This window comes from Mustela lutreola, chromosome 9 (assembly GCF_030435805.1).
Source record: "Mustela lutreola isolate mMusLut2 chromosome 9, mMusLut2.pri, whole genome shotgun sequence".
NCBI classification, from domain to species: domain Eukaryota; kingdom Metazoa; phylum Chordata; class Mammalia; order Carnivora; family Mustelidae; genus Mustela; species Mustela lutreola.
The window spans coordinates 89,779,842-89,851,930 of record NC_081298.1 but is presented as its reverse complement, the minus strand read 5'-3'; positions in this window follow the sequence as shown (position 1 = coordinate 89,851,930).

The window sequence follows — 72,089 nt, the reverse complement described above, 5'->3', positions numbered from 1 at the left end:
AACCTTAAAGAATCATCCTAAATATGAATATAATTATGAAGTAATGAGGAGAGCAGTTTGGTACGGAGATGTAAGAAATTAGGTTTTAGAAGCAGGCTAGTGTCAGATGGTGCTGTACTTTGAATGCTTGGGCAAGGACTTTGTGCTTAATTTCATAGACAATGAGGAGCTAGTCTGTAGAGGGGCAAGACAGATGGGTTGCAGAGAGCAACAGCTGGAGGGAGAGAGACCTGTTAGGAGACTGTTATAGAAATTCACTTATAAGGGGGTGGCAGTATCCTAAGCTCCTAGAGAATTATCCCCTAGAGTCTCTGTCCCTGCCCTAATTTAAGTTGCAGATGCTACTGTAAAGATATCAGGCCTATGTTGCTTCTTAAGTCAGGACCTGGGCAAAAGAAAGAAGAACCCATATTAGAGCAAAGCAGCATCTAATTCAAATCTTCATGCTATTTCACCCTAGGCGGAGCATCACTCAAATGGTTAGGGAGACTGGTAAATTTTGATGAGGCTGTGGGCTCTCCCCTCTTCCAGACTTTCCCTGTACCAACCAAGTATGAACATCTTACTTTGAAAAGACTTGTATTAGGGGCGCCTGGGTGGCTCAGTGGGTTAAAGTCTCTGCCTTCGGCTCAGGTCATGATCTTAGTGTTCTGGGATCAAGCCCCGCATCAGGCTCTCTGCTCAGTGGGGAACCTGCTTCCTTCTCTCTCTCTGCCTGTCTCTCTGCCTACTTGTGATATCTGTCAAATAAATAAATAAAATCTTTAAAAAAAAAGAAAGAAAGAAAGAAAGAAAGAAAGAAAGAAAGAAAGAAAGAAAGAAAGAAAGAAAGAAAAGGCTTGTATTAGAAAATGCAACTACAGCTTTAGTACTGATTGAGATTGGAAATATTCCCAAATATAATTCACATATTTGCTTATTTGTTAATTCTCTGCTGGGATGAATAAAACATAGACCTACTACATTCTTGTTTTTTCCTTGAGGTTTAAAAAAATAGAATTGATCCTCCCAGTACCCAGTTCACAATTTTTCTAAGATATTGGGAGTCATTCAAGAAGCCTTTCAATGTATTTTTAAAAAATTTATTTTCCCTTCCATTAGCAATTGGGTCAAGTGACAGAGATGCCCCAAACCAAATGACAACTTTATCTTTCCAAACATTTTCCAAAAGGCTCTCCCATTTTGGGTCTAACAGTTAGCTGTCTGTGACTAATTCTCCTATATCATTCTTCCATTCCTATTTTTACTTTAAATGCAAACTGTTTTTGCTGTTTCCCACAATAGTTTTAGCCTTTCTTGGTAATCTAATGCCCTAGCCAACTTCCTGAGGTAAAGATGTGTTTATATAAAAATCGCTATCAGAAAAGCAGTTCAGGCAATGAGAGAAGTCAGTGTACATTTTAACGGACAACTACATAAATAGATGGAGATGGACTCACATTTCAGGGTCTTGAATTATATACATTGCCTGTTCCCTCGCCTGGACCCAAGCATTGTCTACATGCACACACAAATTTATTCAACAAATGGTTACTAAGCGCCTACTATGGGATGGGCTCCATGCTAAGCACTGAGGCTACATGAAAGAGCAAAATTGCGCCTGACCTTGACACTTGCTGCTTGCTAACTTATATGTTACCTATGGATATATGGATACTTTCTGAGCTCGATGATAAGCTCTGAGAGGGCAGAGGCGATGTTTCCTTCGTGCTTTATGCTTCTCTACTTTCCCTAAACTGGGTATGGTTTAGGCACAATGAAAAGCAGAAATTTTCCTTTTCTTGTTATATCTGTTGCTCTGAATTCCTCCAATGTGTCCACGCATACATGAGACGTCTAATCTAGGTTTCCGCATGCATTCCAGTTGGTCATTTTTACATGCAGAGCTTCCACTTTCTCATCTAGAAAATGGGTAAAACTGCATCTGCTTTCATATGTAATGGTTGTTTTGGAGCTTAAAGGAGTTAATGACATATGAAAGCCCTCTGCAAACTCTTGATATCAATATAAATGTAAGGAATTATTATATTTATTTCTTGGATAGGTCCAGATTGTTCCTTGGCTGTTTCAGAAATGGTTTTAGTTCTTTAAATAAAGCACAAATCTCTTGGAAGACAGGGTTCTTTGTTGCCTTAGGCAATGGTGGGCCTGTCACACAACGAAGGCAAGAATGATTGAATAAATGCAGAGCCTTGGTTTCATAGCACACAGTTCTATCTAGTGGAGAAATGCACACACAGGGCGCTACCAATGAGAACATGAGTATATTAGGAGAATAAACCAAAGAGGCAGTGAAATCAATCATTTTCATGGTCCAATGGGGTCACTGCTAAATACGTGGAATGACTGGCCACATGGAATGTTCTGGAACAATTGAGGAACTGCATTTTTAGCTACTTACTTTTAATTAATTAAAATTTAAATAGTGATATGTAGCTGGTGACTACTTCCTTGGACAACATAATTCCAGTTTCAGTTTTATCATTGGTTTTATCTTTTCTGAGCCTCACATTCCATCAGAGGAAAAGATCTCCTAGGTACCTCTTTCAGGTAAAATGTGTGAATCAAATACAAGAATAGCAGTGAAGACAGAGGAACTAAGCCTGTCTCCATGCAGCTTTAGTACTCACAAATACTATAGGTAGGTATGTAAATGCGAGTTCTTAGCCTATGTATGCCTCAGTTCCTTTTTCTGTAAAAGGGAGATGATAAGAGAAACTGTATTTTGGGGTTTATTGGGATTAAATAATTGAATAAATATAAAGTAATAGCACAGTTCCTGATACTCTGCAATGTTACAAGGATAGGCATTTTTATGACCATCACTAACCTAGCTATAAGAAATGTCTGTCTCTAACTGTCAGGGCTCCAGTTTCTTTATTTGATTTGTGCCATCCCAACTGCACAGGATTTTCTGAAAATAAAATGAGATGACACATACAACCAATTAGAAATGCTAAAAAAAAAACAAAGCAAATATTAGTTTTATCTAATTTTTTAAGTTCATGAATTTAGTTGAGCCTTAGGTTAAATACACTCTCATCATTCATTCAGCCTTTATAGAGTGTCTACTGTGGACCAGTTTTCAGGCTGCAGTTTATAGCAGAGAACAAACAATGTCCTTGCCCTTTGGGAGTTTACTTGGTGTGTGTGTGTGTGTGTGTATGTGTGTGTGTATGTGTACACACATACACACATTCTTCCTGTAGTCTCAGAGTCAGGATGACTCAGTTTGAAATCCAAGTCCGCTACTTACTAACTATAACTCTAAGGAAGTTAATCAACTTCTTTAAGCCTCTGTTAGCTTATCTGTAAAAGGTAATAATAATGGGACTCTTTGAAGATTAAGTGAAAGAATGAGCGGAAAGTGCTTAGCCCAGGCCCTGGCCCTCAGTAAGTGGTAAATAAATGGTACTTATTATTGTTTGTATTATTAGAGCATATAAAACCTCTTTTCCCCCAAGGAATCATTCTTTGCTGAGTTATGAGTAATGTATGTGAAACAACAGCTGGGAGGTCATAGGGAATCTGGTTTCCTGTTTTTCATGCTACTCTGGGACTTCCCAACTCTTGTCCATCTTGAAATCCCTCAGCTAGAATATTCAAAAGTATCAGGCCTTGAGTTTTTTGGTTTCTTTTTTTTTTTTAATATTTTATTTATTTATTTGAGAGAGCATGAGTGAGTGGGGGGAGGAGCAGAGGTAGAGGGACAAGCAGACTCCAGGCTGGGAGTAGAGCCTGATATGGGGCTTGATCCCACGACCCTGAGATTATGACCTGAGCCAAAATCAAGAGTTGGGATATTTGACCAATTGAGCCACCCAGGCGACCCTTGAATTGTTTCAAAGAATAGGAGTCCTGATCTATTCTGGCTCAGAAAAATGGGTCTACCATAAGGGAGGAAGGGGACCTGAGAGAAATAACTTGACACTGGACAGTTGTGTGGGTGGGAGGGAGCAGTGGTGCAAGGAAGAGTATGGAGTGAAAATAGATTATCATCTTCATGGGTTCCATGTTCCAAGCTGGTCAACACCTGCATTTCCCCAGTATTTTCCTGGGCTGCTTTTTGCTAACATCAGTCAATACCTAGAAGAGAAATCTACAGGGTAGGCGGAGGTTATTCGGCCAGCTAGTTACTAAAACAACAGCCCTTGCCATACCGGCTGCTGATAACACAGCGGCAGTGACAAGCATGAAGACCCCTTCTCTCTTCCACGTTTGGTGTAAAGAATCTCCTTCCGTGATGTTTTCCTCCTCTTTAAGACTCAGTTTGAGATTCATTTTAGCCTTATTTTTTTAATGCACAAAAAGAATTGGGGGCTGGAGGGCGGACACATCTGCCTGAAAGATAACTCTGGACCCCTCTTACTATTCTTGGGAGGGTGTGTGAGTATCCAACCGTCACAATCCATGACAAACAAATAAAGATGTTTTCTGGAAACAAGCCAGGCTAACCATGTGGCTGGGTGGCTGCCTGTAAGCCACGTTTCCAGAACTAAAAGGATCATAGGCTGGTCAGACTTCCGGTCTGGCCAGTGTCTAAAATGTCATCATTCTTCTTCCTGGCATGGAAGACTGCTGATAGGACAGGACCTCCACCTGGGAATTGAGCTATGACATCCCATCAGGTACTCATACTTCAGAGGCCCACAGACAGGGAGATGTAGATGTGTGGAGAGACCCAGGGTAAATAAAAGGTCTAAGGAAGCAATGGAAAGCTGCCCAAGGAAGGCACTACACAGTGGAGTGGAGTGGGCACAGGACAGGGAGGGCTGCTTGAGAGCTATAGGGCCTTTCTGGGGTGAAAAGTGCTGCCAGTCAAATAAGGATAGATATGAAAAAAAAAGGAAAAGAAGGGTCTGGAAAAGAGAGAGAAATTCATCTCGAATACCATCACCTTCGCTCTTTTGCTAAGGGAGCAACTAACTGACTTGTTACATAAAGAACCGGTCAGGATAACCCCATAATTCATGGAGTTTATTTTCCCTTTCTGGAAGTTGCAATGGTGAACTTTGGAGGTTTGGCAACAGTAGGTAAGGATGCTGCCAGCGGGAAGAAAGATCTAGTGCAACCCTGCGTGGGCCATCACTTGCTTAGCTCTCACAGCAACCTTGCCTTGTATGGCCTTGGAACAATGGAGTTCCCTCCAATGGATGGAGTCCTCCCTTAATCCCTTGTCAGCCTCGAACGCCACGCGCTCCGTGAACTGCTACCAAGACTGCTCCACGAAGTACTGAGACAGCTGTGCGGGAGTGACTCAAAGCTTGTGGCAGCACGGGACTCACTCACTCCCCTCCCTGAGAGACTTGGGCTTTCTGCTGGCTCAAGGCTTCCTGAAGTGCAGGGTCCCCTCTGAATGGCACCCGGCATACCCCTCCCCTCCTACTGGGATAATTTAGTAAATTAGCAACTGAGCAAAAATGGCTCCCTTTACACATCTACTCTTTGCCTTCCGTAAAACAGTTCGAGAGACCTGAAATCTCTCAGTGGACCCTTGTCATTCAACGAAGCATTTCGTATACCTCTGGGGGGAAGGGGCAAAATTTATTTATTTTTCCTAATCGAGATGAGGCTATAATCTAAAGGCTTATGTTCTGGGGGAGAATGCTCAGTTTCAACACGGCAGAGCTCACACTGCGTGGAAGCTGAAGATGTCACCCACGATAAACATGAACCACGGTGACAATGGGAAGCGGAAGGTGAAGAATCACCTCTCTGAGCAAGGGGGGTGCTGAATGCATGAGAAAGGGAAAGATGCATTTGATTGTGTTTACAAGATTCATTCACAGCCCAGCAGGCAGTATTCACACTATAATATTCACCCTAACACAGATAATTTGATTTTCAACCTGGTTATCATGCATTCAGACATAGCAATACATGAAAATATATGCTTTAGCAGTGCATTTTAAACAAGGTTGCACACTTTAAGTCGGAATATATTAAAGGTGAGTGTTGAAGTTCGCAATTGGAGAAGTCCTAGAAATCTCCATTCAGCACGTGGCATATGCTTTGAAATTACTCAGAAGAATTTTTGCATTATGTTCCAGCTGCTGACTACATATTTATGTATCTACAAACATACTGTATGCACTGAAAATGATAAACTTGCTTGCTTTTTAAATTTGTCACGGTTTGAAGAGGCTTTAACTTTCCTTAGAAGCCCAAAGTAAAATGGAAACCTAACTCCACCCACCCACCTTGAAATTCTGCACGTTATTACCATAACTGAGCAGTCAATGACAGATGATCTGGTCCACACCCTTCATGCAGTGAGTGAGGAAACTGAGCCCAGGGCCTTTAGGTGACTTCTTCAAGGTCACACAATTAGTAGGTGAAGAGTTGAGATTAGACTCCTTGTCTTCCGAATTTGTTTTTTCTGCTGTTTTATCATTAGAATTCAGTTAGGTAAAATGTGGGGAGTAGTCTATCTCTACCATCCGGTTAAAATCAGGTTTTTTGGGTTTTTGTTGTTGTTGTTTTGTTTTTGTTTTTGTTTTGTTTTGTTTCTGTCACACACTGAATACATGGGTGTGCCCACCAAGGCTTGAGCTGTCAGGGCCTCCACTCCACAGGCCGGAGAGATAGTCAATGAGGGGAAAAGACACTCCCTGCAAAGATTGCTTCCCTGTTGCCTTTCTCCCTGTACCACCTATGATATTAGTCAATAAGGGATATTTTTTGGCCAGGGGGAAGCCACACTGGATAGCGCTGCCCTTGGAAGACCGTGATCTTTTGATGCTATCCAGTGACCTTCTGAGACTTGGTATGACTCCCAGAAAAATGCAGATTAAGGGGCAGTGGACTGATTTGTCTTTTCGTCAGTGATAAATCTGTCAAATGTGGTGACTAAAGGCTGATTTGGGTCCTGGGTCAAATACTCACCCTTAGCAAGCTAAAGACCATCGCTCCCCGATGGCAAGGGAGCCAATGGATACTTGGGACACATCAGGAGAGCAGGTGATTCCGGCAGAAAGGGAGCAGACAGGTTGGGAGCCACCTCGCCTCTCCCTGCCCCCTCTCCGTTTGGTAGCTGTCAGCGTGTCTTTGCTTTTCTACACCCTGCTGTGCCCACATTCCCTTCACGTCACAAACCACCCAATTATTTTGCTCACAGAGTTCGGAGCAGTTAGAAGTAGATAGGGCTGGAAATCGCCCAAGAGGCTAGAATAGCCACAAAGTTTGTGAGGACTCGGTGAACAAGAGGTGGTGACCCAAGGCCCTTATCTCCACAAGACCCGAGTAACACCTGTGAGGGGGGAGAATGCACCTAGGTTACCTGGGAAAGAGTTACCCGAAAAATGTTTTTCTTTTTTAAAATGTTGGAAGCAGGCACTTTAGAACCGTCTTACAGTAAAAATGAATTGGGTTTCTAAGCTGTCCGGGAGGGAAAGGAGCATGACTCCGGGCGAGCTCTCCAGCCCGGCCTCCAGCACTTGCCGACAAGTAGGCAGTTAGCGAGCTACTTAGCCTCTCTGCGCCTCAGATTCCTCATCTGTAAAACTGTGCTAGCTCCCTTCTAGGGTTGTGAGGCTTGAACTAGTTAATTAGTAAGAGTATTACAATGATGTCTGGCATATCTCAAGTCCTCGATAGAATGTCTGGGCGCGTTTATTCTTCTACCTTTAATGCAGACATTAGGCCAGAGGAAAGGGGCGATGATTCCTTTCTTACCACTCACTTATTCATAAATTGCTTTAAGAACCAGACTGGGGTATTTCTTCTGGCACCGCCCTCTAAAATAACCTGAGATTCTCTCAGATCGTATGTAGCTTGTGAGAAAATAGAGTACTCATGGGTTTGGGCTGGAGGTTGCTGCTTGCTTTGCACCACACAATTAATCGTGTTTAATGACCATTTTTATTAGGAGAAGAGTGGTGACAATAAAATTAAAGGAGCACAGACTCAACATCACCTAGCCAAAAAAGGGAAATGCAAACACCACAAACACATTCAAATGCAGAAGCAAAAACAAAACAAAACAAAACACCAAACCACTTTCCTCCTTCCTCTTGTCTTGGGCTTTCTCCATAAGCTGAGCTCTACCCAGACAAAGGCGAGAACTGCTCTTTGTGAAATAATGGTCTCCATGGCTGCTTCCAACTGAATGCACTCATTTTCCTAGAATCAGAACCCCGGGTTAGCCAAGCCACCGTCTGTCTGCTCCTGGAGAAGGTCTGCCTCCGCCGCCGCTCTCCGGCCAGGGGCGGGTGCCGGCGCCCTTGAGCTTGAGCTTGAACGCAGCTCCTGCAGCCCGCCTCCCTGCCCCCAATCCGGGCAAACCTTGGCAGGCTCCAGGCTTGGAGCTTGCACATCCTCACCGATGTGGAAAGGAACGACTCTGCGGTGGTTTAAGCGCACCGTTGATGCTTTTATCAAAGCCTGGGCCCCCACCCCGTGCTCAGTAAAGCAGCTGGTGAACGTTGTGGCGGGCGCTACAGATGGATCGGTGGAGGCAGGCCCAGAGCTCAGCATATCCACTTAAACAGGTGTTTGACTCTGCGTTTTCCAGGTGGCCAGAAGGAACCTGATCATTTGGTGAAAGAGGAAGCCATGCGGGAGAGGAATCGCTCCCCAGCATTGGCAAGGGCGGATAGCCAGGGTCTTGGCTTTCGTCCATCTGTTCACCAGTGGCCCTAAAGCCAGAATATTTCCTCTTGGGGTTCATACTGACTTTGAATTTTAATGGAGAGTTTGCACTCTTTTGTTGAGAATGGTCTTTCCGCGTGGGGCGTTAACTAGATCACCAGAACTAGTGGCGGCTGAAGTTCACTGTCAGGGCCTCTCTGCTTCCTCAGCCCGTGCTGCGGGGTGTGGCGGAGACGCTGAAGGAGCTGCGTCGTGAAGTGTTTCTCACCCGTGCCCCAGTCCCCCTCATGCACAAAGAGCGGTGCAAGGGGTGCTCTCTGGCCACCGGAATGACAGACCCCTCAACAGCCAGCCAGGAAATCACAAAGACAAACAAAACAGCTGCTCCACAGAAGGCAGAACTCAAAGAAGCATGGAAGCAGCTTTTTGCCACAAGATTTACAAGAGACGTTGCAATACAGTTGGCAGCAAAGGGGGCTAAAAGCTCCTGTCTACTGGAAGTTTCAGTGAGGTGAGCTCCAGTGTCCACATGGCTATGGTGCTGTTTCCAAGGCGAACCTGAGAAACCCAAAAGACTTAAACTAAAAAACTTTAAGGGAAAACAGCACAGTGGTGAGGCAGAAAGTACATAAGTATAGGAACAAAGACCAGAAGTACTTCTGAGAGACCCTGAGGAGAAACGGCAAGCTGAACAACTCTCTCATAGGCTGCAGCCTGCAAATCCCCAAGGAACCCCCGTGTCCTCTAACAATGTCTTCAGGTGGGCTAGTGGAACGGTCTCTCACCAGGACTCTCCAAGAGCGCCTAGTAAATTGAGTACATTTATCATAACATACATGAGGGAAAGGATTTGGATGGATAAGGGGCCTTCTCATGGGGCCACCTGCCCCAGAACTGGCACTGTGACTTCTTGTTCTCTCTCCTTGGGTCCTGTGACCCAGCAGGCCCCGGGGAACAGGAAGGCAGCTGTCGGCTTTCACATGGCACTCGATTCTGGCAAGGGAGCAAGTCCAGTGGAAGCCAAACCCTTGTCATGATCCCATCAGCCCCACAATAGCAGAGCCCCTGGTGATGGGTCGCGGGTCACAGGAGTGTGGGAGCTCATCTGCCTCCCACATATGACTACACAAATCATACTGCTTCCCCTCTGGAAAGCCCAAGGAAGCCCATTTATGGAATTTCTTGTGCAGCCTCTTTTTATACAAATAAATGGTGTCTTCCCATTAATATATACCTATAGTTCATCTTCCAAATTCCTTTAAAAGTGATCAAAGAATGACCATGTTAATCTGGTCAAATCAGGGTCTGTCAGTCACGGCACTATTCAAATTTAGGATCAGATGACTCTGTGTTATGAAGGGGATTTGGGCTGTCCTGTGCATTGTAAGGTGTTTAGCAACATCCTTGACCTCTACCAACTGCATGCACTTACTTGAGAATCACTGAAAGATGGATAGATAGAGGATAGATAGAGAGATAGATAGAGAGATAGACCGATAGACTATATAGACAGATAATTATATAGTTATAAAGAGAAATAAAGAGCCTAATGTTCTTAACCACTGAGCACTAACTTTGGCCTGCACAGGTTCTGAAGGAAGGGAGCTAGCCTGGGAGCTGGGCTATCGCGGTCTTGGTGTTGTCAACATTTCCTGCATGCTTCCGGGAGCCCAGAACAGGGCCCAGATTTGGTACCATTTTATGCATAGAATCAGTTGTTATTATTACCTCTCTTTTATCAGTGAGAAAAATGAAGCTTAGAGAGGTAACTCAAAGGAGGACCAGCTAAAAAGCAAGAGAGCAAGAATATGACCAGTTTCATCTTAACTGCTTGAACAGCACTCTGCAAAGGGATAGCCGTGAGCCATATATGGCCATTGAACACTTGGCTTGTGATAAGGCTAAAATGAGGTGTGCTATAAGTTTTCATAGAAATATGGAAATGATGCACTAGATATGTTTGATTAAATAAAATACATTGTTAAAATAAATTCTATTTTCTTTCATTTATTGAAAAATGTGGCTACTAGAAATTTTTAATATGCCTATATGGCATGCATTGGATGTCTATTTGATGGTGCTATGATAGCAGCAGGTTTAAGAAAGACTGAAAAGGAAAATAATATGCTGTGGGCCAGAAGAAAGATACCAGTAGCAGAGGAAACCAAACCAAAATAATTAGAAAATTTGGTTATCAAACCAAAAATAAATACAAGAAAAATCAGAGACATCTTTTTAAGAAATGGTTATCTGTAAAGTTGGTAAAGGGCCAAATGAAAAATATATATATCGTTTCTAAGTATTTACATTCAAATTCATGTGTCAGCACAGCTAACTCTCTTCATCAACATCAAATGCTGATTACTTGGTCCCAGACTCAGCCCCAAGTGGACCTGGCTCTGGGTCAACTTACAAAGGCCCTCATTTCTTCCTTCCTGATCATTCCCCTAGCCTTACTGACCATCCATGCCTGATTTCTGGGCATTTTACCTGCTCTAAGGCAGGATCATTTTCAATCATCTTATGGTTCCAGTCACTGGCCTTTCCTGAAAACTGCACTTAGGTTTTCTTTTTTTCCTAATCTTACACAGACTTGTCATCCAGAATGAGTCTCTGGGTGCTTTCTTGACACCTGTTCAATCCATACGTCCCTTGTACCCTCTCCTCTTATCTGCAGATATAAACCTTTTTCTCTCAATAAACCCTTTTCTCTCAAAACCCCACCTCTTCTCTAAGCCACACGACATGTTCAGCAGGGAAGCTGGTCAACTGAGGGGCCTGAATGTGTTTCCATGTGAACACATACTGAATATGCAAAGTAGGCTTGATAACAGTACCTCAGCAAGTTGTTGATGAGGATAGGCACATTAACCCACGTAATCCCACAGCTAAGGCATGCTAAGTGGGTCATGAACTTCTGTCACAGGCATTTTCAGTTGTCTTTGGGTTACAGTGGGGCCGAAAGTACAGGAAGATACTCCTCCTCCCCATCAACCCATGTACCTCTGCCTCTCCTACCTTTCAACCATTGGGCAGCTCAACTGCAACACGCAAGCCAGATGGCAGAGAGCAGACAGTGCGACGGAGGACAGATCGGGCCAGAGGAAAGCTGCTCCCGCCACATTGTTATCAGAGCTTGATGAACAACTCTGATCATCACACAGTTTAAAATTAAGGGATTCAGGGCCAAAGCTGAGGGATTTGTTTCAAATCGGCAAATCCCCAAAAGAGGAAGTCTCTAGAGCAGATGCCAGGAGAGCACACCCAGAAGGCGCACGCAACAGGCTGCAAAGGGCTTTGTTCCAAAGACTGTGGGGGCTGCGCTCCATTCCGGTGAGGGGCTGAGCGCTCGCAGGATAGAACAAAAGCAAGCGCAGGCTGGAGAGGGAGGAATGGCGACCCACCTCCCACCCCGGTCAGTAACTAGAGATGGATGATGGTACCCGCTGCGTAACCTCACTCTGCAACTTTTATGGGAAGGCTTGACAAATGACACCAGCGAAAGGTACAAGAGAGTGATTAAAACCAGCCCTTGCAAAGGCAGAGATAACTGTCCTGGGGTTTGAGTCTCCTGGAGGCCCCGCATGCCCCGCCCTCCACCACTGCCTTGAGTTTTCCAGAACTTTTTTCATCTAGTCACATCCTTCTTCTCTTCCTCTACTGCTTGCCTTTCACCAACTTATTCTTTGGCATCGTTTTATCCGGTAGACTCTGTATGGCTGGACTTGGGATGTGAGAGTTCATTCATTCAGTGTATCAAAATACTCACCAGCTTTCTGTCTAGGCAGGAATTTTCATCCAATAGTTACCAAAAGAACATTCCCCAAAATCCTTACAAAGAACCCTTCCTGTTGAGGGAAATCACCTGGGTCTCCTATTAAAAACAGATTCTCGGGCCTCAAAGGAGATTTACTGAATCCGACCTTTCCAGGGAGAAGGTGGCCTCTGGAGAGACCAAGGGAATCCTTATCATCAGAGAAGCCCAGAGAAACTGCTGGGCTTTGTCATGCCATGTCCTCGCAGGGGGTTGCTGCCTGGGGTGGAAAAAGTCAGTTCTAGTCTCTGATCTTTAAGCTCTCCCCCTTATTTGTCTGAATGCTTCCGCCAAACTAAGATTATTCAAGCAGCCACCCATTAGCAGAACAAAACCCATCAAAGGCAAAGTCATAGCCTCAGTCGTGCTGATGTGTCCCGGTAACCAAACTGGACCCCATCAGAGGCACCACAGGCAGAGGGCTGTGTCCCTGAAGAAGCCAGGATGTGGTGACAAATGCTAGGAGCCATTGATAGTGGCCGGAAAATGAAGTAGGCCCAGAAATGGCAGTCTTAACTTGGTCATCATCTTCCCCACAGGACTCACCTACCTGCCGGTAAAGACAAGTCTCTCATTCCCTGCAATGCACTCACTGACAGGAAAATAATTTAGCGAAGCCCTGTGTTCGAGCGTGTCCTGACCAGCTTCTTGGACCAAGAAAAATGTGGAAACGTGCTACATGTAAGCACCTTGAGAAAATGTACTTGGGAATCCAGGCCTAAAACAACAAATGATTTGACTCCACGTGTATGTGTGGCTTGTCAGAAATCAAGTCCACCCTCGCCCTTTACCCTGGCTGAGAGGAGATAGAGGCTCTCCTTAAAAAACCTTTGCTTTGTCTAGTCAGTTAGCCTGGAAAAACCATTACTGAACTGGGAGGTCTCATTGAGCATCATGTTTATTTATTTCCTGCACGAACTTGGCAGATGATGCTAAGAGAAGCCATAGCCGGTGTTAACACACAGTTTGTTAGTGCTGGCCCTTAAAAATAAATAACAAAGTGACTCCTACAAATTCTGTCTTCCCTGTGCCCAGTATTTCCACATGCTTTACATACGCTGTACCAAACATAATAGAATTATTATCAAGGTATCAGTCTATGCTTGATAAACCCACGTGGGGAGAGGCAAGAGGAACAGGTGAGCACTCTCTCAGGGTGGCCTGTGGGAAATGATGGGACCATTAAGGCATTATTAAGGATCTATGTATAGGATTCTCTATAGGCCCCCATGAGGGCTACGATCAGCAACACCTGTGCCAGATAGCATGGCGAATAACAGAAAGGTAATATTTCTAAACCTTACAAGGTAGGCCAGACTCATTTAAAATGACAGCTGTCATTAATAGAACGTGTATTGCATTGCTCGGGGTGAGGGGGTGGGAGGTTCCTGTTAAGTGCTGGAGAGGCAGGATCACCTGGAATACTGAACAATTGCCGTATGTAGACCCTGACCCTACTCTTTGCACAAGGGGACAGCCACAATGTGCATCAGACTGAGGGTCACAAATGATCACCTAAAGAAATCCAAGGAAGAAATCTCCAAGGTAAAAGAATGAACTTGTTGTTACCTGTCTAGTTTATGACCTTTTCCCTTTCTTTTCTTCTTCTTTCTTCTTCTTCTTTTTTTTTTTTTTTTTTTTTTTTTTTTTTTTTGTAACTGTCCTTCAAGGGGCCTGAAAAGCAATTTTCATGCTATGGCTCTAAATATCAGTTTATCCCTCTGACAGGGTTCTGAGCATGCCCAGTAGGGATGATTTAACACTGCGCTGATGACTTGCAACAGAAGATCGTCATGTGAAAAGGTAGTCTGCCACAGCTAATGGGCTCTTGTTTCAAAGGGATGCTGTGTGTACATTACCAGCGTATGGAGAAGGTGCAGAAAGGCCCAGGCAGCCATTAGGAATGGAGTGTTGTTGATGATGAAAAGGCACTTTACCGGTGAGGGAATGGTGGGAGAGAGAAGGCTTATCTGTCTTTTTGATTAGAAATGCATGCTTCCTTTCATCATCTGAGCTGAAAAATTGGCTTCTGCTCTTGGTTTATGAAACCATTTTTCTTTTTCCTTTCTTTCCAGGTTTGCAAACTGCTTAATAAATTAGTTACTGTGAGGTACATGGGTGCCACAATAACCTTAGAGGCTTTTCCCAAATGCATCCTTAATATTTTATAAGTATTTAAATAGATTTATTCAATTTTAGCTGGCTGATTTATTAAAGCTAGCATTCTGGCACAAAAAGGGGGTTCTATGCAGATTAAAGCTAATCAAAAAAAATTTAAGAGGTGCTTATGAAGTTTTTTTTAGGAATTAGAGCAAAACTTCTGGATACAGCTAATTGAGCAAACAGGGTAAAGAAACTATCAGAAGCATAGAAGCTTGAAATGGAAGCTTCAGGCCTCCAGTCACATAGGATGTTCTGACCCCTTCATTCATTTGTTCATTCATTCATTCAACCAACATTATGGAAGGTATTGGGTACCATGCTAGGCACTGGTGCCTTTCTGGCATTCTGCTCAGTCCAGCTTTAAAAGATTATAGGACCAAAGCTTGGGTCTGTATAGCTTTCAGCCCAAGGTAAACAACAAAAGTCAGGTCACCTTACATCAGTTTTTCTGAGCAGCAAATGAAAAAGTGACACCCCTGCGCTCCCCCTCCATCCCCCCACACCTGCAGGTCCTGTCTAGGCCCCACCTGAGGGTAGTTCTTATCTCCAGCAAAAAGTGACTTGAGTCTCCAAGGAGTTCCTGTGAGGGTGACTCCCATGTCAGGAGGTGTGGGGAGGCCGACCCCCCACCTTGTCATACTTGGAGCCCCCACTGGACTCTATGCTGGAACTTCAATGCTTTCAAAGTCCACCTTGAGCCCCTGGTCATTCAAAGAAGCAGATTCCGGTTTCCAGCACCATCAGACACTAGAGCAGAATCCCATGCTGATAGTCTAAGCAATCTGTGAAAAGCTGAACTCTGTTCTACCAGATTAAAAAAAAGGAGACTTGGAGATTTATATCAGGTCACAAAAGCTTCGGAGAAAGTAGTCAGAATTAAAGAGAACATAAATCATCTTTTCAAAATATATTTTTTCTTATTTACCAGATCCCTACACGCAGAATATTCATCAAGTATTAAATCTAAAGTAGTCAGACATCCAATCCTAAAGAGGATGAAATATGTTAGAAAGTACACAATGATCAGTTTCAAGCAGCCTAGCAGATAATGCCCCAGTGATACTTTGGAGACTATATGAACAATTAAGGTAATTACCCATAGTAAAAACTATTTTATAGAAATGTGCTACAAAGAAAAGAATTACATTAGGGTCTCAATGATCAGAAAGCAGCAGCTACATGGGCAGTCTTTCAGAGGCCTTACCTTTTCTTTTCTCCACCACTATCTGTTTGACTAAGGGAGCTGAAAATTATACCATTTGTGTTAGAATCAAATGCAAATGGAATAATTGTCCCTTCTCTAATCAAAACACATTTGTGGATTGAAATACCACATGGGGCAATTTTCAGTTAATCATGGATGTTAATAAATATGATTCTAAGCTCATAAACAAACATTACTTTGGCTAATATAATATAGAAAATTATTGTTAAGCTTGATCAGACATGTAACAAAACTGAACTTTGCAGAAAGTCAGCAAATTAACCATCTGAAAATAGAGATGCGAACCAGCGGTAATGAAAGATTAGATTTGGCTAAAATGCTTAGACAAATCATGCATTAACACTAGGAAATATTTAAAGCTGGCTTTACTGAAAATGGAAACTATTAAGTATTGTCAGAGTATTAGCTTCTTTAAAGAGCAAAAACCAGATGCTTAGTGATTGGAGATTTAAAAACTAGAAAATCAGGTTTACCAAAATCAAAGTGACCCAGAGCCTGAATTATATCAAAGCCTCCAACAACAAATGGCATTGTCAAATGATATACAAATACTTAGTACTCATTCTCTTCCCATCACTGAGCTTCTGAGCCAATTTGAGATTTCCTTACTTTAGTCTCCCCTAAGTGCAAAATGTGTATTTATTTTGGTGACAAAATAGCTAAGTGGCTGTGAAAGTATTCGGGTCATCTAGAGGACCGGTGCTAGATTCAGACCTAGAGAGGCACTCATCAGCAAAAAGCTGATGTCACCCACTGCCACCTCCTGCCGTGCACTTCAAAGGAAAACACTAAGCTTAAACCACAGACTTGATACTATGCCAGAGCCCAAATAACTTCTTTCTAGATTTACTTGTTTCAAAATTATAATATGTTCCTCAAAGCTGAGCTTTTCTCATTTATAGGAGTGGGAAAGCCTCCACCCTAAACAGAGTCTTCTCTCGGGTCCTCTAGCACACGCAAGAGGCTGCCCTGGAGAAAACTCTGTGTGAGGAGCTTTTACCAGTTTTATTGAGAAATAATTGACATACGTCACTGTATAAATTGAAGGCGTACAGCATGGTGGCTTGATTTACATACACAGTGAAATGATTGCCACAGTAGGTTGAGCTAACATCCATCATCTCATATAGGCACAATGAAAAGAAAAGAAAGAGGCAAAAAGGAAGAAAAAATTTCTCTTTGTGATGAGAACACTTAGGATTTAATCTCTTAACTTCCTGTATGTCCTACAGCCATGTTCGCTATAATCATCATGCTGTACATTATATCCCTAGTGCCTAGTTATCTTTTAACTGGAAATTTGTGTGTTGTGGCCCCCTTTTCCAATTCCCCCTGCCCCCACGTCCACCTCTGGTGACCACAAGCCTGTCTTTTTTTCTATGAGCTTGTTTCTGTTTTTGTTTTATTTATTTATTTTTTTAAAGATTTTATTTATTTATTTGACAGACAGAGATCACAAGTAGGCCGAGAGGCAGGCAGAGAGAGAGGGGGAAGCAGGCTCCCCGCTGAGCAAAGAGCCCAATGTGGGGCTCGATCCCAGGACCCTGGGATCATGACCTGAGCCTAAGGCAGAGGCTTTAACCCACTGAGCCACCCAGGAGCCCCTGTTTTTGTTTTAGATTCTACATTAAGTGATTCGGATTTCGGTATTTGTCTTTCTCTGTCGGACTTATCTTACTTAGCAAATGCCTTCAGGATCCATCCATGTCATCACAAATAAGATTTCCTCCTTTTTTATGGCTAAATATTCCACTGTGTGTGTATATGCATGTGTGTGTATATGACAATTTATTTACCTGTTTCTCCATTAATGGATACTTAGGTTGTTTGCATGTCTTGGCTGTGGGTCTACAGATATGTTTTCAGGTTGGTGTTTTCATTTCCTTTGGATATATTCCCAAAAGTGGAATTACTGGATCATATGGTAGTTCTTTTTAATTTTTGTGAGGATCCTCCATACTGTTTTCCATAGTGGAAATTTACAGTCCCACCAAGAGTGCACAAGAGTTCCCTTTTCTCCACATCCCTACCAGCATTTCTCATCTCTTGTCTTTTTGATGATAACCATTGTAATAGGTGTGAAGTGACATCTTACCGTGGTTTTAATTTGCGTTTCTCAGTGACTGGTGATGCTGAATCTCCTCTCATGTACCCATTGGCTTTTTGTATATCATTTTTTAGAGCAATGTCTACTCTGGTCTTTGCCCTTTGTTAAAATCGGGCTATTTTGTCTTTTGGTCATTGAATTGTAGGAGTCGTTTCTATGTTTTGGATATTAACCCCTTATCAGATATATGGTTTGTAAAAAGTTTCCCATTCTGTAAGTTGTTTTTTCATTTTGCTGATGGTTTCTTTTGCTGGGCAGAAACTTTTTAGTTTGATGTATTCCCATGTGTTTTTTATCTTGTTTCTTCTGCTTTAGGTGTCATATCCCAAAATCGTTGCCAAGGTTCACATCAAGGAGTATAATTGCTGTTTTTGTCTAGGAATTTTATGGTTTAAGTCTTATCTTTAAGTCTTTAATCCACTTTGAGTTAATTATTTCTGAGTGGTGTAAGATAGGATTCCATTTTCATTTTTTTACATGTGAATATTCAATTTTGCGAACAACATTTATCAAAGAGACCATCTTTTCTCCATTAAGTATTCTTGACTCCTTTGTCAAATATTAGTTGGCTATATATGTGTGGATTTATTTCTAGTATCTTAATTCTATTCTGGTGGTCTGTTTGTCTGTTTTTATGCCAGTACCATGCTGTTTTGATGACTATAGTTTCATAACATGGCTTGAAGTCAGGGAATGTGATGCCTCCTGCTTTGTTCATCATTTTGGGGATTTCTTTGGCTATTTGGTGGTTTTGTGATTTCATATAAATTTAGAATTGTTTTGTCTGCTTCTGTAAAAAATGTCCTTGGAATCTTGATAGGGATTGCACTGAATTTATAGATGGTTTTTGTAGTACTGACATTTTAATAATACTAATTCTTCCAATCCATGAATATGAGATAGTTTCCCATTTACTTGTGCCTTCAATTTCTTTTACCAATGTCTTGTAGTTTTCAGAACAGAAAAATTTCTCCTCCTTGGTTAATTTATTTTTCAGTATTTTATGTTTTTGATACTATTGTAAATGGGATCAATTTCTTTTCTTTTTCCAGAAAACCATTGTTAGTGTATAGAAACACTACTGATTTTTGTATATTTGTAATTGTAATTTTGTATCTTGAAACTACTGAATTCATTGATTAAATCTAATAGTTTTTTGGTTGACTCTTTAGGATTTTTCACATGTAAAATTATGTGAGCTGCAAATAGAAATAATTTACTTCTTACTTTCTAATACTGATACATTTTATTTCTTTTTCTTGCCTGATTCCCCTAGCTAGGACTCCAAGTACCATATGAAATAGGAGTGTAAGGGTTAGTGCATTTGTCTTATTTCTGATCTTAGGGGAAAATCTTTCAGCCTTTTTTTACCATTGAGTATGATGGTAGCTGTCAACTCATCAGATATGTCCTTTATTATGTTGAAATATGTTCCTTTTCTGCCTAATTTGTTAAGAGGTTTTATAAAGAGATGCTGAATTTTATGAAGTGCTTTTTCTGCATCTATTGAGATGATCATATGATCCTTTTCTTTTGTTCTTCATTGATTGATTTACATATATTGAGCCATCCTTGCATCCCAGTGATAAATCCCACTTGACCATGGTGAGTGATCCTTTTAATATACTGCTGAATTTGGCTTGCTAGTATTTCATTGAGAATTTTTGTGCCTATATTCATTAAGGATATTGGCCTATAGTTCTGTTCTCTAGTAGTGTTATTTCTGGTTTTGGTATCAGGATAATGCTGGCCTCATAAAATGAATTTGAGAGTGTTCCCTCTAGTGTGAGGGAAGGTTGACATCTAAGCTTTAGGAAGAAACAGCAATATTTTATCTATTACAGCTTTTTTTTAAATCTCTAGTTCAATCTGTAGACCAGTCTCTACATATCTGTGCAACTAAGTGAAGTACAAGATCATACTCTAAGCATATAAGAAATGGAAGATTCCATCTGAAAAATTCCAATAATAAAGGCAAAAATCAGCACTTTCTTTGAGTTATTTAGGTAACTGTTGCTCTTCTCCACTTGTACAAAAATGTAGATCGAGGTCTAGAAAAGGAAAAGAAAAGTTGAGTAACAAGGCAGTGAGTTCATCTAAGGGAGCCAGTTTCAATATGTGTGGAATCTTCCTACAACCTACCTTTCTCTTTTTAAAAAATTCCAATATTATCAAGTATGGCAATCAATATACATGGCTAGTGAGAATAATAATTGTGTTTACTTACCAAAATCTATGTACTTACCAGTCTTTGTTTTTATGTTGATTTAATTTTTTAAACTCTTACAACAATTCTATAAGATAGGTACTATTTTTAATCCTCATTTTTAGATGAGAAACCAAAGGTTGGCGAGGATAAGATACCTATCCTATTACTTGTATAATTGGGATTTGAACCCAGGGAGACTTCAGAACTGCTGGTAAGGATTAATGAAAGTATAATATTTCAAACATGTGCTGTCAATATTCTGAATTGCTTACATTAAAATATCCTGTGCAAACCAAAATTATAAAATGTGCCCATTCTACATTGGGTATAATAAAATAATTATCCCTATTAAAAAATAAAATTTCTGTTCTTTAGCTTTACGTTAGCAGCTTGTTGCTCTGTTTTCTCCATTTTCAAGGAAATAGAGTAAAAGAAATATCTGTTGTGCTGTGGGTTCTTGACTGAATCCACTTGTCCTTCTTCCTTACTGAAAACCAGACTAAACATTTCTAGGTGTCTACATTTTAAAATTTCTAACAGCAATGAATAAACTGTACCTGGGGTACTCTCACAAGACCCCCACATTTTTAGCAAGCCTCATATTTTACCGATTTGATTGTACCAGTACACTCATGGTCTGAACCTTTCTGGGCCCATCCTTTCCTGGATCTTTCTGATATAGAGTCCATGTGAAGCACTGACTGTTTTTGAAAATCACTCTTGGAAGACCATCAAGAAGGCAATGAACTTTCAAGACATAATATCTTAAAGGAACCTATAAATGAAATAGGTCAAGGATGAGGCACATAAGTGGCTGGGAAAAAAAAAAAAATCTACATTTAGTTTATACAACTTCAGCTCTCTGTCTGTTCAAATGCCATATAAGGAATAGTAACTTTTCAAGCAAGCAGGCCTGGACATATTTCTTGGCCTTATAATTCTCACAGTTCTAGACATTCCAAGGTAGAGGGTCATTCAAACAGAGTTGTAACTTCTTGTGTATATTTATTTCCAAAGTATCTTATGCATAGTTTCCCAGTGAAATCATAGATGGAGGCTAGAGGAATGCTCGCTGGGTTATTTTTCAAGCATGCCTAGAAGAAGCAGTCAAAAAGAACTGCTCTCGCCTTCTCGAGCAAAAGGGCCAGCCTTGAGCTGAATTACTACAGCAAGAGCTTTCTCCACTGTGCTGTTAACTTGATCTACAGCTTTCATCTTGAGAATGTAAGAAGAGAAGAGGGAGGAAAAATGTTCATGAGACTTAAAGAATCAATTTACCTATGGTCACTTAGGATAATGACATGCATAACAGTCTGATGGGTCAGTAATAACAGAGTCCAGCAGAATATTCTGAGGCCAACCATCAACATTCAAGTGTCTTCTCCAAATCCCAACCACTCACCAGCAAAACACCCTTGAGTGTACTACTCACTGCCTTAGTGCTTTGATGGCCTTATCTGAAAGAGGTGAAAGAGATTAGACAGACCTAGGTGGCAGCATGTCCTCCGTATATCGTGTTGCTACTAAAAATTAGAAGTCAAGTCTTTAGTATTTGTTTTACTGTACTTAAAAAAAAACCAAATGGTATATTTATAGTTTTAGGCCTTTAAGAGAAATTTGAAAGCCAGGATACCTAATAAAATGAGGAAGTTTTGAAAATCTACACAGATCCAGGGCTTATCATTATTAACTCCCAGATAATGACAATAGTTTAGTCAAAAGGCAAAATTCTTTAAGGAAAAAGTAGATTACTCTGTATTCATTCAGCAGATATTTCTATCCACTCATTCATTCAGCTCTTGTTGAATAGACTTTCCTCTAAGCACTTGGGATATATCAGCCCTTATTGAACAGACATTCTTCTAAGCACTTGGGATATATCAGTGAATGAGACATTGATCCATGCCCTCCTGGAGCTTACCTTCTCATAGTAAGAGAAACTCAATGAACAATAAAAATAATCAATGTGAAAGTCTACCTATAAGTGAAAGCATGTTAAGTGCTAGGGAAGAAAGAGAACATTGAATAGACTGAGCGGATCAGGAGTCTGGGAGTTGGAGGCCAGCACAGGCTGCCCTCTTAGACACAGCAATCTGAGTAACCCTCATTGAGAAGGTGAAAGACTTCTAGATGAGGGAGCAAGCTATGCAGATATGTGAAAGAAGAGCCTAGAGCTCAAGAACAGCAGGCTATTTGACTGTGGCTATTTGCCCCAAGAGACACTAGAAGCTGCTGCAGGGATTTGCCCAGAAGAGAGCTGTGACTGATTATGATTGTAAATTCAGAAATTATATTCCATAATGGTTTCCTTGGACGGTTAAGATATGTATGAATGTAAGGATGGTCTCTTATTCTTCATAATGTTACCAAACCACCATCAGGCACTGAGTGTTGGTTTTCTAGTTGGAAGAATAGAACTGTGTTGCTCTGTCTAAACTTATTTATCCATTAATCCTAAGGCTCAAATCAGGCATTTGCAGAATTAGATTCTACTGACATTTATTAAGTATCTACTTCTGTGCCAGAAAAATGTGTTCATCATAATCGGGAATAAAGGATACCAAGGGGAGAAGGGTGGAGAACACACTTTGTCACTTAATCTCCTTCAAGCTGAGGCTTCTCATTTGCAAAAGAGAATATAGAAGAATATCTTCTATTTCTGGAAGTTTGGTGAGGTGCGAGGCACACATGTTACAGTTAGTCGCTTCATTAGCACTGCTTATCTCTCAAATCAATGAAAGATGTTAGTATTTTAAGATTAAACTAAGATGAAACCAAGTACCCAGTTTGCTGTTGGAGAAGTTAAGTGCCATCCACGTCCCATCAGCAGAAGAGGATTTTAAAAGATGTTCAGAAAGAAGTTTAAAATGAGCTTGGAATATTTGGAACCTTTGTGCAATTAGAAATTAAAGTCAATCAAAGCACACTGAGAGTGCAGGATTTTGTATGAAATTCCCAATGAGAAATTCTAATATAGCTCTAAGGCATAAGTAGTATTCAACACTGACTAAAACCTGCAGGTGGCAAATAAAGACAAAATAGACAATGACTGAAAAGAAAACTGTGCTCTTAAGTTACATTTTTGAGAGACTATTCTTAATTATGTTAGACAGAGACTACAGACAACATAACCTAGTGTTGGAACCCTTATGTGGAGTCACTTACTTCTGCTATTGACTTTGATCAAACTTTGATCAAACTTAACTTGATGGGATTTGAGATGGAGAGCAATGGAGCACGTGCACAGAGGTACAGAGCTATTTGGGTGTGAAGGATCTCCAAAGTCGTATTATGTAAGCAGCTGCCACCATCTGCAAGTAAGATCAATGTGGAGGTTGCTGAGAGAGACTTTAGATCAGGTGCCCTAGATCTCCAAAACTGGGCCCACAGCTGGTCAAAGACACCTTGAAAGGCACTGTACTATGCACTCAGCCACAACACAGTCCACTTTCTGCATGTTTCTGGGTACCGTACCCACCATCCCACCTTTGATTCTTAGAAGGATCCACAGAAGCCTGCTCTGCATGAAAGCGAGGATCCAATGGAGCCTGGAGGCAATGAAGCTATGATACCCAGTTAGCAGGTAGTTCATTTAGCAACACAATTCCCTTTATTTGATGTACTTTCAGCATTGCTTATGAGCTATACACTACTTAGGAGTATGAACCCTCCAATTATTTGCCTTACATTATGAATCATTTATCTAGTCAATCTAATATTCTTCCCTTATGCATCTTAATACCTCAATTAACTATTATGAGTCATTTGTTATTTGTATACCAGAAAACTGCTTTCCAAGTTATTACTTATTGGTCATAATCAATTAGGGAAGTTTTTAGAGTATGGTTGTCTTATATAAATACACTGGTAAAGTTCAGCTCCTATGATTTCTGACAATTAAATTGTTCTGTCACTTGGGGACTCTCATTAATCTCAACTTGTCATCCTTGTTTATGGAGGTTATAATGGGCTATGTGTGTAAGTGAAACGAGACGCTAAAAGGCTTTGGCTTTTTAACTCTTTGATGAAAGTAAAATTGAAATACTTTCTTAAAGTGGTAACTCTGATTTGTACAGTCTGGAGGAGATGTAGTCTAGATAGTAGCCTATCAATTCCACCATAAGCCACAGTGATCTCTATGCAGATTTGTAGTTAAGTGGCTAAAAAACGATGAACTTACTCTTAACCACCTGGATTCTTGGAATTTGTATATCTGGAAAAGGAAGTCACAGAGAAAAAAAAATCAAATCTTGCCACACCTCATCTTTACTGGTCAACTTCTAAAAGCTCTGGATATAACTATCAGATATGTGAGCGGTCAGAAAGGTCCTGGGAAAAAATTTAGATGTCAAGTACCATCCACAATGATTTGATCCATGGCAGGGATTTAAATGCAAGGAGTTGTGGTGAGGACTACTACAGGATTAGTATTAAGATGTAATTTATAGGGCATCATTATTTATGATGTGAAATATGCAAATAGTGCATTAATTAAATGCAGGTGTCCCTACCTTTAGCAAAACCTCTGACAATAATTAAATTATACGAAATGACCCAAGTCAACAGATTAGAAATCGGAACAGAAATCTAAGAGCTTTAATAAAGTCATAAATCACTATAAAGGAAATGGTAGGTATTATTACATTGAGAGTGAATCTTGAAAAGAATGTGTAATAACAGAGTTGATGAAAAACGGATCTGAAATAGAACTGTAAGGAACAAGGGGAGCTCATATGCCTAGATGAAGCTGCTAAACATAAACTGGTTTGAGAAATAAAGATCTGGCAAAAAAAAATATTTAAAAGAGTCCAGATTCACCACTTTTGACTTCCCAGGAAAATTTAATGGTCTCCTATTTGTTGAGCCACATCACTCTGTGGTGTAAACATGGTGGAGGGGGCCAAGTTCATTCTCTGGAAAAAGTCTTAGTAACTCTGAATCTCCTGTCTAGTATAATAAATACCTTAAGACCTACTCCCAAAAAAGCAAAAAGGTTATATAAGAACTTTACTTCCAGGACTGGGATAGAATCACTACTTAGCATGAGACATCCTTTATTATTATTCTGTGATTTTATTTTTACTATTCTGTTCTCTCCTATGCACAATGCCACTGGTGCCTTTCTTATATAAATACAGCTGTCATTGATTGAATGTTTCTGATATACCAACCACTGTACTACATCCTCATTTATCTGCACAACCTAGAAGGTGGATATCCTTATTATACCCTTCTTATAGACAGATAGGAAGTTTCAGTAACTTGCTCAAGGCTAAGGCCAAGGATGTCAACCCAGTTTGCTTGAATCACTCCACTGGCATGACTTCCTCCCTGTGCCTAATTACCCTTAATGCTATGTCAACCATTTCTCCATTTACCCCTGGTGAATCTGAGAACCGTAAAGGCAGCTGAGTCATCTAAGGTACCAATTCTTTGAGAGCAAGGACTGCACCCTATTTACGTTTAAATCCCCCACAATGCCAAACACAAAGTAGTTACGGGTAACATTGGAAGGAGACAGTGAAAGAAAGAGACAGGAAGTAGGAGCTCCTGAACTTGATGACTTATTATACCAGTGTAGCATAGGAGGCCATATATAGAGAAATGAAATGGAATGCCAGTTAGGAAACATGGTGCCTTATCCAACTCTACTGAGTGTGTTGTTGTGCAAATAATTTAGTTTATCTTAACCTCCATTCCTCATCTATAAAACAAGGGGCTGGCCCAAGTGATCACTCTGATCCCTTGCAGCCCCCACATTCTCTGATTTTATATTCATTTCAAAGGTGTTTCTTTCCAGCCCTACCAGTCACCATGATAAGTCTGTCTTCTACTAAAAGCTCTTCCATGTTCCAAGCACTTTGTATACATTATCTTCCTGTGATACTCGTAACAATTCTATGAGGATAGTATTATCATTCCCATTCAGCAGAGAACATGAAGCTTAGCAGGTTTACAAACTCAAGGTCGTGCGGTCAGTGAGTGGAAGTAAGGCAACCCTGATCTCATACATTTAGAAATTTACAAGTCTACCAGACCTCGAGAACTATTGAAACTCTTAGCTCCATGGCTTCTTAGAAAGTGCAAAATACTATCCTGTGACCCTGAAAAGTTTCCAGTGTGATTTCCTCAATCAACAGGGATCTGGGATTTGAAAAAGATGAAACAATTACGGAGATGTGATTTTTGGAATCGCCACATTTGCAGTCACAACTGCGTCTCTAACCCTGGGCAAACATCTCACAAAAACATCAGATCACTGCAAACCTGTCAACACTTGGCGGTCTCCACCAGCCCTCCCAAGAGTACAGCCCTCTGTCTGTACTATTTGGTTGTCACTTAATCACACACTCCCTCATCTAGCCTGTTGTTTCATGTGCCTTACTCTTGCCTTGCCAACACAAATACTAGTTCCTCAAGGACAGAAACTGAGCCTTATATTCCTTTCCAGCCTTACAGTATCTGCAGCAGAGTTGAACCCATTAAGTGATCCTCCCTTTCATTCAACTTATTCGTCACATTTTCAGCAGGGGATCAATCAATGTGCCTCTTTTTCTGCCCCAATTCTTGTGTTCTGAAAACACTAGCACCAGCTAGCTGTTACTCAACTGCAAACCACCCCAAAGTATCTTCAGAACCATACCGTGCTGCTGAGCCTGGTGTTTGACTGCCAAAAACAACCTAGTGCCAAGGTGAAGAATGTGAGCAGAGATGCCTCTGCCTTCCAGGAAGGGGTTTGATTCTTATAGAGTGCTTCACATGATATAGTTCTCTATCAGTCAGAAGATGGTAAGTTTAAACTCAGGCCCATGAGAGAGGAGGATAGTAGAATCTGCAGGATCCCAGGAAATCCTGCCAGTCCCTTCCCTTCCTTTTATGCCACGCCTGTCCCTCTCCTATCAAAGCTGAGATCATTAGCTTGAGATTCCTTCTACTCAGCAATATAGATGACAAAGGCCCCTGACTTCTGATTTTACAATTACTGCGCCACAGAAAATCCTTCAGAAAATTAATGATAGCAGAACCCAAATTTTTCCAAATGTATCATACTGAAAATATCTCTCTGCCTTTAGAGCACATGGAGCTTGATACCCCCATTTGAAGACCATGGGCTTCACAAACATGAGAGAGAAAGCTTAATCATTGACCCTGAACCTCACCCATCTTAGCAGGAGCCACTCTCCAGGGTGGTGCGCTTTGCTCCTTCCAGGAATATGCTGTAATATGACAGGACACAGTTGTCACTCAGGGCAAAGTTGTTCGATTTCAATAACAAAATTTAGAGATGTTTTCAAGATTATCCTAGAGGATTAGAAATACTTTGTTCCACACAACTGGAAAGTTGAAGTGTGAAATATTAAGATCTATTATGGAAATTGTAAGATAATTTGTATTTTCTTTCATCAAAGAAATAGATGTTAACTGAAAACAGAAAAGTAATAGAGGAACCAAGAATACTCAGTAAAAATAGCTATACCTGCTAATACAAAACAGTGAGTCAAGCTCCTTTATAATCCTTTTTTCATTTAATCATTGCAAAGACCCTCTGAAGTAGAATCTATCCCCATTTTGTACCTGAGACGGAGAGCTTCAGACACCTCTGGTAATAACATAGTTATTAAGTGCTGGCACCAGTATTCAAATCCACTCCAAGGCCATGCTGTTAATCACCAAAATTTAGTTTATGTGTCTCTCCTGGCATATGACTGGACATTCAGGGCTGATCTTGGAGTTGGGTATGTATGATTAATGAAATTGGAAGGATAAGGGGCAGTTGCCAACTTCCCTAGGTAACTCCATTTGGCCCTGCTGAGCAGGTGCAGTGGATCCCCTTAGGTTTGCTAGTTAAGGGACAGTACATCAAATAAGGCTAGAGTCAGAGGGGAGGGTAGAAGTGCTGACTTTGAACATGTTCTTTGAAAGTGCTGTTATTTGAAAAAGCTGTACAGTGTCAGAGCTGAGCAGAGATCCAGCTGTGAATAGCACTCTGCAGAGTGTTGATAGAATCTGGGCTGTCCAGCTGTGAAGGGCCCGGAAGTGCTTGAAGAGGTGACAAGCACCCGAGCCCTCCCTCAGCCCTCCCCAACAGCTGTGGCCATTAACAACAGAAGCTACAGAGACTCACTGCAGCCAAAAGCCACAACACTACACTCTTAGCCTTATGCCTTGTTGGGAGCTTTAAGCCACCTCCACTAATCACCACAGACAAAAAAAACAGCTGCCCCAAAGCACAACGATGGCCCTGACATTAGACCACAATAATGGCCTAGCTCCCTGGTGCACTAGAGAGGTCAAACCAGAGAAATCCTTCCTTGGGCTCATGCCAGCTCCTCTACTTTGTTTAGCAGGTAGAAGGTGAAAATGGGGTACGGTTGACTTGTCATCTGGGATTATGTAGGAAAGGACAACACTGCAATGTAGGCTCAGCAGCGGCTTTGCAGTCAGAGGGACCTCGGTTCAAATCCTGATGCTTCTGTGCATTAGTTATGAAAACAATAAAAGCCCACCAAGCCTTTCTTCTCTCGCCTTTAAAGAGAGTAATAGTAATTTCCTTTAGAAAATACAGCAAATACTAAATGAGACAAAATATGAATGTCTACACATGTGGATTTCCAAAAATATTCATTTTCTTTCCTCCTCCCATACATTCACTGGGGGGGGGGGGGGTAGAGGGGCGCTAAAAATAGCGGTTTTCTGCTAAGAAATCTCATGGGGTTGGAAGGCTAGAAATCCCAGGTGAAAAAGTAAGCCATCTATAAAGACCTCAAAGTGTAACGTAGATTGTGAATGGAGATGTTACTGGGGGAAATGAGTGGGTTACATAAAGAAGTATGTTTAAGTGCTCAGAAATGCCCTTTCCAGTTTTGATTATTTTGGATTCCTAGAATGGTTTAAGCATCTGTGGACAGGGTAATGACTACAGTGAATACTAACACTAGCAACCTTTGAATTGTATTTTTCCCCAAAGAGAAAACTATACTCAACATTCTCAAATGCAGAAGTTTGTATGTAAACAAAAAGGTTTTGAAACTGTGACCTCATCTTTACCTATAAAGATTCTACCGTCTTTCAAGTCCCAAGTTCCATCACGGTGTACACTATCAGTATCTCTGTTCCAAGGGGCAGAGAATCCAAACATAAACTGGTTTAAGCTAAAAAACAATACAGGGTTCAGGTAGCTCAGGAGCCCTGTTCGACTTCAGTTTGGGGTTGATGTAGACCTCAAATGGTGTCAGCAGGATCCAGCTCCCTGCCTGGCTTCTCTGTGCTCTCTACATTTGAGGATCTGCATAGTGGTCTACAGCACCTTCAGACTCCCTTTGTCAAAAAATCCAGTACAACAGAAGAGAAAAATTGCTTCTGGGATGGGTACGTGTGCGCACGCGCGCGCGCACACACACACACACACACACACACAGAGTTAAGGCCCAGATTGGGCTTTTATATTTATTGGCAAATCCAACTGCAGCCGGGTGAATGGAGTGTCAACATTAGCCTGGTATGTGAGCCCCTGGGAATCAAGTCAGTTGGCACATTAGCTGAGAATAAATGCCAAAGCAAACTGAGGTTCCACAAAAGCAGTGTAGATACTCTACACAAAAACCAACCAATGGCCACTATTATATTCTAGCCCCACAGAACAATGGTCTTTGCATCCTTTACACATTTACTGACTTTTCTGGTACCTTTCACATGGTGCTTATTATATGCAACCCTGTATTTTAGGTTAATGATTAGTATCTCAAGGGCAGAGGCTATTTAAGTGTGTTTGTCTCCATCAACATTGTCTTTCACAATGCTTTGCCCACAGTGAGTAAATTAAGGGAATTTAATAGAAATTAATGAATTTAACATACATAAACATTGAAAGTGAATAATGGAAGTCAAAAGTTGAAATGGTTGCCCTGTAGAAGAGATTAAGAGAAAACAATGTTAGAATTATACGGTTTCTGGGGAGTGGAAGAAAAGGAAATCGAAGGCCCTTTATTCAAAAATTGCTGTCAAAAACCCCCAACTTCCTTCAGGAATTTATTAAGGAGATTGAGAGGACATATTGCTCAAAAACACCAAATACCCTCTGTGGAAAAGAAACATGAACTTTCCTGAGTCAAACCATCAAGATAAATAATTAAAGGAAAATATTCCAAAAGGTGAAGGAGGCAGGTGAATTAATCGGAACAGAGAGGAGAGATAGGAGACAAATACTCTGAAAAAAAGAAAATGGTTTTCAATAACTGTACCAAGAATTTGGGAGAAAAATTTGCAAATAAGAAGGGGAAGTTCACTATCAAAATTGCCAAAAAGTCTGTTTGCAGGGCTAGATCTGCTCACCATCAAATCCTGTCTGGAGAAAGTCCTCATAGCGTGAGACAGAAAAGTTGATTAAGTCTCTTAAATGCGACCACACTCTTTTTTAATTAACCTCTGAGCCACTGGGTCACGGACTGCAGATTGCTTCTATTTTATTAGCAATCACCAATTCTACCTTGTCAGGATTGCACAGAACACAAGCAGGTAGAAGAAGTTCGTTATAGCCTCATTGTTAACAAAGGTATTTCAACTGAGAATCTCCTTGTAGGAGAAGTTAAATGTGTCTTGGGTCAGGAGAACATTTGGCAAAATAGAACAAGAGACAGCAAACTATGGCCAGTAGACCAAATTCAGCTGATTCTGGAAAGTTTTACTGGCATATAGCCATGTCTATTTGCTTAGTATTATCTAATGACTGCTTTCTGTTCCTCTAAGGGCAGAGTTGAGATGTTCCAATAAGGATCATATGGTCCAAAAAGCTTAAAATATTTATCATCTAGACATTTACAGAAAGAGTCTATTGACCTCTGCCATAGGAAAAAAAAAATCATCCCAGCTCACAGAAACCAAGGGTGGCTTTTCTATCCATTCTCAACGAATCGGGGGTAATAATAGCAAAATGGCAGCAAGTTGGTTTGTCAGCATTAGCATCAGTAAGACTCACCGACTGTAAGTAGAGAAAGCAAAGAGGACTGAAAGAAAACAGCAAGTCTGGTGGCTGGGTAGAAGGTTCAGCCTTCTCTGTTGAGAAACCAACAGGGGGCAAGATGCAGGAGGGGGCAGGTGCACATCAGGCCTCCATGGAGAGAGAGAGAGGGAGAGAGAAAGAGAGAGGCAATTAGGAGAAGAGCATCCAATGCCTTTGTCTGCCTCAAAGTGTTTCTCTTGCCTGCTACTGCTGCACATTTGAATGTTTTATTTCTTCGACCCTCCGAGCATTACCAAACAGTTATTATCTAAGCTTCTAACAAACAATTATTCCAGCTCCTAATTTATATTTCAATCATTTTAACTACTGATCTTATGATCACATCCAGGCTCTGATCACATTAGTGTCTATTAACTATGCAGCAACCAATAAAATCTGCATGAGAGACTTATTCTATATATACTCCCTTAGTACAATTTATTAAAATAATGTAGACTATTAAGGTTTAAACTAAATGTAATATATATATTTAATATAAAAATTCTCATTACTGTGATTAATAAAATTTTTAGTATAAGCTGATATTTAGTTAGAGACAATGAGCAAGTTAAGCCAACTGAACTATTTCAGTTACATTAATTTAATTAAATATGACTTTTACATTATGTAAGATTAGGTACATATCATGGATAAGTCTAACATATTTAAAGAATCAAAAAGTAGAATTCCACTATCAAAGTTACAGTCAAATCGCCAAAGGTTGTTTTAGATAAAGCAGATTAACTTCTCCTCTCACTGAAACCCCCTCGCTCTTCCAGATATGCTGTCAGAAATTATGGAAGTTGAAAAGTAATGCAGTAATAATACACTATTTTCCTCCTTAAAATGTCTCATTGTTTAGGTTTTTCCTTTTGAACTGCACTAGGGCTGTGTGTGTGTGTGTGTGTGTGTAGGGGTGAAAGAGAAAGAGACAAGGACAGAGACACAGAGACAGAAACAGATCTCATGCTGGCACTTCGAATCATCTCCATTATATAGAAACATTTCTAGAGAAAACTCCACTGATCCATGTAAATACCCTGACCTTGCCTAATACAACTGCCCTGCTACTTCCTAACTTTGCAAACTGGCAATCACCTACTTCAGCCCAGTTTCTCCATTAGTAAAGTCAGAATGAGAGTTTGTGAGGACTAAGTGAGATGAGTAGAAAAAACCTAGCTTCTAACTGCTATCTGTCAAGAGCTGAGTCTCTTTGCTGCTGCCTCAGAAAGCGTTATGTTTTATTATTTCAAGCACAATCTAATAGATAGTGTGGCTGATTTATCTTCTGCATTCCAAAATATCTTTCCTAGATTGCCATGGCCATGAAGTCATACCCTCACTCTTTTCTGCACTCTTTATCTCCATCTTGTTCCGCTTTGTCTTCTGTGTTGGTGACCTTCACTGACAGCTAAGTTGTCCTGTGACCATTCAGGGCCAAAAGATGAAAGAGGAAAAATAGGTAGAGCACTAACATGGGGCTCTGGAGGATCTGTGTTTGAGTCCCAGTTTACTTGATACATGGCCTTAGGTAAGTACTCAGTCTTCTGAAGTCTCAATTCCCAATCCTGCTAAGTGGGTGTGGCCAATAATAATACCTTACAAAGTCAGTGGGAATACTGAATTATTACTGCAGATGAAGGACTTTGAATAGTACCTGGCCCCAATATGAGCTCAACAATAATACCATCAATAAAATGGGAATAGTCAGGGCACCTGGGTGGCTCAGTGGGTTAAGCCGCTGCCTTCGGCTCAGGTCATGATCTAAGGGTCTTGGGATCGAGTCCTGCATTGGGCTCTCTGCTCAGCAGGGAGCCTGCTTCCCTCTCTCTCACTCTGCCTACTTGTGATCTCTCTCTGTCAAATAAACAAATAAAATCTTTAAAAAAATAAATAAAATAAAATGGGAATAATGATTCCTAAAACAGAACCGCTGCTCTTCTAGAGGCTGGGTTATGCATTGGTGATGAGTTCAGAACTTAAGGAGACCCAGAAACATTTCTGTAACTATCAGAGTATTGGGAACTATGAAGATTCAATTCTCTAGAAGGAAGAGAGGACTTTTTCTATATTATCCTAAGGAACAGGATTCCCCATTTTTGGCTCTAGGGGTTTATTTCTAAAGAGTCTGCTTGGTAATGACCAAAGCTTCCAGCACAGGTAGATATACAGTCACTCTCAGAGAGTAAAATAAAAGCAAAAAGAAGAAAACCTGCCCCTAAATCTCCTACTCTCACAAATATGCCAAGAGCCCTGATGTTTTGATGGTCTGGTGTCACACCGAAGAGAGGTACTTCTGTCTCTGCTACTAAGGGACAAGGAAGATGTGAAAACAAAATACTGATTTTCAGGCCCAAGATCAGCACTCATTATTGTAATTCTAAAACCAGGAGGAGAACCAGAACCCAGCCTGAATTATCACCCAATCTCCTTAATAAATGTGGACAGGGAAATCTCAAGAAAGGTGCTGGCTAATAGGCTGGAACAGATATTCCCACACCAAATCCATCCCAATCAGGTAGATTTATTTGGAAAGGACAGTCAGGCAATAATGGGAAGCAATTATTAAATGCAATGCAGTGAACTTCTGGAGACAGGGAAGAGCCCATGGCTGTCATTTCACATTCTTCCCTGAAAGGCCTTTGATCACCTAGGCACTCTGTCCCTCCCCTTCATTCAGCAATAATTTGGACTGAAGGCAGCATTGTTCAGGTGGAGCTCTTAGGACTAACGAGTCCTCCCTTCCCCTTCTGTAACAAACTAGTTAATAGGACTTGTGTCATCACCTTTGTCAATTTCCCCCAACCCATTACCCTTCTTTTATTTCAAAGTTACGTTAAAAAAAAGTTCTTCTGTCAAAAAGCCTACCAATTCTAGGAATCCATCTTTATTTTGGCAACTCTAACGTAAGCTGTTTAGGGGCTTATGACATGGGTTATGGAGTTAGACTCCACGATTTGAATTCTGGACCCAAGACATATTAGCTGGGCAATATGACAAACTTTCCATGTTCAGGGTCCCCATCTGTGAAATAGGGATAACATCATACAAGGTTAAGTGGGGTGTTGTACAAATTCACTGAGTTCAAGAGTTAAGGGCAAGTTGGTTAAGCTAATGCCTTTCACTTCATCAGTGCTCACTAAATTTTAGCAATCACTGTCATCGTCATCACCCATAGCATAATTATCATTATTCTGGGAGTTATCCTTTGCATCTAAGATTCCATAGTTCTTTGAACTGGGGATCAGATATGGTTTAAAATCTTCTTAGGAAGACTTACAACATGGAATGGTGGCTGATGCATTAGATTAGGCCTTAGATACCTGACCCTTTGTAAACTGTATCCTGCAAGAAGTTATAACACGTAAAGCTACTCAAAGACTGTTTTTTTCTAGCTATAGAGCAAGGACAATTGAATCATATTTCGAGGTCTGACTCTCTTCCAGTCTTCTTTGCTCTCAAAGCACTCATTTGCTAAGGTAGAAAATATGGCCTCTGCATGTGATCTGGTGTCAGCATGGTCCATTTCAACCTCATAATGACTCAGTTGTAAGTAGTGGAACAGTTAAGGCATAAGCACCAAGCTAATCAGACCCTTCCACCCACACAGCAAAAAGCAAAACTTTTGTTTTTACTCTCATGCTCGGGTTTTGTCTTCCAGTCCTTCATGGTCACAGGACTAGCCAGCTTCCCCAAGATGCCCCATATGCCACCTGAGTTACTTTGCAAGAAGAGTGTTACATCAGTCAGAAATAAAGAGATCCATTTTAACAGAAGATGCAAAAGATGAAAAGGAAACTGTCTCAGTGAAAATCAGGCCATTTTTTTTTTAAAGATTTTATTTATTTATTTGACAGCCAGAGATTACAAGTAGGCAGAGAGTCAGGCAGAGAGAGAGAGGAGGAACCAGGCTCCCTGCTAAGCAGAGAGCCTGCTGCGGGGCTCCATCCCAGGACCCTGGGATCATGACCTGAGCCGAAGGCAGAGGCTTTAACCCACTGAGCCACCCAGGCGCCCCCAAATCAGGCATTCTTTTTTTTTTTTTAAGATTTTATTTATTTATTTACTTATTTATTTATTTATTTATTTGAGAGACAGAGATCACAAGTAGGCAGAGAGAGAGAGAGGAGGAAGCAGGTTCCCTGCAGAGCAGAGAGCCTGATGTGGGGCCCAATCCCAGGACCCCAGGATCACCACCTGAGCCGAAGGCAGAAGTTTTAACCCACTGAGCCACCCAGGTGCCCTAAAACAGGCCATTCTTAAAACCAAATCTATGTTATGAATGTAACATGATTTTCAAAGGTTGATGTACCTTATTGCCTGTTGTCTAGTTATTCTATCTGCCAGGTGAAAGACCAGAAGGAACTTTGAACCACAATGAACAAAATTCATCAAGACCTAAAAGATCCTTCTTCCCTGAAGAAGGATTCCCCATTTTTGGCTCCAGGGGTTTATTTTTTTTTTTTTTTTAAGATTTTATTTATTTATTTGACAGAGAGGCAGGCAGAGAGAGAGAGGGAAGCAGGCTCCCTGCCAAGCAGAGAGCCCGATGCGGGACTCGATCCCAGGACCCTGAGATCATAACCTGAGCCGAAGGCAGCAGCTCAACCCACTGAGCCACCCAGGCACCACCAGGGGTTTATTTCTAAAGGGTCTGCATGGTAATGACCATCTTCATGGAATCAGAATTCCCAGAAATTAGCCCAACCTGAGTCTTATCAAACTTAATCAAGCTTATGCAAATAACTCAATCTCAGTAGTCTTGCTCCAGGAGACTTCCTCTTATCAGAATCCATACAAACCCAAATATGATTAGAACCTGCTTTTCAAAAGACAATAGACATGGTTTTGTTTCATTAGTGGAAGACTCCTGTGTTGCCTGAAACAATAACGAGGGAAAATAACTTGGTCTGAGTTGCTGTTTGAGCTTGAATTTTGAAAAGCTGTGTCTCTTAATTCCTCCCTGAGTTTAAAATATGGCACACCTGGACAATCTGGTTCTCTCCAGGGAATGCACTAACTCTGGATTGTTTTATGCATTTGAAGTCCACCATATGGAACAACTGTGTCATTAAAATGGGCATTAAAAAGATTTGTTCACTCAGCTAGATTTGGACAGATAATAATACTTGGCACTTATATAGTGTCTTTCACCTGTCCATCTCAAAGTAAGCAATTTGTAAACACATATTGTTACAAACTCTTTATAAACTAGAGCTATATGTTATTTCTCTTGGTATAAAACAGTTCTACCATGCCACACAGTATGTCCACACCAAAAATAAGAGATGGTACAAAATATTTTAAGAAAAGAAGTTTTTTAAATTAGAAAAGAGGTTAAAAGCAGTCCAAGAATGTTAAATACATATTATCTCAAATACTAACTACAATCTGTCCACCTCAGACAAAGAGAGTCTCCGCATATATGGCAAGTATTTTGTTTTCTCTTATCTAGCCTTGTATCCACAACAACAGGATTTACATAACAATTATAATGGTATACATACCATTACTTAAATTAACTGTAAATGAAATTGGTCAACACCTCATAACCACTTCCATTTTAGTAATTCAGTGTTCTAACCATAAGAATTGATAGGATTCCTACGCAATTTCAATTAGGCTTTCTGTACTTGTCATCTTATTTGTCTATCTAGCTCTTTAGGTCTTTTCCTCAATAGGTCAAAACTCAGAGGTGTGGAAGGTTGTTCATTGTGCCTTCTAAACCACTGATATTCCTCACAGCTCTAAATATGTGTATAACTTACTTATATGTGTATTTCCCCTCCAACTCCAGTCTCTCTGATCATTCAATGACCACTTTCCCTTTACTTGCACTTTTACTTTGTGAATTCTTTACTTGTAAAGCACAAAACATTTTTAGGGATTAAATATTACATACCCAAGGAAAAAACTCTGGGCTTCAGATTCTATTTCTCAGGCAACATGTTGATACAGATAGCAAACATAAATGTAGATTAAAAATATGTATTATGTATATGTACATCACATCACAAGAGTTTGTCAGGTGGGGTAAGACAAAGGTCATAGTATAAAGCTCAGCTACTGGGTTATGCAAAGTTGGCCAATAACGTGAGTAGAAGCTTATATTCAGGTGAACATTTAAGAAGATATGAATGAACAAAATAAAGCAGTCAATAATACACTGTATCAGCCAATAGGAAATGATCTCCATGAATAATCTAAATAGTATGTTTACTGTAAGAACCTTGAATTAACAGTTCCTAGATGATCAAATTTCAAAGTATCAATTTTTGAAGAGGTTGTTATCAGTAATGTAGTTTTCATTATATCTGGAAAAGAGACTTAAAGACTCTTTAAAGACTTAAATGATGGCAGAGACTAACTAGTCAACATTAATGCGTGAAGCATGCAGGTGTACAACAACAGGGAGGGAGGAGTACAAAATAATAGTATTCAACTATAATGTGTATCCCAACAGAAATTCTTTTATGAACATATAAATATATATGTTTATGAAGGTATGGATAAGCTTTATGTAAATACATGATAATTAAGGGTATATGCACACTCATACATATGTATCCTGTATTTTTTTACAGTCTTTTCTTTAAAATATTTTATTTATTTATTTGACAGAAAGATCCCAAGTAGGCAGAGAGGCAGGCAGAGAGAGAGGGGGAAGTAGGTTCCCTGCTGAGCAGAAAGCCGGATGTGGGGCTCCATCCCAGGACCCTGAGCTCATGACCTGAGCAGAAGGCAGAGGCTTTACCCACTGAGCCACCCACGTGCCCCGCCCCATATATATATTTTAAATAAACATGGAAGGGGGCCCATTGAGGTAGAAAACACACATGTACCTTTGAAAGGGGTAGCTGCTTCTCAGTCTAGGTAAAACACTGCCATAGAAGAATTTGGGCCCAGAGTGGACAGATATTTTGACTTCTCAACAGGAACTGCAAATTTGAATCTTTTTAGTGTAAAGTTTGTAATTTTTAAACATCAGCTCCAGTTATTTTTAAACCCTGTACATGTCAACCAGCTATACTTCAGAATGTCAAATCTTGTTCATTGGATAAAAGCTTATAATCTCTCATGTTCAATAAAACTAGGTTTTTCATGGTTGGGGAGAAACTATGATTTATTTATGATTTCATTCCCAGCACCCACAGAAACAAAGATTTAAATATAAAATTCACTATTTAGAGATAGTTATGTTCCATTAACAAAATGAAAAGGCAATCTACAGAATGGGAGAAAATATTTGCAAGCCATATATTTAATAGGAGTTGGTATCCAAATATATCAGGAAATCTTATAACTCAATAACAGAAAAAACAAATAACTCAATTTCAAAATGAGCAAAGTACCTGAATAGTCATTTCTCCAAAGAAGACATTCAAATGGCCAAAAGATATACAAAAAAGGTGTTCGGTATCTCTAATCATCAGGGAAATGGAAGTCAAAAACCACAATGAGCTATCACCTCACACCTGTAAAGACAGCTGTTGTCTTAAAAAAAGAAAAAAAAAGTAACAAGGATGTGGAGAAAAGGGAACTCTGATACACTGTTGGTGGGAATGTATATTGGTTACAGCCATTATGAAAAACAGAATGGAGGTTACTTAAAACAATTGAAAATGTAACTCCTTATGATCCAGCAATTCCATTTCAGCTATTTATCCAAAGGAATTAGAGTAAGCATCTCAAAGAGAAACACTTGCCCTCTCATGTTTATTGAAACATTAACATAATAACCAATGAGTGGGAACCACCTAAATGTCTATCAGCAGATGAATGAATAAAGAAATGCACTGTGGTATAAAATACAATAGAATATTATGAAGCCTTTAAAAAGAAGGAAACCCTGCCATTCACAACAACATAGATGGACATTATGCGGAGTGAAATAAGACACACACAAAAAGACAGACACTATATGGTCCCACATTTTGTGGAATCTAAAAATCTAAAATAGTAAAACCCAAAGCAGAGAGTTGAGTAGAATGGTGGTTTCCAGGGACTGGAGGGAGGAAGAAAAAGATAGGTGATGATAACAGGTACAAGCCTTCAGTTATGCAAGATAAGTTCTGGAGATCTACTATATAGCATGATGATTATAGCTAAAATATTGTATACTTAAAATTTGCTGTAAGGGTAAATCTTATTTTAAGTGTTCTTATCACAAAATAATACGAATACTAATCACAGCAGGAGGAAACTGGGAGATGAGAGATATGTTTATGACCTTGATGGTGGTGATAGTTTCATGATTTTATACTTACCCAAACTCATGGAGGTATATACATTAAATATGTACAGCTTTTTATATGCCAATCATAGTGGTTTGTAAAAAAAGAAATTGTCATATTTCTTGAAAAATTATGTTTGTGAATGGGATTTGCCATCAGTACAAAAAGGAAGAGCTTCTACAAATGAATAAGAAAAATGGCCAGAGAAATATGTACATAAAAATATAAGTAAATTAGGGACACCTTGGTGGTGCAGTTGGTTAGGTGTCTGACTCTTGGTTTTGGCTCAGGTCATAATCTCAAGTCCTGAGATCAATCCTTGCCTTGGGCTCTGTACTCAGTGCCTAAGTTTCTCTCTCCCTTTCCCTCTGCCCCTCCCCACCTGTGTCCTCTCTCTCTCTAATAAACAAAATCTTCCTTAAAAAATCTTCCTTAAATTATATGAACAAGCAAATATAAGAAGAAAAAACACATACCTATCAAACATAAAAAAGAAAATTAATTTTAATGCCATGCAACCCAAACTGAATTTTTTTTTTAAATATTTATTTATTTATTTATTTATTTATTTGAAAGACAGACATCACAAGTAGGCAGAGAGGCAGGCAGAGAGACAGGGGGAAGCAGGCTCCCTGCTGAACAGAGAGCCCGATGCAGGGCTCGATCCCAGGACCCTGAGATCATGACCTGAGCCGAAGGCAGAGGCTTAACCCTCTGAGCCACCCAAGCACCCCCCAAACTGAATTTTTAAAGGTTAGAAATACAATCAAAAATGCTAGATAAATAATTTTAAGTTAAATAAATATATATTTTTTAAAAAGCTTGAATCACAAATAATACAGAATTAAAATCCTACACAAATATCTAAAAGAAAACAAATATCTACAAAATTCCACCTTTGGGAAGTCCCAAACACTGCTCTGATATTGGAAGTAAATGTTACATTAAAGTGAAGAAAGTAAAATTTATGTAAGAAACAGTAAACAGATTCTATTCCTAGATCTGACAATCAATGATACTGCCTTGGTCAAGATACAACCTCTTTGATCTTTATATCCCTTTTCAGCTAAAGCTAATAATTTCATTCCCTATATCATTTTAGCAAATGATAACATAAATAAAAGTTATTAATATAGGATGGAGGTTTTTTCCTTGCTTTGTTTGTGTGTTTCAGCTACTTCTGCATCCCTTCTGAAGATATGGAACGCATTTGGCTGTTTCTTGCATAGTGCTGAATGTGTGAGAATTCTGGGAGTCTATTTTAAGCCTTTGGATCAGAAACCTTACACCTGTCTCTGTTGTTTCCGTGTTATGTGGAAATAGGAACCTCTGTGAGGCTTGCTTCCAATTGGGAAGTGACATGTATCTCTTCCCCAGTCTTAAATTCAACAAAGTATGACATTTCTTCCTCTTATTGATATCTGCATCAGCATTAGAGAGTGGGTGGGTAGAAAAGAAAGCTTCTGAATGTTGAGAGATTGAAATGTGTAGAAGCAGCTGGACAAATAAAAATAGTCAAATAAATAGAAGACAAATAAAAATAACGTCAATCACAAAATCCAAGGAAAGATGAAGTTTCTCATCGCTGCTGAGAGGTCAAACAATATTATTTCTAAAAAGGTGACCACTAGATTTAACTACAAGGAGGTCACTGTTGACCTTAACAATAGCAGCTTCAATGAAGTAGTGGGGGATGGCATCTAGGATGGAGTTGTCGGGAGTAGAAATGTGAAGAACTGGGCAAAGGTAACAGACTAAGCACACATGTCTGATTTGTCGCTTACCTGAAATTCCACTACAACACTGCAAAATATATTTTTCAAAAAGAAAGTGTGGCGAATCTAACAAGAGCATGTAAAATTATGGATGTGTTGGTCTAGCAATCTCATTTCTGGTGATCTCTATTTTAGATGAAACTGCACATGTTAGAAAAGGATATGTCTGCAAGATTGTTCATTGTGATGTTATTTATAATAGCAAAAGATGAGAAGTAGCTTAAATATCCAACAATGGACAACTACTGAATAAAGTATGGTATACCCACAAAGATACCATGCAGCTGTGAAAATAATAAAGGAGGACTCTATGTGATCATCAGGATATATTTTCAGGGGAAAAAACAAAGGGCAAAGGTTTTGATGTAAGAAAGGGAGAGAGATAATTAACATATCCATGTGCATTTGCTGCGTTTTGGGATTTAAGAAAGACAGGAACACCAGAATAAAAACTTAAAAGGAGAGAAAGGAAATGTGATGGATGAGAAAGAAGTGAAAATGAGATTCCCACCTAAGTAATTTTTGACCTTTCAAGCCTGGTAATAATATTAACTTTTTTAGTATTACCTGTGTTTAAACCAAGTAATTGTATTATCTCTTTAAAAGTGTTTTTTGAATATATAAAGCACTGCTTGGGGATGCAGAGACCTAAAAGAAACATGACTTTCACCATTACAACAACAAAAAAGCCAATGCACAAGTTCATAATTCTTTTAGAAGCTATCAGAGAGCTGTAGTCACAGAACTAACTAGTCTGAACTCTAAAGAAAGACAAGTGGCTGGAGAGAGTGATAGGATGTGAACACCTGTTTATTTGGGACAGATACAGCCAAATACATGTAAAGCTGGTTAACAAATTTATGGAAACTATGTTTAGGCTAGCAAGAGAGTGTGGAGCCATATGAGGGGAAAAAATAATGAATACTGTTTTTCTGAAAATAAATAAATTGAAAAAAAAAAAGAGAGAGAGAGTGTGGAGCTACTTGTAGCCTATCAGAAGTAAAGGGTGTCCATTCATAAAAACTCCAGTATTTTACACATGATTCTCAGCTTTTAACAATAACAAAAAAATATGAGATTATGAAAAAAATAAAATAAAAAAACTGCCAAGAGAAAAGACAATTGACAGACCCTATCTGAATATAGAACAGATGTAAAAAAGTCAGAGAAATTAAAATAACCATGATTGCCATATTAAAGTCTCTAATGGAAAAGATGAACAACATGAAGATCAGATGAATAATTTCAACACAGAAGGAAACTATAGACAAGACTCTAATGGAAATGGTTTTAATAAAAACATAGCAACAGATTTTAAAAATTCCTTCCATGGTCGTCATGTAAACTTGACACAGCCAAAGAAAGAATCAGTATCCTTGAAGATAGATCAATAAACATTATCCAAACTGAAACATAAAGAGGAAAAAAAATGAGTTAAAATGAAAGAATATAATATCCAAGAGCCATGAGATAATATCAAACATTTTAATATGTGTATTATTAGGACCTCGGATTAGTGAAAGACTAGTTGCCCTTACCATGAGACTGATAAAAAGGCAATAATGCCCTCTCTCAATGCTGCTATTCAACATCATTCTGGAAGTCTAGCCTCTGATAAGGCAAGAAAGAGAAGTAAAATTCATACATATTGGAAAGGAAGAAATAAAACTGTCTCTATTCACAGACAACATGTAGATGGAAAATGACAAAGAATCTATTTAATGCATATAATAACTGAGTTTAGCAAAGTTACAAGATACTGGGTTAATAAACAAAAAATAAATTGTATTTCCAAATCCCAACAATAAACAATGGAATATAAATTTAAAAAGAAAGTGCCTGTTATAATAACTCCAAAAAATGAAATTCTGAGTATAAACCTAACCAAATATATTTAGAATATGTATGCTTTAAATCTACAAAACACTAATATAAAATCAAGTAAGAACTAAATAAATAGATATATCATGTTAATGGACTAGAACACTTGATAATGAAAGGGTATCAACTCTCCAAAAAATTGATCAATAGGTTCAACATTTTATAGGTTTTGCTCACAAATTTCTCATACAATACCCAAGTGTGGGCCAATTTGCTTCTCCACAATCATAAAAATTTAGAAAAGCATTTAAATATACATCATGCTTTCTAAGTTTTCTGCTGTATAGAAAACTACAGTTTCTCAGGTTGCCATTCACTAAGCTTTATTGGCCTCTTCAAGCTTATTTTTAGGATCATCAGGCAGGAAAGAACTACCTGCCACAACCTCAGTACTTTCCAAGGGTTCCAAATTTCTTTCAATTATTTTGTTCACTGAGGAATTGTCATCAGCATTTGTGAAGAAGTTTAAGTTCCATATATGTTCACATTATTTAAATTTTGAAGGGAAAATGAAGGTTTTGGGGGCACCCAGGTGGCTCAGTCGTTAAGTGTCTGCCTTTGGCTCAGGTCATGATCTCAGGGTCCCGGGATCAAGCTCTGCATCAGGCTCCCTACTCTGTGGGAAGCCTTCTTCTGCCTCTCCCACTCTGCCTGCTTGTGTTCCCTCTCTCACTGTTTCTCTTTCTGTCAAATAAGTAAATAAAATCTTTTTTTTTTTTAATGAAGGTTTTGGAGGGAAGATGTGGAAGAGTAGGGGACTCATGTTTCATCTGGTCCCTTGAATTCAGCTAAACATCTATCAAATCATTCTGAACATCTTTGAGTTCAACCTGAGATCTAAGAAAAGAATTACTGCAATTCTACAAATAGAAAAGCAACCACTTTTTGCAAGGTAGGTGTGGAGATGTGAATCTGAGGAGATACATGGGAAGATAAGCCATGGGGAAGGGAGCCTCCATAAGCCAGCACCAGAAAGTGATATGGCAGTGGAGGCAAAAATTGGAAATTTTGAAAGTCTGCTCCTGTGAGGGACATCCCTGCTGGAAAGGTGCTCAGGTGGTGAAGTAGGGCAGAATCCTAGGTGGGGCAGTGTGGTCTCAGGATCCCCAGGGTGACAGAAAGAATCTCAAACTCTGCCTGAATATGGCAGAGTTCCCAAGCTCTGGAGCAGGGAAACTGGCTACACTTAGTGAGCCCCAGAGTGGCCTCTCACCTAGGTGTTGCCATAAACTGTTGAACTCCCACACAATTGGGCAACTAATGATATTCTCTCACTTTTCCTTCTTTTTCTTTTCTTTTTCTTTTTCTTTTCTTTTTTTCTGACCTCTTTGGATTTGTCTAATGTGTATTTCAGTTGGGCTGTGGTTGATATTTTTGATTTTGTTCTCTTATTCATCCAATCTTCTCTGGGAAAAATGACTAGAAAGAGAAATTCACAACAAAAGAAAGAACCAGAAATAATACACTCTGCCACAGATCTAATCAATATGAATGTAAGTAAAATGTCTGAACTGGAATCCAGGATAATGATTATAAAGTTACTAGCTGAGCTTGAAAAAAGCATAAAAGAACTAGAGAGTCTCTTAGTGCAGAAATAAAATCCAATCAGGCTGAAATTAAAAAGCTTTCTCTGAAAAGCAGTCTAAAATGGATGCTCTAACAGCTAAGGTAAATGAGGCAGAAGAGTCCATGACATAGAAGACAAGAGGATGGAAAGGAAAAGGGCTGAGGAAAATAGAGAAAAACAACTAATGGATCATGAGAGGTGGCTTCGAGAAATCAGCAATACCATAAAGCAAAACAATATTAGAATTACTGGGGTTCCAGAGGAAGAAGAAAGAAAGGTACAGAAGGTATATTTGAGCAAATTATATCTGAGAACTTTCCCTAATCTGGGGAAGGAAACAGGCATTCAAATCCAGGAGGTGGAGAGAACCCCCTTCAAAAATCAATAAAAATAGATCAACACCCCACATATTGTAGTGAAGCTTGAAAATTTCAGAGATAAAGAGAAAATCCTGAAAGCAGCTTGTGAGAAGAACTCCTTAATCTACAGGGATAGGAACATTAGACTAGCAACAGACCTATCCACAGAGACCTGGCAGGCCAGAAAGGGTTGGCATGGTATATTTAAGGTAATAAATGAGAAAAACATGCAGCCAAGAATACTTTATCTGGGAAGGCTGTCACTCAGAATGAAAGGAGAAATAGTTTCTAGGACAAACAGAAACTAAAAGAATTTGTGATCACTAAACCAGCCCTTTGAGAAATATTAAAGAGGATCCTGTAAGTGAAGTGAGAGCCCAAAAGCAACATAGGTCAGAAAGAAACAGAGAAAATATACAGAAACAGGGACTTTACAGGTAGTCCAATGGCACTAGATTCATATCTTTCAGTAGTTACTCTGGATGTAAATGAGCTAAATGCGCCAATCAAAATACACAGGGTATTAGATTGGACAAAAGAGCAAGACCCATCCATGTATTGTCAATAAGATACTCATTCTAGACCCAAAGACACCTCCAGATTGAAATTGAGGGGGTGGAGAAACATTTATCACGCTAATGGACATCAAAAGAAAGCTGGGGAAACAATCTTTATATCAGACTAATTGGATTTTAAACCAAAGACTGTAGCAAGGGATGAAGAAGGACACTACTGTATCATACTTGAGGTCTATCCAGCAAGATCTAACAATTATAAATATTTATGCTCCCATTTGCAAGCAGATAAATATATAAAACAATTAATAACAAAATTAAAGAAACACATTAATAATAATACAATAATAGTAGGGGACTTTTAATACACTATTCACAGTGATGGACAGATTATTTAACCAGAAGATCAACAAGGAAACAAGGGCTTTGAATGACACTCTGGAACAAATGGACTTCACAGATATATACAAAGCATTCCATCCTAAAGCAACAGAATACACATTCTTTTCGAGTGCATATGGAACACTCTCCAGCATAGATCACATCCTGGGTCAAAAATCAGATTTCAGCAAGTACCAAGAGATTGGGATGATTTCCACATATTTTCAGACCACAATGCTTTGAAACTTGAACTCAGTAACAAGAAAACATTTGGAAGGAATTCAAATACTTGAACGTTAAAGAGCATCCTACTAAAGAATGAATGGGTCAACCAGGAAATGAAAGAAGAATTTTTAAAAATTCATGGAGACAAATGAAAATGAAAACACAACTATTCAAAACCTTTGGTAGCATTTCTAAACACTAACAATGAGATAGAAGAAAAAGAAATTAAAGAGTTGGTTCCATTTACAACTGCACCAAAAAGCACAAGATATCTAGGAATAAATCTAACCAAAAGGGTAGAGGATATGTACTCTAAAAACTACAGAACACTTATGAAAGAAATTGAGGAAGATACAAAGAAAGGGAAAAACATTCCATGCTCATGGATTTGAGGAATAAATATTGTTAAAATGTCCATGCTACCCAGGGCAACCTATACATTCAGTGCAATCCCTATCCAAATACCATCAGTATTTTTCACAGAGTTGGAACAAATAATCCTAAAAATTTATGGAACCAGAAAAGACCCCAAATAGCCAAGGGAATGTTGAAAAGAAAACCAAAGCTGGTGGCATCACAGTTCAGGACTTCGAGATATATTACAAAGTTATAATCATCAAGACAGTTAAGAAAGTGTAGTATTGGCCCCAAAACACATAGATCAATGGAAAAACATAGAGAATCCAGAAATGAACCCTGAACTCTATGGTTCAATCTTCAACAAAGCAGGAAAGAATATCCAATGGAAAAAGACAAACTCTTCAACAAGAAGTGTTGGGAAAATTGGACAGCCACATGTAGAAGAATAAAACTGGACTATTTTCTCACATCATACACAAAGATAAACTCAAGATGGATGAAAGATCTAAATGTGAGACAAGAATCCATCAAAATCCTAGAGGCAAAGACAGGTAATAACCTCTTCAACTGCGGCCACAGTAACTTCTTGCTAGACAAGTCTCCAAAGGCTTGAGAACCAAAAACAAAAATGAACTATTGGGACTTCATCAAGATAAAAGCTTCTGGGGGCACCTGGGTGGCTCAGTCATTACGAGTCTGCCTTCCACTCAGGTCATGATCCCAGAGTCCTGGGACTCTGCTCAGCAGGAAGCCTGCTTCTCCCTCTTCCACGCTCCCTGAGTTCCCTCTCTCATGGTGTCTCTCTCTGTCAAATAAATAAATAAAATCTTAAATAAAAAAAAAAAAAAAAGATAAAAGCTTCTGCACAGCAAAGGAAACAGTCAACAAAACTAAAAGGCAACTTACAGAATGGGAGAATATATTTGCAAATGACATATCATATAAAAGGCTAATATCCAAGATTTATAAAGAACTTTATCAAATTCAACACCCAAAAAACAAATAACCCAGTCAAGAAATGGGCAGAAGATATTAACAGATATTTCTCGAAAGAAGACATACAAATGGCTAACAGACACATGAAAAAAAATGCTCCACATCCCTTGTCATCAGGGAAATACAAATCAAAATAACAATGAGATACCACCTCACACCAGTCAGAAATGACTAAAACTATCAAGTCAGGAAATGACTTGATAGTTTTAGTCATTTTGATGTTGGTTAGGTTGCAGAGAGATGTTGGTTAGGTTTTAGTCATTTTGATGTTGGTTAGGTTGTACACTGTTGGTGGGAATACAAACGGGTGCAGCCAATCTGGAAAACAGTATGGGGGTTCTTCAAGAAGTTAAAACTAGGGCTACCCTGTGATCCAGCAATTATGCTACTAGGTATTTATCCCAAAGTTAAAAATGTAATGATCCAAAGGGCACCTATACCCCAATACTTACAGCAGCAATAGGGAAACTGTGAAAAGAGCTGAGATGCTCATCAACAGATGAATGGGATATCTATCTATCTATCTATCTATCTATCTTAGATAGATAGATAGATAGATAGATACACACACACACACACATAGCGTTATACATAAAATTCCTGTGTGGGGGGGGGAATATTATTCAGCCATCAAAAAGAATGAAATCTTTCAGTTTGCAACATGTATGGAACTAGAGAGTAATATCCTAAATGAAATAATCAGAGACAAATACCATATGATTTCACTCATATGTGGAATTTAAGAAACAAAACAGAGAAGCATAGAAGAAGGGAGAGAAAAATAAAATAAGACTTAATCAGGGAGGGAGAAAAACTATAAAAGACTCTTAACCATAGGAAACAGACTGAGGGTTGCTGGAGGGGATGGGGGTGGGGGGATGGGGTAACTGAATGATGGACATTAAGGAGGGCACATGAAGGGATGAGCACTGGGTGTTTTACGCAGCTGATGAATTATTGAACACTACATCTGAAGCTAATGATGTACTACTATATGTTGGCTAATTAAATATAAAGAAAATAAATAAGTAACTGAAAGGATAATGAAGAAAAACATGTAAATGCCAAATTCTAGAATTATTAGTTCTTTCATGTTACTGAGGAACTCCCTGTTGGGAGAAATGGGACTAAAAATAGGAACATGTTTGTAAACAGATATTTGAGTATAATTATAGCAGAAAGTTGAACAAATATGTGGGAAACATTTTGTATGTGTATAATAAGATTTAAATACACTAGATCTCAGGGGACAAACTCATTTTCTCAAAATTCTAGCTGTGCAAACCTCCTAGGACCCACCAAGGAGTCACCCTTCTAGGTGGTTATATCTGGAGAAAGAGTACTAGCCCACTGGACCTCTGTCATTAGTTCTATATCCACCCCCTACCCATATCATCCCCAGTTCTCTTTGTTGGGTCTGCAGCAGTAATAGTAATGAGTAAGTGAACAATTCCAAAGCACTAAACTTTGCAGCTATTCCCTGTGCATAAATTCTCCTTTCTGCGCTTTTGTGATTAAGTCAAATTTGTACAACGTGGAAAATGGCATTCTGCTAATTTTACTGGATATGCTAAGCCACTTCTGCTCCTCACAATTTTTCTCTCAGATTCTCAAATAAGAGTGGTGCTCCTCGGCACATTGCCATGTTTATCCTGCAGCATTTCATGACTCCCTAGTCAGTAAACCAGCTAATCTCCAGGGGGACTTGGGTCAACCTGAGAAGCAAAGAAATGCACCAGACTTGAAATGGCAGCTGCTTGGTGTCATGTTCAACCATGTCATTAAGATGCCTTACTGAGTAAGGACTAAATATCTCACATTAGCCAACCAACAAATTTCTATGTAATATCCTACAAAGCTATTTGGCTTTCAAAGTGAGATAGGAATACAAGTAGTAACTTTAAAAAGACTCACACACTTATTGAGACAAACTTTACCTCCAGTATATTTTTAATGGAATCTATAGGGAGAGAGATTTTAGACAGATCAAGTCAAAAATCAAAAAGATTTTCACATCATATGTGTATATATGTAATGTGTATGTATTTTTGCCTGACAATTCACTTCGTATTGGATATCCCTTTATAGTGACACACACTACTATAAAAAAATCAAATAAGGATACCAATAAGGTGACACATCAGAGGAAAAAGGACAAATAATCCACAAGTAGATAGATGGGGGGAGTAACTAAGAGCTATAAAAAGAAGATATTTTTTATACTGACGTTTTTTTTCTGCACTGTGGCTGCTAAAAACTTTAATTCTATTATTTATCTTTATTTGCTTTTAGTTATCTTCTTGCTATTCTCTCTTACAAACTTAAAAAAATCACCCTCCTTTTGGCCATCTCATTATAAAAATACCTCTTTATTAATTACAAAAATATATAATTCTTTCTGTTCTCATGTCTTACATGTTTCCTCCTGGTCTTCACTGCTTAGCTCAAAGCTGACCTGAGCTCAATGTCAGATTTCTCCCTAACAACTGCACCCACCCTGATTATATCTAATTAACCCCTATACCTGTGGACCTCAGGTCCCTCGCCAGTTGAGATGTGACTACTGAATACAAGGGCTATAATTATAGCAGAAATTTGGACAAATATGCGGGAAACATTTTGTATGTCCACTGGAGATGGGGACATAGGCAGTACTCATACAGTTTTCCTGTATCACATCTCGACAACTAAGGGTAATTACTTTGTAGCCGCCCGTGTCTTCTTGTTCTTAGTCTTCTCCTGGTTTCAGAAAATACCACTCACCTATGCTTTGAAAACCTCAAGAACTGCTTACAGAAATGCAAGCAATTTGTTCCTCTGTCGTTATCCTGAGCTACCCATGCTGTGACCTGCCAATATGTCCTTTCCTTTCATCTGGCATCTCTCAATAATGATATGAACCCCTTTTTTCAAGGCATCTTCCCATGAGGCAGAAATCAGACAATTCCTCTTAGTTATAAACTCTGACTTTTGGGTCTTCTGTCTTCAAACTTTTGTCAAGCTCTATTTCACCTCCACCTCCAATATATCAAAAGAATCAAAAACTCACTTGACAGTCCCTGCCTCCAGTCATTACCAGCATGCTCAAGGTAAAATAAAAATAGCAATACATTTCTGATTGCAAACAAAATGAAGTAGACACATTTCTCCCTATTCCTCACCCTAAGTAGAGCTAAAACAAATATAAGAAGACTGAAAGGTGGAGAAGAGAAGATGAACTGCCTCAGGGACCAACAAACTGGACTTGGAACCAACAACAGATACAACAGTGTATTCTCTGTGTTTTCTTTTTCCTTCTCTATACCCCAGACTTGGTACTTGAGAAAGCTATATTATGGTACAGCTCCTTTGGAAAAAGTTCTCACAGGTTCTCATAAGACTATACATATGCCTACCTTAGACACATAAATTGCAATTCTAGATATTTATGCAAGAGGAATTAAATCATATTGTCACAAAGGACTTATAAAATAACCATAACAATTTATTCATTATGGCTAAAAACTTGGAACTGCTCATGTGTCCATTAATAGAAGAATGAATAAACAAGCTGTGATTTGCTCATAAAATGAAATACTGTGCATCAGTAAAAATGCATTCAACAATATGGATAAGTCTTAAAGATATTACACTGAGTAAAAGAATCTAGACAAGAGTAGAACATACCATATAATTCTATTTATATGAAATTCTAGAACATGCAAAAAAAAGTCTATAGTGGGGAAATGGGACAGGGATGAAACTTTCTGATAAAATGAAACTATTCTACAATTTGATAGACGATTGTGTTACATAGGTGTATATATTTGCTAAATTTTAGCAATTATGAATTTAATTGTTCATCTCATTGTACATAAATTTTACATCAGAGATTGAAAACTGGAAAGAAACATTGAACTCTAGTTAATGGTATTCATGTCAAAATATTTATAAGGAGGTGTAGTAACATCTGTAATTTACTTTGTAATGCAACAAAAAACATAATGGTTGAGTGGATGAATAAATATATGGCAAGCAAGCATTGCTAAATGATAATGGTAGAATCTAGGTGGTGAGAATAGGTATTCACTGTAAACTTCTTTTGACTTTGCTTTATGTTTGAGGAATTGATCATATTATAATGTATGTATGGTTCTCTTTTGAGATTCTTTATTCTGTTTTTTATTCTTTAGCTAATATCACACTATCTTACTCAGCTTCTTATTAAACTCTTCCTCTTCAAGATTATCTGATCTATTTTTGGCCTTTTGGTTTTACCATAAATTTTAGGATCAGCTTGTATACAACAGTTTCTACATTTCTACAACAGTTTCTACAACAGTTTCTCTGAGATTTTGATTGGGATTGAACTGAGTCTATGGATCAATTTGAGGGAAGTTAACATCTTTACAAGATTGGGTCTTTAATTTGTGAACTTACATTGTTCTACTTAATTCCTTAAAATCTCTCGATAATGTTCTGAAGCTTTTGGTATAAAAACACTGACTTATTTTTGCTATATTTTCTCCTAAGTATTGGGAAATTTTTATTCTGTTAAACTGTGATTTTACTTTCTTTTTGTTAGTAGTACATAAAAATACTTGGAGGTAACCAAAAGGAATCTTTGGGGAAATGCCTAATTCTAGGAATGGGGCAAGAGACACACAAGATGGGCCTGGAGCAACTTACAGAGTGCCAGAAAGGAAGGAAGTACTCAAAAATAAATAAATAAATAAATAAATAAATAAATAAACAAACCACACTGATACGTTTTTCAAAGACACACAGGAGCCCACTGAAAGCCCTCCCAACAACCAAAGCTGGAACAACTTGAGCAATAAAATAAAACAAAGAAGAATTGGATTAACACCTAAAGTGTAAAATAAGTTCCCATGGGTCCATAACTGACATCCGTAAATGACTGGATAAATAAATAAATAGGGAGGAAAAAGATCAATTTCTCATGTGAGAAGAGTGGAAAATAATTTATGTAAATACCCTATCCTTCCCAAGGAGGAACATAATTTCCCACTCTTTGAGAGTGTGCTAGCCATGTGACTTTCATCCAAAGAGTATACTATAGAAAGGAGGAATGGGGGAGTAGCTTTATAAAGAGTAGAGAAATCTGATAAACATTACCTCAAACAAGTGACCAAGGTCAAAATCAACAGTTATAAATTTGTTGATAGTATGTGCCCTTGATATATGATTAAATTGTCACTTTCCCTTTATGGTCTTCTCCCCCAAAAGCTATCACCCCACTCTTACCATGAGAAAAGTATCAACCAAATTCCAAAACAGTAGTGCCTAGTCAATACTCCTCAAACTGTCAAGGTCATCATAAACAGTCAAGAAGAGCCTAAAGAGATGTGACAAATAAATATAACATAGCATGGTATCCTACATGGTATTCTAGAACAGCAGAAGAGCACTAGATAAAAAAAATAAGAAAATCTGCATAAAATATGGGTTAATACTAATGTATCAGTATTTGTTCATTAATTACAATGAATGTATCATACTAATATAAGATGTTAATAACAAGGGAAACTGGGTGCAGTATATATGGGAGCACTCTGTACTAACTTCTTAATTTTTCTGTTAATCTAAAACTGGTCTGCTGTACGTAAAATTTATAAAATAAGGTCTATTTTTTTAAAGTAAACAAAATAAAATATAAAGACATTATTAAAACATAAAATAATTTTTAGTCATTGAAATTTTATCCAGAGATCTTGATAAATTCATTTACTAATTCTCTCTTAAATTATCTGTATATTCTCTTTTTTTTAAGATTTTACTTATTTATTTATTTGACAGACAGAGATCACAAGCAGGCAGACAGAGAGAGAGGAGGAAGCAGGCTCCCTGCTGAGCAGAGAGCCCCATGCGGGGCTCGATCCCAGGACTCTGGGATCATGACCTGAGCCAAAGGCAGAGGCTTTAACCCACTGAGCCACCCAGGCGCCCCTATCTGTATATTCTTTTGAAATTTTTGTGTAAACAATCATGTCATCTAAACATAACAGTTTTATCTTTTTTTTTTCCAACCCATCTATCTTTTTTTCTTGCCTTATTGCTAAAACGAAGACCGTTAGTATGTTAAATAGAAGTGGGGATAACAGACATTTTGTTCCTATATAAGGCAGAAAGTTTTCAGCATTTTACTATTAAGAATGATGTTTGTGAATTTTTTTTTCGTAGGCATTCCATTAGATTAAGGAAGTACCCTTTTATTTATAAAGAACTGAGATTCATTTTTATCATAAATGTGTGTTAAATTTTGCCAAATGCTTTTTGCTATAACTATTAATAAGATCATATAATTTCCATCCTTTTCTTATTAATGTAGTAAATTACACTGTGTGATATTTTTCTTTTTCTTTTCTTTTTCTTTTTTTTTAAAGATTACTTATCTATTTATTTGACAGAGAGAGATCACAAGTAGGCAGAAAGGCATAGAGAGAGGGGAAGTAGACTCCCTACTGAGCAGAAAGCCCAATGCGGGGCTCGATCCTAGGGCCCTGGGATCATGACCTGAGCCAAAGGCAGAGGCTTAACCCACTGAGCCACCCAGGTGCCCCTGTGTGATATTTTTCAGACGAGATTGGGCGCGTTCAGGGTGGTATGGCTGTAGACTGTGTGATATTTTTCAAATGTCAAACCAACATTGCATTATTTGAATAAGCTCTTCTTGGTTGCAATGAATTATACTTTTTATAAATCACTGGATTACATTTTCTAAAAATGTTTACTATTTTTGTATTATGAAAAGATTGGCTTCTTGTACTGTTTGTCAGGATTTGGTATCAAGATATTGCTCACCTTATAAAATAAGTCATGAATTGTTTCTTCTTTACTTTTTCTTTAAAAAGTACTTATTTAAGAGTGGTGTTATTTCTTCTTTAAATGTATGGAAGAATTGATCAGTGAAGCCACCTAAGTCTAAAGATTTCTCTGTGGCAAAATTCAAATTGCAGGTTCAGTAGTATTATTATATTGGGGACTATTTATACTTTCTATTTCATCTTGTGTGAGATTGGGTATGTTGTGCATTTTTTTGCAATTAATTTAATCCAAACCTTCAATCTTGTTTTCATAAAATAGCTTTATGTCTTCTATGCTGTTTGGACTATGTGGAGAACCTCTAACTAAGTCTTCTTTTTAATTCCTGATATTGCTAATATATAACTATCTCTTTTTTCTCAAACTTGCTAAGATTTTATCAATTATATGTTGTCTTTTTTAAGATCCAGCTTATGGTAGCTATATGACATTCCCCAAATCTAGCTGAATTTCCATAAGAAATGTATCCTTTCCCATATCCAGCATCATGGAATTCCCCAGTATTCATACTCAAATCAGCAATAGAGTTCTTTTAAAGGCACTAAAAATTAAAGAAAATCAAATCACCAAAATCGTTTCTAATACTGAGCACTTATAGAGAAAGTAATGGAAGGAATTATGGGAAGGAATAAAACTAGGCAGAATGCATATTTGAAACTAGTGTACTTTGATACAGTAAGAGCTAGTATCTAGTAAAAGTGCTTTCCTGCAGGTTTGTCCAGTAGTCCCTCTGTGCTTCACTTGAGATGAGATGGTCTGTCCAGGGAACTACAGTATGAAATAGTCATCCCTTGAAACTTTGATTGGGATGATAAGGGAGAATGGTAAATTGCCCTGGAAGGGCTTAAGGAAGTGTTCTAACTGGTCTACTTGTGGAAGCTGGGAGTACTGGATTGAAACAGATGACCTCTTAAGGTTCCCTCTAGCTTGATTCATTTGTAATACTGAGGTCAATTCTGTCTTAAGTGATCAAAACTTTGGGATTCATTTAAACACATGAACATTGAATTTCCGTAGTGAAACTGTCAAAAGAAATTCGAAATTCTATTATATTGCCCTGTTAGACAAGTATGCCAAAATACTATAAAAATCTCATAGAACATGCTTAGCCAGAATCAGAACTTTGAGCATGTCTTGTATCACCATCTTATATAAAAGTGTGTGTGTGTGTGTATAAAATCCCTGTATATCCTTCTGTTAAAAATAAAAACTAGTGTTTGGGAATAGCTATTTCCTGATAAAACTACCCATTGACTTCTTTGCCAGACAAATGCAGCTCATAAATTGACACATTTCAGTCCATCTGCATGTACAGCATGTTCCACATCACAATTATAACACAGGCATCTTAACTTTAAATGAGACAAAACAAACATAAAATTAGCACTGGTGGAAACCCCCTGCCACTCAATTTGTCTGGGGTTTAACACCTTCCTATTTTATATATCCTTCCACATAAACAGTTTTATATTAGCCGTTGATATGGTGGCTTCCAACAACTCAATGTTGAGCTGTTTAAAAGCACTAATTAGCAGCTTTAATACAGAAGGGAACACATATATTAGAAAAACCCTGTAAACCCCAAATACCCCTTGGGCCCTTCCATTTGTGTGTAAATTAACTCAATAAAAAATATATACTATATTGTTAATCACAAGAACTTCCAGGAATATAATCAATCCCAAAAGAAATATAAACCATACCTTTATAAACAAAAAAAGAAAAATGAGAACTTCCATTTAAGCTGAGGATGGGAATCATCACAACGAGCAAGTGAATTTATAAAACTAAGCACACTTCATAATAATGATAAAAACATTACAAGTGTATATACATCCAATTGACAAATATGCATTGCATTCAATTTTAGCACAACTGGCGACATATTTGTTGAATTAACACTTCATTTATTTCTTTTTATCGCCTCTAACAATACCAAAGCCATATATACATATATACTAACATTAACAGAAAATAAACAAAATAATCTTAAAGTATTGTCCACTATTTCAAAAAATACAGAAACATATTGAATTTTCAGAGGATTCCAGGAACATGTTTTTCTATAATCCAGAATGTCCATATAATCCAGTTACTTCATTTTAAATAACATTTAACATAACTAGCCCTTTTTAACTTCAAGGAATGGTTTTTCTTTTCCCCACCTTTCCACATACCTTGATCAGATAATTCTACTAGTTAATATTTCTAGTACATGTAAATAATTATATCCTGAGTGCTTTAAAATTACACTAATTCCTACACTATTAAGGAAGGAAAATGTTTCTAGTTTTTGATGCATTATAAGTGGGAGATATTAATTTCTAGATGAAATTATGCATAAGCAGGGGGAAAGCTTTGTACCAAGTTAATATTTAAACATAAAATGTTAAGTATCTCAGGAATTATGGATGATTAAAAGCAAATAGGACAACACAACCATATTATATTTGGATTGTGGGACCCTCTCCCATTTGTGCAATTTTCTATCCCCCAAAGCAAAAAGCATCTTTCTATTTTCTATTTCAAAATTGTTTAGCTGTCAAGATGGATGGTTTGAACAGTAGCAAACACTCAAAACCAAAGAAATTGCATTCTTTAGTAAATATGTTTATGTTATGTCATATAAATGAATTATAAACAGTAGAGTAACCTTTTTGCTTTTATGGTTAATATTTTGTCATTTTACAAGCTTCCACTAAGCAATACAATTTCTAAAGCAAGTTTTGAAAACTTGGAGGAAATTAACACATACCAAGTTATATATATATTATTTTCTAATATAGTACTAATCATACTTTGCTATTTGGGGTGAATAGCTTTTTAAAATTATACTGAAATGATGAAATTGTCCCATTTTAAGTAGAAATTTCCACACAATGGGTAATTTCAATTCTTTCCAGCTTTATTCCACTATTAGAAACAGATTTAGCCAAAGACCTCACATATTTGCTATGAATGAATTTTAATGTATTCTCCAAAGAAATAAAGCAGGTTTGTTTCTCCTTTCGTATCTTGCTTTAAATGATGTTTTATGTTATAGGCTAACGAGTATCTAAAAGTGCACTTAATGTACTTTGCATATAGTATTTTACTAATGACACTGAGTGTTTCACTTTGTGGGGAGCAGAGCTGCCATGACACTCCATGAGCAATTTGACATAGGCTGGGAGTATGTTTACAGTTAACCAAGCCTTTTAGAGACAGATTCTCTGTTTCTGGCAAATATGGAGCTATACACCGTTCACCATCTGTGACAGGTGATACTGATCCATATTCCCCCACTATGACAGAATTGGGGTAAGACTCCAAGAGCTTAGGGCAGGGAAAAAGAGAGTTTTATATTATAGGCCTGCTACATTAAATTATAGGACCATTGCATTAGCTTCCTAGGACCAGTATAGCCAAATATCACAAACTGGGTGGTTTAAAACAGAAATCTATTGTCTCACAGTTCTGGAGGCCCAAAGTCCAAAATCAAAGTGCGGGTGGGGACTAGATCCCTCTGTAATCTATGGGGAAGAATACTTCCTTGCTTCTTCCCAGCTTCTGGAGATGACCATCTATCCTTGGCATTCTTTGGCTTGTAACTGCAACATACCATTCTCTTCCTCTGGAGTCACATGGTGGTTTCCCCTGGCTTCACATTATCTTCTTAATAAGGGCACAGACCGTATTGAATTAAAAGTCCATTCTACTCCAGCATCTTCATCATCTTCATTATTTACATCAGCAACAACCCTATCTCCAAATGAAGATTCTGAGGTATGGGGTGGTCAGGACTTCCGCATATCTTTTGGTGGGGGCAAGCAATCCAACGCAGAGCAACCATTAACCAATATCAGATGTAAACCTAAATTGGTATGCCTAGGCCTAAACAGCTAGCCGGATCTTTCTCTGGATCATCTCTCTTCCTGGAGGAGTTCCATTGCCTGGAGAGGGCATCACGGAGGGAGTCACTTTTCTCTTTTAGATGCCAGTCAGGCAGAAGAAGAAAGAGTGAAATGAAGAGTTTTTAGGATTACTGAGAATCACACTTGGAACACTTGGATGTTTGTAGTTAGACAAACATCCAGTCTATAATGAATATTTTTTTAGAGGATTTACAATATTCTGTCAGACAGAAAAAGTAAGGAAAGAACCTCCCTTTCTCTTGTCATTCTTTATTCTAAGAAGTTCCTTTGGAGAAATACTCCCTCAGTCCCCTAGGAGTGACCTGCTTTCCATCAACTCAATCTAGCAGAGGTCACTAATCTCCAGAGCCATTGACATCCTCTAATTCACCAACAGAAAAACCACCATTAAAAAAATAATAATAATAAAAACAAAAACAAAAAGCAGTGAAGAAAGAGTTCAGAAACAACGTGTGAGGGGATAGATCTGCATTACCTCCCACTTCAGCCTTTGTCTTCAAAGTCCTTTCTGCCTTTCTGCAGAGTATTAAATGGTGTTTGGCCTTTTTTTCTTTTATGTTTTTCTCTTTTTTGGAGGGGAGGAGAAGTCAATGAGATTTTTGAAAAGGCTCAGAACAGAGAGGTCACTTTTCAACAAATGACATGTAAGGCAAGATAAATTTACATTTTTCAGCCTCATGAAAAACAAGGACAGCTTTGTCTGGGATTCACTAAGAAGTCATTGAAGGTAAGCGTTGGCTGCCCACTGGTCATGATGGAGTAAAACCAAGAGAAACATGAGCTAAAGGGAGCTTATAGGCAACCATAGGTTGAACATCCCCAACTTCCCACAAAGGCCTTTCATTTCCATTTGGAATGAGGGAATGAGGATAGGATAACCTAGCCGGACCAGCCCCTTAGTCACCAAGCAAAACTCTTGACATTTGCCTAATTACCTTTTCTCATCATCAGTCATTTCTTGAAGTCTCAGCTTCATTCACATGCCAGGTATTTCCGAAATTAATCATGTCATTGAAAAGCGGCATCTTTTCATGTAAATGGACTTTATTATCTGGATCAGAAAGCCCCCTCTTTGAGAAGCAAAAGGCCATTTGTAGGGAAAATGTCTGAAATCTGACATGCTGCCTTCCCAAGAAAGATTCTTAGTGTTGACCTCCCAGCAAGCACCAAGCATTCGTCACTGTGAGCTTATGTGTGAGTGAGTGAGTGTGTGTGTGTGTGTGTGTGTGTGTGTGTAGCTAAGAGCCTTGGGCTGGCTGCATGCTAATTTGCCCCCATTGTTTCAGGGTGACTGCCTTTCCAGTATTTAGGAACAAAGCCTTTTTTGCAGAAGCCCCTACCTACAATTATTTTATGTTTACCTCAAGGGCCATTATCTTATCTTTATTGCAACTATATTAGGGGATGCCAGAGCTGCTTTGTCTCCTTGGAAGGCTGCAGATTACAGACAGGATTTAGCATGATCCCAGGACACTCCTCTTTCATTTCAAGGCATTTTACAAATGTTTGAGGACCCTGAACTAGACCAACACGTGGCTTTTGCCCAGCCTCTCTGAATTTAGAGAGGGAAGGAGGAAAATGCTTCTAAGAACTTAGGGACGTGCCCTCAAACTCAATTTTTAGGTGTCTAAGATTTAGTCCATAAAGGATGAGCAAATGAGGAATTAGAAAGCAAGAAATTCCCACTTGTAGAAGTATCACCAAAACCGTAACAGGGCCTCTAAAAGGGTTGCCTACCTAGATTCACAGAACTGGCTGGACTGTTATCTAATTATAGATCTTCCCCCTCTTATGAAGGGGTTATATCCTGATAAACCCATCATAGGTTGTAAATGTCCTAAGTTGAAAAAACACCCAACCTGCCAAACATCACAGCTTAGCCCAGCCTGCCTTAAACGTGCTCAGAACACTTACATAGCCTATGGTTGGGCAAAATCATCTCACACAAAACCTGCTTTTAACTAAAGCATTGAATAACTCCTGTATGTTATTGAATACCGTATTGCAAGTGAAAGACAGGATGGTTGTATGGATAAGAACGGAGCTATGTGTATTGGTTGTTGATCTTTGTGGTCATGGGACTGACTGGGAGCTGCAGTGACCACTGCCCAGCATCAGAAGAAAGGATTACAGGGCATATCGCTTGCCCAAGAACAGACCCAAATTCAGAAGTGGAAATATAGTTTCTGCTGGATGCATATCATTTCCCACCATTATAAAGTCAAAACATCGTAAGTTGAACCACTGTAAGACAGGGACCTTCTGTAGCTAATAGGTTTACCTGAAGATAAACCAACTCCAGAAGCACAAAACCAGTGGAAAAGCACCCTCACCCTTGCGTGAGTAGGGACCCATAAGGAAAGTTCTTTCTACAGCCCTGACTCACTTTTCTTTTGTTCTGTGCTTTAACAACTGGGTGTTAATGATGGGGTATTTTTCCTCTGGGAGGAGTACAGAAGAGTAATATTAACTACCTGCACCCCTCCCTCCTATGTGGAAATAAAATTAATGTGGTGACATAAGCTAACAAAAACCAGGAAATTAAAAGTTAAGGCTGAGACTCCTTCATGATGTTTTACCTTTTTTGGTTATTGTAAAATGAATATAGTGAGGATAATTTGCTGGAGGAAAGACCTAATCACAGAGTTCATCAAGAAAGCGTAAAAAAAAAAAAAAAAAAAAAATTCTTTTAATCTACTTTTGCTCTCTTCGAGCCAACTGGGAGCTGGTTTTCAAAAGTATTCCACTTTCTCTTACCCCTCCATTTTCTTAAACCAAAGGGAAACAAAAGCCTCCTCTTCATAGTCTTCAAGTGCCTAAGTAATATTTTCTCCATTCTTTAAAACCCACGGACCCAGACTCAAAAAAATCAAGTATGTCCTAAATCAGAATCAGCAGAGAGCACAGATTGTCGTCTGGAATTTGGAAAGACAACTTTGGAGTGTTGTGTTAACATCCAAAGTTCTATAGGAAAAACAAACATAAAAATCAACTTTTGAGAGGCCGTATTTAAGAAAGACCTCAACCCCTCCATTCTTTTGCTGTGTTTGAAGATCAGCCAAAAGGGAAAAAAGGGAGTGTAAATTCAAGGAATGAAACTCTAGGCTGTAGGCCAGAAACTCTGAACATTCATCTTTCCCCCTTTACTCAGAAGAATGTTCCTGGGGAAGAAGTTCCATGATGGGCTTTTTTCTAAGCGCTTCTCTGAACTCAAAAAAAAAAAAATGATTGTAAACTTTACCTTCCTCCCTGCATCTGTCTTCAGTCATGCTAAGCTCAGACTCCTTTCATCTTTTGGGTTCACTGTTACCAATGCAATGGCTTATTCTGGTGCCTGGGAATGGCCCATATTTACCATCCTATCTATTTGGATATATGGTTTAACTCTATCTTATTTTGCAACAATACCACCACCTCCTGGGTTGCTCATAATTTCCATAGCTATTTACATATAACATTTCAAGAAGTTGTTAAATTTCATCCAGAACTGTTAACCATAATAACTAGACTATAAGCTTCTTGAAGGCAAGCTTCTCAAATACATTATCAATTCTTACAAAATCAAAAAGCAGATCACATAGTCTGACAAAGGACACCCTTCTAATATGCAAATGTATCCATATAAAAAAAGTGTAACAAACTTCAAGATGCATAAGCCCTGTTTGTTTACATTATCTGTAATATTGAACCCAATAAATAATACTTGCAAAGATGCTTAACAAACTTCTGTTGAAGTAAACAGCAGTCATCAATGGGAGATCATGTGAGATATCCACAAAGACCATCACTATCCACTAACTAATGGCTTTTTATCTATTTCTTAGGACAATAGGAAACGAAAACTTTATCCTTGCTCCCCTGCCCATACGGATGTAGATACAGACAGGGATCAGGCAAGCCTCAATCTCCAGCAAATGGTGAATTATATACTTTCTAAAAATTTGCTTATATTTGTTAGACTCAAACCAAAGACTGATGGGCTACATTAGTTTGTGTCTGTATAGAATTGGCATACCTAGGGAGTTTAAGAATTGGCAGTGTCCTGGATAAAAGGAGATAATAGAATCTATAACAACAGGGACAATTGATCTAAATGTAGTCATTAAGAGAGTGCTATCTGCTAGGAAATCAAGAAGGTAAGGAGAAAAGCAGAGTTTTGTTCTGTTATCAGTTAAATTGGTCGTTAGGGATTCCAAATTTTATTTGATTTAAAGTCTTATTTATGGGGCGCCTGGGTGGCTCAGTGGGTTAAGCCGCTGCCTTCAGCTTGGGTCATGAGCTCAGGGTCCTGGGATCGAGTTCCGCATCGGGCTCTCTGCTCAGCAGGGAGCCTGCTTCCTCCTCTCTCTCTCTCTGCCTGCCTCTCTGCCTACTTGTGATCTCTGTCTGTCAAATAAATAAATAAAATCTTTAAAAATAAATAAATAAATAAAATAAATTAAAAAAAAAATAAAGTCTTATTCCTGGACTGAGGTTTGTTTTGTTTTGTTTTGTTTTTGGGGTTTTTTTTTGTTTGGTTGGTTGGTTGGTTTTGTTTTGTTTTTGTTTTTTAAGGAAAAAAAGGACTGCAAACATCAAGGCCCCTCTCTGTTGGCTGCTGTTTTGGAAAAGTAGAAATTTTTCCCTACAAAGTAATCCAGTCATTAGAAATTGGGCCTGAAGAGCCCACTCATGGTAGCTGGGGCTTGAAGGCCTTTCTGTGACATAGTTTTTGTCTTTGAAGAAAGTCTAGAGGATGGAATTTCCAAAACCTCTCAGCTAAGTGTCATCACAGAATTTGAGAGTTCAGAACTAAATACCTATTTGATCACATTGGACTCCTATTGCTTACCTGTGAAGTTCTCTAATTCTTTTATTAATTTAAAAAATGGAATTATTAGTCTTTAGAAAGGCAACAATATTCCTATAGTATTTGGTGAACTCCAGAAATCACACGGCAAAGACTTTCGATTGAAGTCAGTGGTGTCTGTCTTGCCTCTTAACCAGCCTAAAGCTGAGGGGCCTGAAGTCCCATTATCCATCTTAATTTCAGATGAGTGACAACCTCAGGCCCTGGGAGGAGACATAGTTTGCTCTGATTCTTTCCTAAATTGGAGTAGTCAAAGCAGCCGCAAAAACAGTTCCACAGTTCATCGCCCCATCTCCCCAAATCTGTTCAAGTTTCAGCCCCCATTGCTGTATGAGTACCTGAGCTAGTTCCTCTGCCCCTGAACAGTAGTCTATGTACTTCAGTCAGGATGCCCACATAATGGCAACGAGCCCCTTTGTGAAATATCTCCAATCGGGAAACATGGGGATTTGCATCATTTTATAGCATAATAGTCCACATTTTCCATCACACGTTTCCTCAAGAAGAACTACAGAGGAGAATCAAGTAATTCAGTTATTAGCATATTCTAGGGCTATGGTAGTGTCACTTGCCTTCCATAATACATACACCGTTAATATATGTAAATATATGTAATATATGTAAATCCCTCCCCTTTTGTTATTACTTGGTAAACTCAATCTTGATTTTATATTGATTTTTCCTGAATGTCAGAAATCATAGCTCTTCATTCTGGTCCGTTTCTTTGTTTTAGTTGGCAAGTACTTCAGGAGTAATTCAAGATACATAATTCATCGAACATTTAACTGTCTAATATATACATAGTACTGTGCTGGAGAGTTAGACAAGTGCTGTCTTTGTTATTTATAAAATAATATATGCGCACAAATCCACATATACATATATGTATACTCACATATCTTTCACAAAAACTGTCTTTCTTCATAAGAGCAGTCTCACCCAGTGGTTCAGGATGTGGGTTCCAAAGCCAGACTACCTGTGTTCCAGGTCTTACTAGCCGTAAATCCTTGGGTAAAGTTATATCTAACATCTCTGGGTACCTCTTTTACCTCAGATATGTGATGGAGATCCTAGTAGAGCCTATGTCAAGGGGGCTTCATAAGAATTACACCCAGAGAGAAGACGGGCTATGATTTGATGGACATGGAGTAAATGTTAGCTAATATTACATTTACAAATGTAAATAGAATAATAGTTCCTTCTCCATCAGGTGGTGGGGAACAGTAAATGACTTTGAATGGGCATTTGAACTTTTAGATGCTGTCATAAAAAGCATTAGCAATGTATTATCAAAATGCTATAAGAAAACAAAGGAGATGAGGATGGGAGACACTAATTTAGATCTAGAATTTTGGCAAAGACATCAGAAAGGAAGTGAAATCCAAACTGCCCTCTAAAGGCTGAGTAGGATTTTGATAGATAGACAGAGGGCTTTTTTGGCAAAGGCAAATAGAAATAGCCCAAGAAAATGTCCTTAAAGAGAAAAATGCCTTAGGGCGTCAGCATATAAGGAATGGATGTAGACGGCTGTGGATGAAGGTATAGGAGAGGTGGTGGAAAATTAGTCTGAAAAAGAATATTTAGGCCATATTATGGAATATTTTCAGAAACCTACAAAAATAGATATGTAAGCTCAGGTCATGATCCCAAGGTCCTGGGATGGAGCCCCGCATTGGGCTCCCTGCTCAGCGGGAAGTCTGCTTCTCCCTCTCCCTCTGCCTCTGCTCTTGCTGTCTCTCTCTCTCTTTCTGTAAAACTTAAGCTTAAATATTGAATGTCAAGTGGTCAACGGGAATGCCCAACATCCCCATTCTCCCGACTGACCGGCCATCTTCTGAAGCAGCCTTTCTGTGCTCATTTTTCAGGCAACTTTTGATCCTTTCCTATAGGTAATTCTAGATGCCTTTCAGTATTGTGAACAAATAGACCATAGGGCATTAGAAAGCCCATGTATGCTGGAGCCCACTCCTCTGAGAAATGTGGCGGGTAGGTTGCTTGATTCACAGCACCTCCCTCTCCAACCATTGTATTCTCAACCCATTTCTGTCTGCCCCCCCCCTTTATTTCCAAGTTACATTTTCAGTCTTTCAAAATAAATAAATATTAAATACAGGATGAATTTTCTTTCTATCTTTCTTTTTTTTTTTCTTTTTTGTGTTTAAATGGTAACTTCTTAAGCAGTCTCTTTGTAGCCCTTCCCAACCACTCAAATACACAGTGGGCATCACATGAGGGCAACCTCAAAGAAGAAAAGTGGGGGACATCAAACGTAAACCTTGATGTTTATTCTCTGGCAAGTTTTAATGTTAGGGCACTGACACCCAGCCAAAAATCTAACTGGTATCTCCAAAGTCTCACTTAGCATTCCTAAACACCATCCGTAGCCAAGTCTCTCTCTTTTTTTTTTTTAATTTTTAATTTTTTTAATTTCTTTTCAGTGTACCAAAATTCATTGTTTATGCACCACACCCAGTGCTCCATGTAATACATGCCCTCCATAATACCTACTACCTGGCTCACCCACCTTCTCACTCCCACCCCTTCAACACCCTCAGATTGTTTTTCAGAGTCCATAGTTTCTCATGGTTCATCTCCCCCTCCAATTTCCTTCAACTCCCTTCTCCTCTCCTTCCCCTCATGTCCTTCGTGTTCTTTCTTAGGCTCCACAAATAAATGAAACTATATGATAATTGACTCTCTCTGCTTGACTTATTTCACTCAGCATAATCTCTTCCAGTCCTGTCCATGTTGCTACAAAAGTTGGGTATTCATCCTTTCTGATGGAGGATACTCCACATCTTCCTTATCCATTCATCTGTTGAAGGGCATCTTGGTTCTTTTCACAGTTTGGCAACCGTGGCCATTGCATCCATTCTAAATCTCTCTTTGAAGACTATCCCCTCTTGGTACTATAACAAGGATGGGAAGGAGAGAAATTTCATACCATAGTTCAGTAATGTATGACTTCTGTAGCCATTATCTCCTTCCAAAGAAGCCACTTTGCTAAGTTAAATCATTGCATCATCAAATCAATTACTCATCAAGCTGGACCACAGATGTTATCTTGCTTAGGTATTCAAAATATCACATTGCTTGAATGCACCGAATGAGAACTATGCTTTTCATTTCTAAAAAATCTTTTATTTCCATAGATTATGACAGTATCATATCCAATCCTGATAATGGAATTATTTTTTTTTCCTTGTGATGTTCCTCTTGGCTATTTCTCTGACCATCCCATAACCTTCAAACAAATATACACAGACATACCCTCACCTCCCCTCTCACAAATTTTTTTTTCACTTATTTTTTTAAAACTAGCCTCAAACATCAAGACACTTGGGTTGTGTAGTAGATGGAGCTTCTGGCTCTTGATTTCAGCTCAGGTCAAGATCTCAGGGTCATGGGATCAAGCCCTGCTTCAGGCTCCATGCTCGGCAAGGAATCTGCTTGGAATTCTCTTACTCCCTCTCTCTCTGTCCTTCCTCCTGCCCCCCCTTGTTCACGCTCTTTCTCTCTCTCTCTCAAATAAATAAATAAATCATTTTTTTAATTTAAAAATAAAAAATAGCCTCAAACATCAAGATGGTTCTTGCATATTTAACCAAGATGATGAAATCCCATTGATTGCTTCTGACTTTACAGTTTAAAATGTCAAGTTCTGTTACCCTGTGTAAGATAAGAATTGTTGCTTTGGTTTTTTAAATTATTTTTGTTCACTTATAACGTGTTATTTTCCTCAGGGATACAGGTCTGTGAATCATCAGGCTTACACACTTCACAGCACTCACCACATCACAGACCCTCCCCAATGTCCATAACCCAACCACCCTCTCTACACCTGTTGTTCTGCTTTTATTGTAGTTACTTGTCTTTCACTGATCAAATGATTTCTCCAGTTATTAGTTCATGTGTACAAGATGACCACCACCCCTGCCTCTCCACCCTTGATGTTAGCCGCATACCACATGGTGCACAACATGATACCCTCAGTGAATCAACCATTGGGCCCCAAGACAACTGAAGGCAACCCACAAATCCTCCCTCCTAGAATGGCAAGAATCCAGGTCTTGTTATCCTAGGAGCTGCTGCTTGGGGAGTGAAGAATGAGGGCAAACAGAGTGGTCCTGGCTCGCACTAAAACATGGCTTTCCAAGAATATGCTGACATTTCCAGAAGTTTGGAATAGGCAAGATCCCAGCTGGAAAGAACATAAATGTACTTACTTCACAATTTTTAGGTTTTCATATCTTTGCTTTACTATATGTAAAAATGGATTCAACCTGGGTAGCTTGAAACAATAAGATGAAAAATGGGGTGAGAGGTGCACAAGCAAAGCTAGCCTGAGTAGAATATATTAATGCACGTACACACACCAAAAAAAAAAATCCTCAAAACTATTGCCTATATTGGGAAGCAAAAATTTATAAAACAGAGACAGACATAAAGGAAGAAATTGTTTATTTGTTTGTTTGCCTTTATAAAATCCGTTTGGGAGAAACATCCATATATATACATCAGTTATCTGGCTTGTCCCAGTTATACTGATGTTAGAGATGTCCTTTGTTAGAAATTAATGTGTGTAATAAAGTTTTACATTTTTCATATGTTTTGAAGTATATGAGCTATATTTCTTTTGACTGCATAATTACTTTTTGTACACAAGAAAAATGAGGTGCTTAGCCCTAAGTAAATAATCTCAAAACAAACCAAGAATAATAGTTACATTCTTTTCATCTTCCGGGCTGTATACAATAAATATTTCCAGAAACTTTTTAAGTTACATTATTGTGAGTTTTTGCTAAAAAAAAAAAAAAAAAAAAAAAAACCAAACCCACAACAAACTTCTATTGACTCAGAACCAAGTTCAGACAAAAATCTGCCCACCTCCATATTGATATTTTGATATGTTTGTTGAGGGCATTGAGTAATTACAACTACCAGGTTTTTTCCAAATTTATATTAATTTCCAATGTGTTTTTCCTTTATAGTCCAAAGGAATAAAACTTCTATTCAGAATAAACCTTTTGGGAAATAGGACAGTATGTTTAAGACAATTTAAGTATTTTATTTCTCTGTATAGGTGCTTTCAGTAACTCCTAAATTCTTACAGAAGAGATCATTACCAACAACATTACATGTTATATTGATTATGATTAGTCTGCTTTGCATAAACTGTATTTTCAAAGCTAAGTATTTAGCTGCTTCTGAACAATGGGACTTACTTTAAAAATCAAAATAAACAAGGAAACTAGCTCTGTAATTCACACCTTGAAGAACCAATTTGGGTCTTTAAAAATAGTTATGGGGAGGCTCTAAAATCTTAAATGGGGAGGGGGGGTAAGATAGTACTACAAATCCTAACAGACTTATTAAGAGACTCCTCACCCTTTCTGGTAGCTGGCTCTGCTCTAATTACCAGCTGGTCTGTTGTTTTCTTTTCTTTCCTTTGTAGCATGTACTATGACCTTGATTTTTTTTTAATGCATTACTGAATTTGGTTAAAAAAAAAAAAGTTCTATGTTTTGCTAAGCTGAGTAAATCAGAAAAATTCTGATATTTTAAGTTGCTCATGATGGACTCCATATAAATAAAGTATGCATGATATATATTTCCTCTCATCTGAGTCATTATGACCGTACTTGGGTTTTTTTTTCTAAAAAGTAACTGGGATAATAAAACTATAGTGGGCCTTCTTTCTCTCTCTGGTTCTTAGATCAGAATCTGACTGTGTAGGTATATACCTATGCCTGTAGACATATAGAACAGAGAACAAATGCCATAATCCATATATTAACAGTAGTTGTCTCTGCAAATTAAGATTCTCAGTGATTTTATTCTATTTTACTTTATGATTTCAATTCTTTCTATGATAAACAATCATTATTTTTATAAATAAATTTATTTATTTTTTAAAATATTGGTTCTGACTTTCAATAAAACTTGTGATATGAGTTAAAAGGGTTTTTTAATTCTCTTTGCAAAATAGAAACTATTGCTTTTCTTCTAGAAATTGTGTATGTATTGGTGACAGTGGGAAGAGACAGGTGTTCTGGTAAGAGTAAAAGAGTGAAGATCAAAGATCAGTAAGGATCTGTACCGAGTGGTAATCCACCTTAGAAAAATTAGAAAACAGAGAGGCAATCCAAAAAAAGATTGATCTCAACCTATTGTCAGAAAAGAGACTAGTGTGAGGAATAAAGGCAAGAATATTTCATCATTTCAAAAGATTTGTTTGTTTGCTCATTTATTTGTTTTTTGAAGAACTTGCCTATAGAGAATTATGTCCAATCCTGGCAGAGAACACTGAGGGAAGTGTAGAGACTAAAGAGAGTGATTACTTCAAGTTTTCAAGTACTATGCGTTTCTAGAAGAAGGATCACTCTCTTCAGTGACCTATAAAAAGGCTTAAAATTAACTGTTAACACCCAGAGAATGCAGTCCATATAATTGTGCCTGGAAATGTTACCTTTCAGATTCAGAGAGAGACAGAGAGAGTGTGAATGACTCCGTTGCTTTCCTTTGTTAGCCATCATCTACCATTGATGCAGAAATTTCTGGTAAAACTGGTGGGTTATAGGTGGTTAGTAGGCCATGCTCTGTTCCATCTATCCTTTGCTGCTAGAATACCAGGTTCCCTACCTACACTCTACCTTTAGGGCTTTTCATCACATAAACCCTTCTGCATTCAGAGCACCCTTCTTTGTGTTGAACACAAATACCTTCTCACGGTCTGCAAATACCCTAATTCATTTATATAAAGATAGATTAAAGATAGATTTAAAAGATTATAAAGGTTAATTAAAAAGTTAATTTTGCCCATTTTACCAGAAATACTTTTTTCAGATTCATCTGCTACCTACTTTCAAAGATTTCGTGGAAGACTGAACAGACCCTCCCCAAACCTTTGCAGACCTCTGGTTAAACTGCATCTGTTTACTTCAATACATCCAGGCTTTTATTGTCTACCTCTCATCTCTGCCTAGATCTGTGTCCAATCTCTTCACAGATGAGCATCACCAGGACAGAGAAAGAGCACAGGGTGTGGATGCTCCACACAGACACATTATGTGAACTATCTGTGGGTCTTCCGGCTTCCCCCTCATTCTCGTTCTCCAACCATAGAAGAGAATTAGGAGATTGTTCCAGAAGTGTGGCCCAAGTGTTCACATCTGGCTGACCTGTCCTTCCAGACTGCAGCTCTGCAAGCCTGGAGGTTTTCAAACGAATCAAGCTCAGACTCTCCACAAAAAGACTGTGGTTTCTTCTAGCCCCTTCCCACTGCCTGTTCCCTCCCCCATATCCCTCTATCTTGTTCCAGGGGAGACTGGGATCAATTTAACTAGATGATTTTCCTCATGTCTGATAGCAATTAAAAAATAAATAAAACCAATACTACCATTCCTCCTCATGATGAAGGTACTCTCCTTTTCTTTTAGTAAGAAGAAACAAGTTTCACACTTTGGGTTTGTTTACTGGATAGAATCCAAAGACAGAGCCCTAAGACAGGGGACAGAGTTTTAAATGATGACTTGTCTGTTTACAGATGAGTAATTGGACTTGCCACCCTGGCGCTGTGGGATGGTGACTTGCAGGTCTGATATTTATTTACACAATTCACTGAATGTAACAGATTTTGAAATATAGCTTATAAATATTTAGAAAATATTGTTTCTAAGTATCTGCAGCTTCTTTACAGTGCATCAAGCTGTTTATTTTGAAACAGCATCTCTTTTTATTGAGAGGGAAAGTAGAGGGCTGAGCAGAGACTCATGCAGCATGGAACATAATTAATATTGCGGGGGAGAAAGAAAGGAGATCGCTGTTTTGCGCTGACAATCAGCCCTCCCCCACAGGGAAGCCTTTTACAATATGTAGATGAGGATGTTGCCCCTAGATATGCATTTGAACCTTCTATATAACATTACCTTGATTTTATGCTGTTTGAGTGGAAGAGCGCTTGTTCAGGCCCTCCAGAACAAAACACGGAAGGCTTGGCAATAGGTTCCAAAAGTGGCCACAGAATGCTCTTTCCTTACCTAAATCTGTGTTCCTGAATGAAGGCTTTGCAGCTCCATTCCTTTGATGATGAAGTCTATTTTTCCATTTCTTGAATCTCATCTACAATGGTGACATGCTTTCACCAATAGATTACAGCAGAGGTTCATTGTGCCAGTCTTGAAAATGTGCCTCAAAAGACTTTCCACCCTCTGCTCTCATTCTTAAAACCCTGAGCATCAGCCATGATAAGAGCCTGAGCTGTCCTGCTACTTGATGAAAAACCACTCCCATAGCCACAGGTGACAGGCAGCCAACCCCCAGACGCAGAGCCCCCACCTGACTCAAGGCTGACCACGGATGCATGAGTGAGCCCACACAAGATCAAAAACACTCCCTAGCTAAAAGCCCAACCCAAACTGTAGACCCATACAACCATAAGCTGAATTAATAATTATTGTTTTGAGCCACTAAGTTTTGGGGTGGCTATTTCAGCAACAAACGCTAACTGAGGCAAGGTTATGATAGTGCAGTGGTTGATAACCAATGACCAATGTCTTGGTTATATAAACACAAGACCACCTCATTTCTACATGAAACAAACAAGTCATTTATCCAAACTAAACTTACCAAACACCTAATCTAATTCAAGATTTGTTCAAGGTGCTGGGAGTACAATAGTGTACAAGACCAGTTGAATTCCTTCCTTCCTTGAACTTTTATTTAGTGACTCATAGAAACAAAAGCAAGTTAAAAAAGTAAATATAGGGGAGCCTGGGTGGCTCAGTGGGTTAAGCCCCTGCCTTCGGCTCAGGTCATGATCTCAGGGTCCTGGGATCGAGTCCCGCGTCGGGCTCTCTGCTCAGCAGGGAGCCTGCTTCCCTCTCTCTCTCTCTGCCTGCCTTTCCATCTACTTGTGATTTCTCTCTGTCAAATAAATAAATAAAATCTTTAAAAATAAATAAATAAATAAAGCTGGAAAAGAGGACAGACAGTAATGGGGAGGCTACATTTCTTAGAGTAGTCAGAGACAGCCTTGCTGAAAATGAAATTTGAACAAAATATAAAGTACAGGAGTGAGCCATATGGAAATCCACAGCAATG